This window comes from Cornus florida, unplaced genomic scaffold (assembly GCF_030987335.1).
Source record: "Cornus florida cultivar Cherokee Brave unplaced genomic scaffold, ASM3098733v1 CherokeeBrave_3.0.0_Hap2_Chr05, whole genome shotgun sequence".
Lineage (NCBI taxonomy): Eukaryota > Viridiplantae > Streptophyta > Magnoliopsida > Cornales > Cornaceae > Cornus > Cornus florida.
This window is the reverse complement of record NW_026775575.1, coordinates 103,846,253-103,906,373: the sequence shown is the minus strand read 5'-3', so window position 1 is coordinate 103,906,373 and position 60,121 is coordinate 103,846,253. Positions and strand designations below refer to the sequence as shown.

The window sequence follows — 60,121 nt, the reverse complement described above, 5'->3', positions numbered from 1 at the left end:
AATCTCAACTCACAGAACCTTCAACATGGCAAGTTGAAAAGTCAAAATATGAGGCCGAAATACCGTACTAGGTTAATCGTAATTGATCAGGATTATAAACATCTCAATTGTGGAATGTAAAAGAGGAGATGAAGGTAGAATTATCTCAAGTAAATACAATTATATCTTGGACACGTAGAATGATTTTGGATAATGAGAAATCAAAACTTGCTTAGCATTTGACAATAGAAGAGTTCTAGTGGCAGTCGCGTAAGCGACTGTCCTCTCAGTGACTGAAAAACAATCATAAAAGGTTTAATTAATACCTCCTTTCTATTTTTGTGGGACTTTACAACTTAACTTTTTATAATCAAATTACCCTTTTAAATTATTAAGTCTTTCTTTCCTTCCTTATTGTAGGTATATATATATATATATATATATATATATATATATATAGCTAACCTTCATTCTTTTCCTTTTTTGTTCAATGTCTTTTATAACCTTCATTCTTTTCCTTTTTTGTTCAATGTCTTTTATATATATATATGCTCACTTTCATTGATTCTTTATTGGGTATTTTTTTTTTTTTATCATTTTAAGTTTTAATTGAAATAATATTTTGGGATTGTGTTTTAGTTGGAGTAAAATTGGAGAATTTGAGTTTTAGTTAATGTGTAAACATTGATGTTGTGTTTGATGTGCATGAATAGAATGGAATGAAATGTGGGAATAGAATGAGAATGGAATGAAATGGTCATTCTCATTCTATTATTTGGTTGCAAATATATAACATGTTGGAATGAAATGATAATAATCATTTTAATATTTGATTGGATTAATTTAAAATTTAGAATGGAATGAATTTCAAATTAAATTCTCAAAATACCACTCTTAGTGACAAATAAATTAAATTAACAAAATAACATTCTTCAATAATTTTTTTTTAAGGAAATGACGATGGTGGTAGATGGCGGTGACGATGGTAGTGGAGATGGAAAATGATAGTGGTGTAGGTGGTGGTGTTAGAAGGCGGCGCGGTGGCGGTGGCAGAAAGTAGCAGTGGTTTTGGTTGAAGGCGATGGCAGTGGCAGTGGTAGAAGTGTAGGTGATAATGGCAATGGTGTGGTGGTGGTGGTGGAAGGCGGCAATGGTGGTGGTAGTGGAAGGCAGTGGAGGTGACGATGGTGGTGGTGATGGAAAGTAGTGGCAGTGGCGGCGGCGGTGAAAGGCAGTGGAGGCGGCTGTAATGGTGTGATGGTGGTGGAAGTCGGCAACAGTTGGAAAGGTGGCGATGGTGGTGGTGGTGGTGGAAGGCAGTGGAGGTGGTGGTGGAAATTGGTAGGGGGTGGCGGTGGCAGTGGAGGTGACAATAGTAGAAGGCGGTGGTAGTGGTGGCGGTAATGGTGGTGGTGGTGGCGGCGACGACAGTGGAAGCAGTGGTGGAGGCATAGTGTGTTGGTAGTGGAAGGCGGTGTAATACCCCTAATTTTCATGGCATTTATTTATTTATTTTAAGTGCATTTAAATTGATTTTGCGGCTATTTGTTTATATGCATGGATTTAAATTGTTTAATATAGTTATTATTTAATTGATTGTATGGTACAATGTGCTTATTTGTCGATTGATTGTGTAATTAGTTTAAATGTTTAATTTTAGGGTTAATTTCATTGACACCTTTTCAGATTTGGCCCAATATCACCTTCAAATATTTTTCGAAAATAACTATTATTCACGTTACAAACTTTTATTCCGTTTTTCACTTATACCCAACCATTACTTGCACCATTCCGACACAATGTAAAATGACTTAAATATCCTTTGACTTTGTCAAAACAACTCTTTAACTTAAATAATTAGATAAAAAGACTAAAATATCCTTAAATATTTTGTAAATTTACAAATTATATTATATATCTTTATTTTTTCTTATTTCTTATGTTATATATATATATACAGCGTTAAGGTGCCGCGCACGAGCATCAGCAGCCATGCACCCACGGTGTGGAGTTCACCTCCTGCTTTATATATATATATATATATATATATATATATATATATAAAGCAGGAGGTGAACTCCACACCGTGGGTGCATGGCTGCTGATGCTCGTGCGCGGCACCTTAATGCTGCCCGCAGCTGACTTTAATCCTGGTAATTGATCTCAATTATTTACTTTACACCGCGAAGCAGCGGATCATCTCCCTTTGTTTCCCTTTATCTCAGTTGTCCATCATTATTGTATTGCAACTGCGAATCACTGAATCATAACCCAATAAATCATATTCTCTAACAACGTTGCACAGACCCTCTGGATTCGACCACAGACTGTAAATCCTCATCTTCTTGCTGAAATGCTTCCTACACTCCAGATCTAGACATAAACTAAAACTAAAGTGACCCTCGACACACACCAGTCCTTCATCCATGGTGGCTACGGCCACCTTCCAGTCGTCACCGGCGATTGTGGTGGGTTTGAGGGTGGTGGCCTTACTGCGGCGGTGAGCAATTTCAGGGGGTGTTAATGAGGGTATAATGGCCATTTAAGTAACTTGGTATTTAGGAATAAATTGGATTAAAAAATTAAGGGAAAATATGTCTTTTTTTTAATATTTTTTTATCGAGACTGCGGGGGAAAAGTAAAAATAGATAGCGACCTAAGTGATAATTATTTTCGAAAGATATTTGAGGGTGATATTTAACCAAAACTGAGGGAGTGTCAATGAAATTAACTCTTAATTTTAAATGTTTATTTGTTTATGTAACGACCCAAACCGAGGGTCCAGATCGCTAACCGGGTCCTTAACCAAACCTGAGAACACATTAAGGGCAAATTAGTCATTTTACGATGTGAGTGGGTAATCCATCCTTAAACTAATCAAATAAGGTCTAAAATAACTCTTCTAGACATCCCATAAGGTTCGGTGAGGTTCTACGGTCACCGAATGTGATTTCCCAAAAACACCCTTACCCGGTTCAAAGGGGATCCCGACACTATCCCACTAAAACGACCTTAACTCTCAACATGAATGGAATTTGAGGATGAGATTGGTCTCATTGGAAATCTAACTTAAAATACTTGAAAATGGGCTCAAGAATGACCCTATTTGGGTTCCGAACGAAGAAGTTATGATCGTCTGAAATTAAGCGTTCCAAACTGACAATTGAAGAAGGCAAAATGACACACTGGAAGACTTGAACCGGTTCAAGATGGGCAGAATGCTCATTCTTAAACTTAGGACCCCCTTTGAACCGGTTCAATGGGGCTGAACTGGTTCAAGATGCCCAGAACCTTAAATTTGCCCTAAAAAGCTTAAAAATGTGATCCTTTACACCTTGGCTCAACCTTGGTCCCTTGGTGACCTAACTCAAGGCCCAAACCTGTTTCAAATCTTCCATGAAAAGATGAATCTAACATAATTAAGTGGTAAAAAAGTAAAATGAGGCTATACATGAGTTCGATATATCATTAAAATTAAGCAAAAACCGTCATGCATTAAAAATATGGCCTTAAGGCCTTACATGGGTATTGAATCCATAATGAGACCACAAAATACAACTGAATGGTCTCAAGTCCATCCCTAAACATTTAGGAGATACAATATGTCCTCTAATATCATTTACAACAAAAAAGAGTAAAATAAGCATTAAGCACTAAGGAGTCAAAGTCCTTCAACTCGTCTACACCGGTGGTGGATTATTGTCCGCCACTACATTGTCGTGCCCTGAAAAATATTAATAATAAAGGGGTGAGCATAAAGCTCAGTAGAAGGTGCCTAAGACACACCTCTTGTGATCCCTTGAATCCATACAAGGAATTGGGAAAAGAACGGGGATCATGATATTTCTGGAAAAATATAACCACAACATCAACAACATTAATCCAAGCCTTAAACGAACCGTGCCATGCTATGGGATGCAGTGCCATGCAATGTCGCTCCCTATTTCCAAAATGAATTCGTTTCATCGTATAAAATCATTAATGCAACCCGACCGATAGCACTTCTACGGTGTTACGAGGAGAAGGTTGGCTAGCAATTCCCGACCACATGGCACATCTATGGCGTCGTCCGGTTATAGGTAGCCCAACCTCCCTCTAGATCATATTAATACCGCGGACCATTAGGCGTCCTCTAGGCGTCCGATTTTCTCAACACTTTTCGAAACATTATTGACACCACAAACCACTAGGTACTTCCTAGGCGTCCCGGTTTTCGTAAACTTTCCATCAAAACCTTTCCCAAAATATTTTCCTTTAGTTCTGTCAAAAAATAATTTTTTTCCATTTCCTTCCCAATGCTCATGCATGAATGCATCATGTCATTTCATGTTATGCCAATACTCATTGTCATACATTTAACTCAAATCCACATCATTTAGCATACTTGCAAAAACTTCCAAAGAATTTACAACATGTTTCCATATCACATTATTTAGCATTTTCCAAACATAGGCAATTAAGATCATCAACTAAGCATGCTTTTTCATATAATTTTGACTAACACATAGTCACATAATTTACAAAATTATTATGGCATAATTCACACTTTCAAATCATGAAAATTTAGCACCAGAGGTACAAAAAGCACTAATTAATCATTAATTAAGCATGGTTCATCATCATACATACCAAGCAACATATTGTCACAACTTTGGCACAACATATATATAATATAGTATGAAATTTCTACAAAATTAAGCATGTTAACCACAAATTAAGAAGGGAATTTCACAAAGGAACAAGAAAATTAGTGAATTAGAAACCCCTACCTCAATTTTATGCAAAACTTCCAATTTCCTCCTCAAACCCTAGGATTAGAGATTCCCCAAATGGTGACCAAATGAAGATTGGCTCTGATCAACTCGTAGGTTTCGTCGTGGGCTTCAATTTGCCGCAAACGGCTTCTAAAAATTCCGAAAGTTGAGAGAGAAATCTAACGTCAAAGATTTGAAGTAAAAGAAAAAGAAAAAGAAGAGAAAATGAGAGGGAGAGAGAGAGAATAGAGACCAAACATGGTCTCTCAACCTTAAAGCTAATGATGGTGGGTTCTACCAAATTTATTTTATTTCCTTTTTTCTTTTCTTTTTAACTCCCACCACATATACATATATAGGGGTGGCAACGGGGCGGGTTTGGAGCGGGTTTCCCTAAATCCTGCCCCCGCCCCTTTTAATCTTTGTCAAGTCCATGCCCGCCCCAAGACCCGCGATGGGTTAGATTTTCATGTCCAGCCCCACCCTGTTTGGAAATACTGTGCTCCCGTGCCCGCCCCGCTAACAAATTTTTTTCTCCCACTTTTTAGAACTTAAGCTCCTGCTATTTAAATGTGGAAAGCCTAGGAATGGCACAACATAAATGAAATTATGTATCCCAACAAAAATAAAAAAAATAACGTGCACATAACATAATTCAGAGAACATAATAAACAAAAATAAAAATTTAATACAATCAAATTACAAGAAATTCTAAGCTCCAACTTCCACCATAACCGAAACAAAAGTAAACTTAATACTAAATTTACGTCCCAAATTAGGATTGTAAGAGATGGGTAACTGGGTAAGCCGCTAAAATAAGTTATTAATATTATATATATATATATATATATATATATATATATATATATATATTATAGTTATATGCTTAGCGAGGCGGGGCGGGGCCCCTTGGATATGTATATTAAACCCTTACCTGCCCCGTGACCCGCGACGGGTACAAAATTTGTATCTATGCCCGCTCCAACGGTATAAAAAGTGTTCCCATATCCGTTATTAGCCAGGCCGGATTGGGCGGGGCCCCGGCGAGGCGGTAAAAATTGACATTCCTACACATATAAATATACATTTAATTTAAAATCACTTAAAACACAATAATTAAAAATAAATATGATGCAAATGGATCCAATCAAAATACCCGTATGCAACAGTCCTGGTAACGGGTTCCACATGGGACCGTCCGGTCCGAAAAACTGAAAAAAATGCTAGAATGATCGCCTTTACGTTTCAAAGAATCTTGAACTCAATGAAATGCCCCAGACATCTCTCGGACACAACAAGCACACTCCACAGTGTCTGGTACGAAAAACGGCAAAAAGATGAAAATGCCTTCGAAAATCAGAAAATTTCAAAAAAAATTGGAAAATGTCAAAAATTGGAAACATCACAATTTAGTTAACTATTTTATTTATTATTTTTTTAGAAGGGATGAATGGATTGGGCTAGATCTTTGGACTGTTTAAATGGGTCTTGGAGTATTTGGAAGGAAACATATATAAGTGTAGATCTTAAACCCATGGGGACAAGTTTATATATATATATATATATATATATATATATATATATATATATTGTTATTATTATTATTATTATTATTATTATTATTATTTACTTGTCAGACTTGAGTTAGGAAATAGGGCTTTATGCTTGTATATGTGTGTGCGTGTGTGAGAACAAAGAGAGAAATTGAGAGAGATAAGGGGCTGCGAGAGAAAGAAGATCGTGAAGAAAAGAGAGAGGTCGTGCTCGGGTTGAACCAAACCTATAAGAGAGGACGATGGCAACCCAAAAGCTGCAAGCGTAGGAGAAGATGAACGGAGAAGAAAGAAATTGGTTTTCGACCCGGAAACCGTAAGGTAAGTTCTTCATTCTACTCTTCCCCCTTGATCTCGTGTTTTATACATCTTTAGTATGACTTTAGGGATTTGTAACAGAAAGAATTAACCTGGTTGCATAATTAAATCGGACTATAATAGAGGTGTTTATATGTATACGCTTTGGATGAAATTGTGAAACCATTAATTAAAGCTATATTTCAATGGATCAAATTGTGTATACTTGCTTCATATTAATATTAGACATCAATTGGGACGTAGATACATGTCTTAGGACCCTTAACGATGGATTTCTAGACTCATAATGGAACTCCCGAGCTGTTTCTAAGAAACACGGCTCGAGCACTGTTTTCTGGAAACAACGCTCGAACGTTGTTTGGACAGAGCTCAAGTGTTGTTCAGTGCTCGAGCCCAATAATAGGGTGCTTGAGCACTGGGGGCCTATTTTGCCCCAAAAGTGTCCTGATTGGCCCCGAATTGGATTATATAGGTCTCAAACATATTATAAAGACTCGAGAACAATAATAGGTGAATTAAATCGCATTAAACTTAAGCATGCAATATGTCACAGAATTGAATCAACTATTAAGTTGTAAATTGCATCTTTGAACTATTAAATTTGGTGATTAAATGTTTTAGCATGGATTGGGGTTATAACCATTGTAGTTTTTGAATTTGTGAGTTATAAGAACGTTCCATAGTTGTATTTTTGGTTTGCCATAGTAGGTGTCATGGACTTTAATGACTTATAAGTTATATATGATTTATGGTTGCTATGTTTTCTAATAATTGAAATGGATAATAATACGATTATAATAATGATAATGACTGTATTATATGATTGTATACATGATCTATTTTGTTGGCAGTTTGAGACCATAGTCAGGATATAGTTTTGATGTATTAATGAGTATAGGTAGATTGACTAATAAGTTAGATATATTCTATTTTATGCCATTGTCAGGATATAGATATGTTATTTTATTGCACCATTGTTTGGATATGGCTGCAATATTTTATATGGGGCCAAGCCATTATCAGGATATGGTTATAGTAGTTTATACGTAGTTATGTCATTATCAAAATATGGCTAGATAAATATATATTTATGTGTGCCATGATATGAGTTTGAGGTCTCAGGATTAGTAGTTAGGATTGAGGCGTATATTATCGGTTAAGATGGGTAGTTGAATATAAGAGATGTGAGTGCCTTGGTAGAATGAAGACTCATGACCATTTTGTGTGCGACTTTTCATGAGATACCCACTATCCGGTTGAGTCTACTCTGTAGTCTAGTGAGAGTCTTTAGTGTGTGTGTGTGTATCGACTATGTAGATATTGCATGAGTTAGTTAGGGATGTATCGTTTATTTGGCCTCTTATTGGGTTGTTGTAGAAATGACTTGTTCGTGAGTTTTGACCCACCTTGTTACATTTTTCAGGTTCTCGTTAGTATCAGGCATAGAGTTATTCGTGCAGTTTAGAGATCACTCTTCATCACTCTTTCGGATCGTTGATGTAGGATATTATTCTAGTTTCATTTATTTATTTAGACTTAGACTGTTTTATATTGTTTTAGTTATGGATTTTATTTAGGGGTCCTTGTATGGATTCCCGAATTGTACATTGAAGGTTTAAGATATTTTGATTGTGGGATTTATTTATAGTTTTGGATTAGGAAGATTATTTAAATATTATTTAGTTTCCTTTCAGGGATTATTTATTTTATTAATTGTTGTATTGGTATTCAGTGCTTGCTTATTATTAATTGTTTGATATCCCCTAGTTTTTGGGCGATGACTTGATCAACCCGCATTATAGAATTTGGGGGTATCACAGGCGGCGATAGTGGTGGTGGTGGAAGGCGGAGACAGTTGTCGAGGTGAAGATGGTGGTGGTAGTGGAAGGCAGTGCTGGTGGAAGACGGTGACAGTGGTGAAGTTAGTGGAGGTGGAGATAGCAGTGGTAATAGCGGTACTGGTGGAGATGGAGGCGATGATGGAAGGTAGTGGTGAAGGCGTGGTGTGGTGGTCGTGGAAGGCGGAGACAATGTTGGTGGTGGTAGTGACGGTGGTGGTAATGGTGGAAGGCGACAATGGTGTAGGTAGAGTTGGTGGTGGTGGTGGTGGAAGGTAGTGGTGGTGGAAGGTAGCGGTGGTGGTGATGATAGCTATAATGGTGACTGCAATGGTGACGGTGATAGTGGCAATAACGATGATGGATGGCAATAGAGGCGGCGGTGGTTGAATATGGTAGTGGTGGAAGGCAATGGATGCAGCGACAGTGTGGTGGCTGAAGACAGTAACCATGGTGACGATAGTAGTGTCGGTGGTAGAAGGCAACAGAGGTGGCGGTGGTTGTGGTGGAAAGTGGTGGTGGTTTTTAGATTTGGAAGATGATGGTTTTTTGGGAATTTGATTTTTTAAAAAAAATTACTTGGGAATAGAATGACCATTCAATAAGTTTAGTTACGGAATGAATTTTGATTTCTAGGAATTGATTTTCATTCCAATGGAATGTACATTCCCGTTTTAAATTGCATACCAAACAAAAGAATGGTTGGAATAGGTATTTCATTCCATTCTTGCACACTAAACATAACATGAGAAAGATAAGGATGGTCTGTAATACATTTACAATATATATATATATATATATATATATATATATATATATATAAACAAAAAAAAAAAGGAAACGAAATATTCTGTTCACACACACACCCACACCCACACACACACACACACACATATATATATATTTCTTCTTCTTCTTATTTCTGAATTGTTCACAGAGTATAGGTAACAGTGACGAAAGTGAAAAATAGTAACAGGTGGTTATAATATATATATATATATATATATATATATATATATATAAACAATTGAAAAAACAAAAAGAAGGAATGAAGGGTAGGTACTTATACACGTAGGATAGAAAAAAAAAATTGAAATAATTTAGAAGATTAATTTGGTCCTAATAATTTAAGTTTTAAATTCGATAAAAACAAGAGATACATTAATGATAACTTTTATAATTGATTTTTCAATGAGATGAGGCTGTAGAAAAAAAAAATGGAAATAATTTAGAAGGTTAATTTGGTCCTAATAATTTAAGTTTTAAAATTCCATAACAATAAGAGATACATTAAGGATAACTTTTTTAATTGATTTTTCAATGAGATGAGGGTGTAGAGGTGAGCATATTATATATATAAGGAAGGAAAGAAACACGAAATAACTTAAAAAGGTAATTTGGTTATTAAAGGTTAAGTTGTAAAGTCGCACAGAAATAGGAAGTGAGTATTAATTAAACCTTTAATAATTGATTTTTCAACCAATGAGATGTGACTCTGAAAGGGCAACTCGTGCCCCGATACCACTCCTCTTGACAATAAGGCAATAAAGGAATTGTGAACTACTTGTCTCAATAGTCACCATTAATGTTCTACTTGAGAGTCATTAATGTTTTAAGCGCCGAATACATTTAATGTTACATTATGACAAACACGCCATGCCAACAAGAGACATAGTTCGAAATAAGATTTGACCTCTTCAACTTTTCAACATGTCAGGTGACTGGTACCGCATACAAATGTTAAGGGGTTCATTCCACATAAGGGAGTCAACTTTGAGTATGTGTGACTTGCTTACCTAATAAAGGGAGGGAAAAAAGAAATTTTCTGCGTATAGTATAGTGAGTCCATTTGACAGGAATTGAAGTTCCTTGGGAGATACATTTGTGTATTGATTTTAAATACGATAATCTATCAAAATGTCCTAGATTTCTAATTTTTAGTCTTTGGGTCTTTGGTTGTTTTGGAGTTTGTATCAGTGGTAGTTACGGAAAGTACAATAGTGGTGCATTAATTTTGCTGAAAAAGTTTGAAAAAGATAAGGATTGTCATAAATTAGAATCAACAGTTACATAAACCCCATTAAATGCAGATAATGCCTGTTTCACATCCCTTATGAATGTGATTTCGACATCTTTAAACCTTTTTACCCTACTTAAGAACTGTGAAGTCTGTGATCCATCGGACCAAAAAAAAGGTTTTAAGTGTCTGCCTTTGCACTACTAACAACATCATGTGATGGTCGATCTCAATAATTTCTGTTGCCATTGAACATGTGATGGTCAACATCATGAATTTGTTAACCTCCCTAACATTATGTTTGTGTGGTTTAATTTCAGACAGCAACCATAACATGGAGGCCAATTTGGGGTTTCTCATGATATGGGATTATGGTGGAAGGCAAACAATGTGGCACCAGATTATTGCTACCAACATTTTGTCCTAAAACATCATTTTAGTTTTAGTGCTCTCAAATGGTATATGGTCCAATTTCAAATTTCAAAAATCAATTGTGCAATCTTAATTTTGGGTTTCTATGATGTTATGGTCTAAGTTTTGTTCGATTCGAGTCGCATTTGTCATCGATTTTGATCCAAAATGGGTGGAAGGTTATGACCCGTTTTTCTCTTGTGGGTCATGGATTTGGTTTTAGGATTCTTTTGTTAAGAAATTCTACAATACTTCCGGGATATCCCTTATAATTAAAATTTCTCATTTATTTTGAAACCCTCCACTTCTTCATTTAGCAAAGAAAACTAAGAATTTTAATTGGAAGTGATACACTGATACCACTGTGTTGAAATATCCCAAGAATATTATAGAATTTTTGAAGAAAAATGGAGAATTTGGACACCGAAACTTGTAATTTCTTTTTCTTTTTCCACAAACAAACTCATGATGGGAGTGGTGCGTTCTTGTTCTTTTCCTAGCCTGAAATCTTTTATCGAATCTGTACCGCGTACATATTATTTACAAGCAAGAACGTACCACTCTCACCATGAGTTTGTTTGGGTTCTCAACTATGAAGCACGGGCACTCCCCCCAGGGGACCCGTACCCGTGTCGGATATTTTTTGGACATCGACACCTGTGTCCGAGGTTCGGACACGTGTCCAACACTTTTGTAAAGTGTCCAAATATTATTTTTTATTGGACACGCGTGTCCGAGGCTTGGACACACTATCCGACACTTCTGTGAGACAAAATTTATTTTCTCTCACTCCTCTCAGTCTCTCCTCTTCTTCAATTATCTCTCTTCATGAACAAGATATATATATATATATATATATATATATATATATATATAGATATATATATTTAAGTTACATGAACAAAACTTTGTGAAAAACTGAAAGTATATATATTTATTCATATACATATTTAGTTCATTATAGTTATGTCTCTTCTGCACATCTTCGTTTGGAATTTGGATCAATTTTATTTTTCATTTATTTTCTGTTTTGTCTTGTTTATATTTTTTTTTATAACAGAGATGAAATTATTAAAATTGATTCTGTTATTTATTGTTGTTTTATTTATCTGTATAAGATTCTAGTAATTATATTTTGAATATATAATTATATTTATCTATATCTATATATATCATTTTATAGGCTTATCCCCGCCGTGTCCGTGTCCTATTTTTTTAAAATTTATCGTGTCGCCGTATCCGTGTCTTATCGTACCTGTGTCCCGTATTCGTGTATGTGCTTCATAGGTTCTCAACTAATGGGTAATTCTGAAACCTAACAACAAAGGACAAGGACGTAAGTAAGTACGGTTAGATTGCTAGTACTTCATACATATATATATATATATATATATATATATATATATATATATGATATTTGTATCGATGCATGGGATGGCAGCAGGCTTATTGAAGAGCCTCTTTTTGTAGGTGATGAAATCTCATCAACTTAATATCCAATTTCATAAAACCATATATATATATATATATACACACAATTAATTTCATTTGTCTAATCGAATTAATCTTGACATTGAAGTGATGCCAAATTTAGTTGCATTGCCAGAGGATTATTGTACCCCTGTGACAATTATCATCGTGACGGTTCACATCATCAATTTGGATCTAAACTTCACTACCTTTTCATCACTATGGCATGACGTTAGACCAATAATAGTGGTCTGCCCATTAAATCTTTTTCTTGATTTGATGTCATACATTTTCAATTAATGTTTTTTTTTTTTTAAATTAATGTTACACAATGTTAACCATGTAGTTCAATTTTCAATGGTGATAATGCCACCAAGAAGTCTGATTATGATCAATTTGAGCCGGACATCAACGAATTTCATAAATAAGAGAGAAGATTATATATTTTTTCACCCAGTTTGCCTATTCCGACCATCATCAGAGCAATAATGACATGCAGTGACACGAAAATGATTTGATAATAAGACAACAGATTTTCAAATTATCATAATAAATAATAAATAAAGCGTAATTTGCACTCACACTTTCTTAGATTTACAATAAAAAAAATAGATATAAAATAAGAAGAGTGTGATCCAATTGTCCTCTCAAGTTTACAAACTTGAACAACAACACTCTCAACGTAATTATTCTTTAACTTCTGAATTGACCCATTTAAATCATGAAAGTATAATATTAAAATTTAAAAATTCTTTGATTTGACCAAAATGGACCATGTCCAAAAAAAAAAACAAAACAAAAAAAAAAACTCCACCATGGCCTCACAATTTTTTTTTGCAAAAACTTATTATAGTATTAAATTAAAATTATTTTTGGTAATGTTTTACACAAAAATTAAAGTTGGTCCCCTCAAATTTTTTGTAACACTCTATTTATAGTACTAAATTATAAATACTAGTTGTTTTCTATATAAAAATTAAAGTTGATCTTTCTAATTTTGTTTTAAAAAATCTAGTTGGTTCCCTGATATTAAACGTAGTTTAATAATGAAATTACTTTTAACCCCTTCAAATTCCAATAAACCTCTTGCTGTATCAAATTTAGTAATATATATATATATATTTTATTATGGTAATCCTTATAACAACATTCGCATACAGACATAAATATTATTTGTTATAAATTAGAAAGGAAAAAAAAAAAAAAAAAATTATTCACTTAACAACAACAATGATTCAATTAGCTCCCGGGGGCTTGGCAGTGATAGTAGGGGCTCCGAGTTGGCATCCAATCGGCCAGTGTTCGACTCCTACCAAGCCATCCAATTTCTCCGACTTACCTGGTGTATCCTTGGGGCGAGACTCTGCACCCCCAGGTTTGTAGCCTAGGGTGGGTCCCGAATGAGCCCTGCCAAGGTGAGTTCCTGGTGCTAACTAAAAAAAAAAAAAATCAATGATTCAATCGACAACTTTTCTCTTCAATTTTATTGCATATTATTTATAAGCAGATTTTAACAATATACATTAAACTTGCACAAAAAAAATTCATACAATAATTATATGTTATTTTAAAATTTTAATTTTACATTACTAGTTTGGCCCTACCAATTAAAAATTATTGGGTCTGCCCCTGTTTGTCTGCATATGGCATTGGCAGTCACAGTGGTGGAGTTTGATTTTTTTTTTTTTTTTTTTTTTTTTTTTTTTTCTTGCTAAGGGTCATTTTAGTCAAATAAAAGGACTTCTAAAGGTTAATATTGTATTTTAATAATTTAAATGGAACTCAGAAGTTAAAGGACAATTAGGTACTCTTACCATGATTGAGGTGTTGTTGTTCAAGTTTGCAAACTTGAGGGGGCAATTGGATTACACTAGATCTCCCTAAGTTGTATCTACTTGTTTTATTGCAAACCCGAGAAAGTGTAAGTGCAAATTATCCAAAAGTAAATAAAACATTTGACATTAATTGATATTTTCATTAAAAAGTATTAAATGCCAACATTGGGTAAAATTTTCATGGTGCTCCTAGTTTTCTGAGTTTGTGGCTTAGAAAAAGAAACGATTTAAACTCAAAATTAAAAGAAAAGCTATTATTTAATTTCCATAATCAATGATATATATTTTGAAGAATATATTTAATTTGACACCTTCGAGGAACGTGTATCTTGGGTTTGCACTTTGCAGGAAGGCGGCAATAAGCTAACCATACACTTGTTTGGAGAAGAATAATAGGATATTAATTCCTTGAAGCAATTCAATTCGATGATCCCAACCAAACACTCGTAATAAACCCTAGTTTTGGGGACCCCACTTGCTATTGTTCGGTTCCCCTAAACAAACAAAATGCAGTAATTGAGAGCTGTACAAGTTTGAAAAATAGGTTTTATCACACGAGTAATGCTACAGGTTTTATAGATCCTTTCCTTTATGTGCAGGCAATGCTTCCTAATTACTACTGTACATGTTTTGAGTATATATATATATAAAAGACATCAAGCACTTTGTAATTGTGCAGCTCAAGGATATTTATTTACTTTGACGGTGTGTCCAAAATCCAAATGAACAAAGGTGATATATGTGTCATTGCTTAGCAACCACTCTGTATAAATAATACCAAATTTTAACCGTAATATATCTTTTAGAACCCCACATTGACGTTGTAAATACTATGTATCAGCATTTAATGATTGACATGTGGTCACATATAGTAATAATAGTGCATGTGAACTAGTTCGAATTGTCATAAACTAACACTAACAATTGTTTCTAGGGTACAAGTATTCAAACTTTATGCATGAGTCATTGCCTGATGGTGTATCTAATAAGAATAATATTTGTCTACTTATGAGTGAAATATTAAACTGACAAGTATTTATGCATTTAAAATATTAAAAAATAAATAACTTGATAACTATTATTAAAACCCTCCAAATCAAATCTTAATTCTCTCTCTTCTCCCTTTTTCTCACGCTTTCTAATCTCATCCCCCTCCCCCTCCCCCTCATATTTTTAGAGAGGGAAAACTCCTCTCAAGCATATGATGATGCGCTGTGCCTATGCTGAAGCTAAAGTCACTCCTTCCTTCTTTCTATCCTTTCACAACTTCTAGAATGCACTCTTTTCTGAAAGCAAATCTCTATTTTACCATAAAAGGACACTTTGCAAGACAAGACCAATCAATATGCTTAGTGGAATGGAGATTTACAGGCTTTTGTTAGAACCCTTTCGCCATAGAAGAGCCCTTAACACTATAGGTGCATTAAAATTCATACTTATAGGCAGACCTTACAAACCAAATCCCGTGTCGAGCTAGTACCTGGGCAGAGCTAGCTCATTCTTTTACGCTTGCTTGGTGGATTCCACCCTGTAGCTAGGGGGAATTTTGAGAGAAGCATTTTTTAACGCATCATTGATTGGGATTCATTTGGGTTTAATTCGAATAACTATCAAATTATTTATTTTTTATTATTTTAAATGCAATGACACGTGTCAATTTAATATTGCGTCACATACGTGGTAATTATAAGCTTCCAATGGACAAATATTATCCATCTAATAATTCTTACCGACAAATAAAAAGTTTCATTAACAGAAAGCATCAGGAATTAAACGATCGAAAAATAATTTTTAGAAAATCACACTTTCTTTTTAACTCCATCAGTTTTCCTATCAATCTTCAAAACCGATTGTCAAACTAATTTTAATTTTGATTGTTTTGTAATTTTTAGATTTGTACACTCATGCAACACCAAAATATATACATATATAGTTTGATGTGACACAAACTTGGATAATAAATAACCACTTTTCTCCCATTGAAAAGGCAATCCATCACATATTAATGAGCAAATAGTGTTTTTTTTTTTTTGGTAAATAATTTTTTGGGGGGTAAGCAATTACTCATTTTAGCTTATCTATGACAATATGTAATAGACCAATGCACGCACAACACTGTTGAGTTGTGTGACTTGATTTTGGTCGCAATCCTGTTTAGAGTCTTTGGACCCGATTGATATATCATTTTAGCCCATTTTTATTTTGGGCAGGTTTCAACTAAATTTCTAGTCTATATAACCTAACATGTACGAAGGTATTAGGATTTCTATTATTTTGATTGAATAGTGAAACTTGTGCATTTCATTTTTTATTTTCACATACTAAAATCTCTTTTTTGATTATCATTCGTGAAGTCCAAAACACCTTAAGTATGTGTTCAGTGTGGTGTGTGATAACTAATATATATCGTCTATGTTATTTCTTAATTATTTTTGTACTTTGCCACGATTTGTCATAGCATTACCTTTTCTAAATATCTTACTCACCTTAGCAGGACATGCAAAATTTCTACTATATGGTTCATAGAGTCCGTTTGGTGTTGTTGTTGTAATGGCAAAAGCATTGTTATCATAGAGTTGTTATAAAAGTATTGTCAATAAAAAGCATGTTAGGTGTTTTATAATGCATTATGTAAAGTGTTTTTTTTTTTTTTTTTTATATAAAGTACTTTAAAATTTGTTTAGTAACAATATTGTTTAAAACACTTTTAAATTTAAAGCGTTACAAACGTAATCTCAAACGAGTTCGTGACACCACGAACCGTGTTGAGAGTAACCTAACAGAATCAATTATTTTAATTGTTAAATTTTACTTTCTTTATCTCAAAATAGTTCAAAACTTTAAGAACTGTCCCAAATTGACCAACTATTTTGGGATAGAGGACTCTCAATTTTGTATATTATTAAATGTTCACCGAGTCGAATGAATTCCTGAAAGAAAGTGTCCACCAAATTCCTATATGATTTATGTTTTAAGAAGAAGAAAAAAATACTCATTATTTTCCCTCGCTATATAATTTATCCAGCTGATCAGTTGCAGTTTAAGAAACAAAAAGTCAACTCTGTCCTGACCATATATATATATATATATATTAAGAATTCAAACTCTACAGAAGTTTCTGATATAGGCATTAAACACCCAGAGAAGTGAACAGGCATTAATCACCCAGAGAAGTCAACCCCTGTCTCTCTCTCCGTGGATCGATCAGAGAATGAATTGAAAATCATTGTTGCACTCTGAAATGCATGAATCATGATCTTCTAAAATCAAATGTGTTTTGTGTTTGTTAACTACTACCAACCCATGTGTCCTCATAAACATATTTATTGCAGTATATGTTAATTAACCTCCATATATATATATATAATTTGAATACCAATGCAATGTTATACCGACAATTGACAAATATAAGGATCTAAAAAACACAGAAATTTACCAGTTATTGGACCAATCACTTTCGTTTTGATGAGGGTGGGATAAAATGTTGACTTTGGATAGTCATAAAAGCAAAATAAATATGAGGTGTTGGGGGTATGGTATGTACATGTGACAGGCCAATGCATGCAGTTTATGGTGTGGCTTTGCATGGCCTCCACCATGGGCTAGTATGGTCTCTATCTGGTTCATTAGTCAACCAAGAGAGAGAGACACAAATTAATGTACACAACTCATCATCATCAACAACTATAACTTATAACAGAGACACAGTCTGTGAGGTGTGTCTGAGTCTCTAATTGTACGTGGTTTGTGCTACTGAATATGGCCTAAAAAAACATATATAAAATGTGTAAAAGTGGTTAGGAGTTAGCGATGTTTTGCCTTCTGTTTCAATTCAAAATCACGAGTTGCTTTGAATATATATATATATAAGTCCAACAACTAGCTGACTGTTGTAAATGCTCAAGTATGTGTTTCAAGTTGGAACATATGGGCAGCTCCCCTGAAATTTTAAATTCGTTTGTTTCCAAATTTGAAAACTTCCTGTTATAAAATTTCATTTTATTCACGCACACGAATAAATAAATAAATAAACTGGTCGTATTAAAACCAAAGAATACGAAAATTCTTCTTGAACCGATGAGCTAAGCCAATCTCACACAGACAGGCCCACCACACGTACGTGTCCATGTCAGTCGGTTAAACGATACAATAAATAGTCGGTCATTTTGCAGATACGACTTACTAGTGATTTGCATGTTACTCAAATTTTGGAACAAATGTAATTAATATTTTATTTTACTAATATAATCGATGATACATGTGCTAAATAAGTAATAGGGATATACTTTATAGTCATATGTAGGTAATAGGTATATACTTCATAATACTATTAGTAACATAGAATGACTGTGTTGTCCTCTTATAAAATGCTTCTTTGTTCACATAATTTGATTTCAAGCTTGTGGAGACCGTGTCAAAGATAGAGATTTATGCTCAAAAAAATGAGGGAGGGACAAAATTTAAAAAATTCCATTGTTTGGTAAGAGAGAAAATTGAAGAGAATTATGATTGGAGGAGGGGGGAGAATGATATCTAGTGTTATGTATAATATGATGTGAGATTATTGCCCTTGACTAACTTTGGTCAAATTATATAATGAGGCTGAAATAGTAATCTCTCCATCCCATCTTCCTATAAAATAAAAAAAAGAAGGTTCCCTTTATTCATTTCTATATCCCTTCCACTCAACCAAACAAAAAACAGGGACACTTACCATTTTCCAGAGTACCTAGTCCTTTGTACCATCCCTACAACGCACTTTTTCACCCTCTTACCAGACAGCATAAAATGCTATGAAGATCGAGAGTACCATATTCCATATTCTGCTTTCTTCAAGACAACCACATCATAAAAATAGATAAATAACTGCACCACCAACCTTCAACACCAAAATGGCTAATAACTAAACAAAATACCACATAGAATTATTTCTTGTTAAGATGAATCAAAATCTTCGGTAGACAACTTCTTTTTTCTTTTTTTTTTTAAAACACCACATTCAATTTTTAATTTCATTGCTTTAAATGGTGAATTTCAACACCATAATAGTGAAAATTCACCAATTTTTACTACCAATAAAAGTGGTGAAATTCACTTTTTAACGCGGTGAAGTTCAATAGTACAAAGCCACGGTTGTTTTGATAAATGAGTAACATCACATTTTTGTGCACTGGATTTGCCCCACCGTATACCCCAACCTGGAGAGGAAGTAGGTTCAACAGAAACAAATCAAAAACCTCACAGAAATAGCTGCAAATTGTTAAAATTGCATTTTTTATTTAAATTAGCAAAAATGAAATAGGAATCAACGGCCAAACATCCAAAATGGAACTACCAACCCGCTACATGAAAGCCAACCATCATAATGAAACCATGCATTCCATCGTATAATACTATTTTCTATTACAATTTAAACTAAAACCTCCAAAATAGCCTAATCATTGGACTCCCAGTTACAACAAAAAACACCTTGGTGGACGACACAGCCAACCACGCATCACCTGAAAAAATTAAAGGAATTGAGCAAGAAAACCAGCAATCAACAGTTCATGCTTGCTTACCTGAAGAAGAAGAAAAAAATACAGTTCATGCTTGATTGGAATTACAAGGTCAATCTTTATTGCGGAAGCAAAACAACTCTTCTAGATCAAAACCAAAGGAAGATACAACTTGCTTGAGGTTTCTTCTATTTTCTATTTTCTTTGATTACAGTAGAATAAATAAACTAATAACAAAGATTTGATGTAAGTCGAGTATCCATCAGGCTTGGTTCTCAATAATGAACTTTAGTATCCTCTCCTTCATTTTATTCGTATGCAAGAGGAACCAATAGACTGCTGAAGACAACAAGGCATTGCAACAAATAACCTGAATCCACGAACAAATGCATACATGTATACACATAAAAGGGAGCAATATGTTTGCTTTTTCAAAACCAATTCAATCAAAACACACCGGACTTCGAATCTGATACAAGATGAAAATAAATTTATAATTATTGCAACCAGGTATATATCTTAAATTAGACGTGACTAGGAATGAAAATTACGCACTTTGGGTAGACCTATGTCAAACTACCCCAATCTTTTTCCTTTTTTCTGGTAAACTTGACAAATAAATCTCATAATACCCTTGGGGAGACTTGAACCCTCCACCATCCCTTTTGAAAACAGGGGAGATGCCACTAAATCATGTCTTGGTAGTCAACTCGAAACCTAGCAAGGGTTTGGGGTTTAGAAAACTCAATTTCATAAATGTTAAACCTACAATGAGCCAACAAGTTGAACATGGATATCCTTATTCAACAAATTTCAAACCAAGAAATCTCTACATTTACTCTATCCAACTGATTTTCAACCTGCATGTTAAAATAACCAGATTCCTATCCGATTTTAGCAGATTGGTGGGTTTGTATAACATTTTCCATCCCTAAAATTTGGTTACTTTTTTGGTTCATCAGTACAAAGTTTGCCAGAAATTACCATCTGTCTCGCTGTTCTTTTTATTTTGGTTAGTCTACAAATTGCCTTTATGCATATTCTTTAGGCTATGTAACCTTTTTTTTTTTTCGGGTGGGGCGGGAGGGGGGCCCTTTGAGTCTTTGACTTGTTCTCTCTTGAATAAAATAAAAGAGAAAAGAAAATGACTTGGAAGATAGTATTTAGTTCTACAAAGAAGTGAAAGCATAATAATACAGCATAATGATACAACTAAAAGGGAAAAAATTCATATGATTGGGTGTATCATCTTGAAGAAGCACGGTAGGTAATATAAATGATGACGTTACCTTAGTGATAAGGGTAGTTCAGATGTTAACTCATCGATTGAGTATTCTATCCCATTGTATTCCTCTTTTCTTCTTCTAGACAACAATCCAGCTTCTCAAATCACCTTCCATGATTGCATTTTTCATTTTTATAATGGCATTATCAAAGTATTTGGAAAACATAGTAGGTGTTGGTTAAGGTGGCATTGGTGACAGCGGAGGTGGCAATCGCACTTGGCAACAGTGGGGTCATTTCATTGTGTGTATGCAATGGAGTGCCATGCACAGGATTATCTTTCTGGTCGTAGCATAAATTAGCAAACTATAATAGCAAGAGCCAAGAGACTTGAGGGTGGGAGTGTTGGTTATACAAGAGCATCAAGGGCGTAGGAGTAGGGTGTGATTACACGAGCAACAATTGTGTCTAAAGGAATATATTACATTGGCGTATAAGCGGGGTGTTTATTACACAAGAGTATCAATTGTGTCTTGTGGAATACATTACATTCTTAACATCTTATTAAGATCATCTACTTTTTTCTAACGAAATATAATATAGTCTCATTATATACCATATAGATAAAATAAAAAAGAATCATTATGAATTAAAAGCTAAGTTTTGGAATGACAAACTTGCAGCGCAGAATACGACCAAATTCAGCTCCAAATAGATTTAGCACAGAACTCCTTTTGGTTCTTTGATGACTCAATAGAATGCAATCTAAAACCAATAAGAATGCATCAAAAGCACCAGACAGCAAGAAGTGAATACCTCAGGCAATATGCTCCGCGAGACTGAGAATCTTAATATGCCCCTTTTTCCTTAGCTCATGTGGGACTGGCCCAAATACTCTGGTTCCAATCGGTTCACCTTGTTTGTTGACAAGGACCACAGCATTGTCATCAAACTTGACCTCACTCCCATCACAACGGCCTCGCGGCATGGCAGCACGTACTACAACACCGTACACGACTTTTCCTTTCTTAACTTTGCCACCTGGATGTGCTTCTTTCACTGATGCAACGATTGTGTCCCCCAATCTTGCCCCTTTCTTGCCTTTCAAAGCTTGTATGCACATAACTCGTTTTGCCCCCGAGTTGTCCACCACCTTAAGATTGGTTCTCATTTGTATGAAAGTCCTATGTTGCTGTATGAATACAAAAGAAATCAGAATTCAAGTATGGACTTTCGTTAAAGAAACGGCATGCCACTAAACCTAATCAAAGATTATGTGCATTGCTTCACATCACAGTACCTAGATTGCTTTGTTTTAGGGAAAAACAAGACATACTTTAATAAGTGATCTATAAATTCTTCAGTGGAAGAATGACCATTCCAAAATGACTTATTGCGACCTGCACTAGCATTCTTTAATTTCAACTTGAAAATGCAATTTATATCAGTAACCAAAATCTTACTTGCTCTAAGGACTAGGAAAAAAAAAAAAACACAAAACAAAACAAAACAAAAAAACACTTAATTTTTTTAAAATTATTTTCAAACAGACCCTATACTAAAGGAACCCTGATAACTGACAAACTTATGTGACTTTTTCGAGAAAAACAAAACGCAAAATAAACACTTAATAACAAAATTTATCCTGACAATAAAATGAAATATTGCAAACGGGTCATAGGTGTGTTATAGGCTCTAAATAACCAAATTTATCCTGCCAATAAAATGAAATATTGCAAAAAGGTCATGGGTATGTTATAGGCTCACCATTATTACTTGACCAGCAATTAGACGTTGGACTTAAGATGGAATGAAAAAAGGAGCATACGCTGAGTAAGGAGATGTACTCCTGCTCAGTCATGGGTCCATCTTAGGTCCAATAACACCCAGGGCAGATCCAGTGTTGGCCCTTGACAGCTCTTGAAAGGAGAATATTCTGGCCGTCAAAAATTTAATTCACTTTTTTCAGTGATTTTCTGCAGGGTTTTATCCAAGATACAATTTGACAAATATACTAACAGTAATTCGACCTATTAATATATAATCAACAACTAGAATCAACATCGGAAAAACTTCAACATTTTCAGCCTGCAAAAATCCATTCCTCAGCTTATACGCGTGTCTTCTCCTTTTAGACAAGACAGTTTATATATGAGATCTTAATTCCCATTTTTCTCAAGGTTGTCAGGATAGGGATTCTAAATAGGATCGATGGATGGTCTATAGGATCGGGATCGTAGAATCGGATCGAAGATCGTAAGATTCTATAAAACTAGTAGAAAAATAACTCAAACTAAATTTCTAAATAAAACTATTTTCATATAAATAGAGAATAAAGCTAACACTACTCACATTCTGGCAAAAATCAATTAACATTAAAAGATAGTAAAAAAGTAAGACACGCGACAAACACTTACACCAATCTCTTGATTTTCTCAATGAAAAACGTCAACATATTAGTCACACAAAATTTCACAGAAGCAATTAAGAATTTTTTATTTGTCCATCTGTACTATTTATGCAGAATCATGGAAAATCACTTTCTAATAATTTAATACAACTTTACTCTCAATTCCAAAACAACAAAATTAATCTATAACAATTAAAAAGAATATAAGTTAAAGGATGCATCCTCAACTTAAAAAATATATATATTTTAACATTACAAGATTGGTATGCACGTGCTTTGATATGAGCTGCTGAGGCCCAAATCCTTATTTTTCCAAGAGTTGGTCCTCAATGATGAATTTTAAAAAATAATAATAATAAAACACAGAAATACACTAACCTGAGACAAAAAATCACTGCATGTTATCTCATGCGATGTTCTCAGCGAACCAGAAGAATTGTTAGTGAGTCCACCCAACAATGAACGGGCCCCTAATATTTTTTTCCCGCACACAGTGATAAAACAGCATTAGTATTTAAGAGAATAAAAAAAGAAAAGAAAAAAGGAAAGAGGAACACAAACAAATCAAAGAGAGATAGACTGATAGAGAGAATAAGTAGAAGAGAATCACTGCAGCAAAACATGTACAAACTATATTCTATTCAGTTTTTCTCTAATAAAAACATCATGCAAAGCACAATTTTGAATTTTTCAAACATGCCCGACCCTTTGGGGCCTTTCTTTCGAAACCATCTCTTTGATCAGATGGGTTACTCTTCTATAAATATAACATAGTGTAAACCCACATAACACTAGACAGTGCATCCAAATCATAGGAAGATGGCATGTTTTTGCATTCGTCGATCTACATCAGCTATTAAGAAAGGAGTCAGCATTGAGTGTGGAAGCAAGCACACCTCCACATAATGTGAATCAACTTTTGTTCACCAAATTAGAGTTCAGAGAAGGAACCATGAGTAAGAATGTGATTACCTACACTGGAGCTGCCTACTTAAAAGCTTCCTTTTTTTTTTTACACAACTATTTAAGGTCGAGTAGATAAATCATATTTTTCCATTTCACTCTATCTACGGCCATAACCTCTGTCAAACTATATACTATGATATCATTAATTACTATCTCCACCTATATTAATTTTGCCTTTTATTAACAGTACCTTTTGTTAGGTCAATAGGACGTGTGTTAACAAATTTTGCTCAAAACTCAAAGCATGTATGTCTCTATATGTTTAGTTTAGCTTTTGATTAAATTTTTCAAAAGTAAGACTACTTATGTTACCTCAGTCTAAGGGCAGAATCAGAAGTTAAAGCTACATTCAAGGAAAAAAAAGTAATTACACTCAACTATGCACTCGCCAATTAAAGTTCATGTTCATATGCATTCATTGAAGATAGGGTTTCTTAAATTTTATGTTGACATGTTTCGATGAATTAAAATCCTTTTTGGGATGAATAGAAGTGACTTTGGAATGTTCCTTATTCTAAATCTTGCTTCTATAAGGACAGGGCGGTTCAATCAGTGATGGATCAATCGAATGCCACTAGCCACGTCTCATCAATCGACACTTATCTTGATCAATCAAGACTTAGGAAATCTAAATTCCAAATAAAACATAATCTCTCTTAAAACTAATCTCCTATGGGTGTCTAATATATCTTTAGAAAATAAATGCAAGCTTATTCATTTTTTTTATATAAGTAATAATAACATAAAAAGGTGTTCAAAAGGGAAACGTGTCCCTTATACAGAAGTGGAACTGGGGGCTAAGGCCCCAAAGAATCCAAAAAAATAATTAACTCATCTGAAGAGGAACAAGAGCTCCTCTTCACATAATTGAAAAGAGAACGAAGAATGTGAAATTTCACCATTGTTGTAAACGACTCTTTCCCTTTGAACATTCTACTATTTCTCTCTTTCCAAATGCACCATCATACACAATGTGGGACAATTCTCCAGAAATAGCGTACATCCCTTCTCACACGACATCCTCTCCAAACATGAATCAATTCCTTAGTAGATCGTGGCATTACCCAACACATGCCAAACAACCTAATAATAAGATTCCAACAGTCGTTTGCCACAGGACAATGCATAAGGAGGTGATCAACTGACTCCCCATCTTTCTTGCATAGACAACACCAATTAACAATACAATTGCCCCTTTTCCTCAAGTTATCAATTGTCAGAATCTTTCCCCAAACAGTAGTCCAAACAAAGAAAGCCACCCTAGTTGGAGCCATGGATCGCCAAATAGTCTTCCACGCGAAGTCACGATTATCAAAATTAGACAGACAAAAGAACAAGGATCTTACTTCGAAACGACGGTGGGAAGAAGGAACTCAAATCAAATAGTCAATATCTCTGCCAACACCCTCCTGCCGATACAAAAGATCCAGAAAAACGCATACCTCATCCAACTCCCAATCCTGAAAAGAGCACCAAAAGTGTACATCCCACGTAATCCCACTGCTATCAAGCCGATAACAGTCAGCTACATAAGCGTGTTTATCAACTGCAATACTGAATAATCTAGGAAATGTACGAGATAGTAGTTGATCACCACACCAAAGATCTTCCCAAAAACGAACGCGACGTCTATCACGGACTTTGAATCTGATATGAGCAGAAAAGACATCCTATCCCTTCCGAATAGACTTCCACATCCCTACTCCTCCCACAAGGGAAACTGGACGTGTAAACCAGCCTCTAGCCTCTAGCCTCTTCCCCAAATCGACAAGAGACTAACATGCACCAAGGACAATGTCTTTCCCTCCCATATCGCCATAACCATTTACCCAGGAGAGCTTGATTGAAAGGAACTAATCATCTTATGCCAAGACCACCTCCCTCCCATATCTCCATAACCATTTACCCAGGAGAGCTTGATTGAAAGGAACTAATCGTCTTATGCCAAGACCACCCAATTTCATAGACTTGCAAACTTGCTCCCATCTGACAATGTGATACTTGAACTCATCACCCCTTCCTCCCCATAAGAAATCAATCCCTTTGAATTTTTTCAATCCTATCCGCAACAGAGCAAGGGATTTGGAACATAGAAAGAAAACAAGTGGGGAGGCTCGATAACGTACTCTTAATAAGAGTAACTTTGCCCCCCTTGGACAAGTATTGCTTCTTCCATCTTGCCAATTTTTTCGCAAACCTATCAATCACTGAATCCCAATTCCCCACTATCCTTGAAAAGACCCCTAGGGGCAAACCCAAATAAGGAATAGGGAAAGAACTCACCCTGCATCCAAGAACTACAGCTAAAGAGGAAATATCCTGAACATTCCCTACTAGGACAAGCACACTCTTAGCCACATTGACCTTTAGCCCGGAAACCGCCTGAAAACAAGCCAGGATACACCTCAAATATCAGAGTTAAGACACATCAGCATCAAAGAAAACCAGGGTATCGTCTGCAAAAAGTAAATGAGAGATCTCCATCTGATGGACTGAATCTCTACCCACCTTGAATCCCTTAATAAAACCAAGGTCATCTGCCCTGCTCATAAGTCTGCTTAAATCCTTCATAACAACAAGAACAAGGAAAGATGACAAAAGATCACCTTGTCTTATACCCCGAGTGCAACCAAAGAAACCAGCGGGAGAACCATTCACAAGAATTGAAAACTTAACGGACGAGAGACAAGTCTCAATCCATTTCCTCCATTTACTTCCAAACGCCATTCTTTATAACAAATAGAGTAGGAAATTCTAGTTCACGTGATCGTACGCTTTCTCAATATCAAGTTTGCATAATACTCCAGAAACACCACTACGCAATCAGGAATCCACACATTCGCTAGCAATAAGAACTGAATCAAGAATTTGCTGTCCTCCAACAAAAGCGTTCTGGGAGTCCGAGATAATCCCATCCATTACTTCCCTCATCCTTAGAGCAAGCACCTTAGCAATAAGTTTATAAATACAGCCCACCAAACTAATTGGACGGAAATTCTTTATGTCAGAAGCGCCTCCCTTATTGGGGATAAGGGCAATAAATGAAGCATTAAGCAACTTCTCAAAGACGCCAGTAGAATGAAACTCCTGAAAAGTACCCATTACCTCATTCCTTACTGCAGCCCAACTTTCCATCAGAAAACGCATAGTAAAACCGTCAGGCCCCGGAGCTTTGTCCCTATTACAACTTGATAAAGCCTTTAGAACTTCTTCTTCAGTAAAAGGATTCTCAATCCTATCTCTACCCAGCTCAGAAATAGCCTCAAAATGGAAATCATCAAGTTTAGGCCTCCAAACTAATGGCTCGGTATAAAGCTTCTGATAAACAGAAGCAATCCCATTACGCACCTCTTCCTTCCTCCACAACTCCACACCTTCCTCCCGAATTCTTCCTATATGATTACTCCTCCTATGAGCATTAGCTAATCTGTGGAAGAATTTTGTGTTCCGATCTCCTTCTTTTAGCCAGAGAGCCCGGGATTTTTGTCACCACGAAATCTCCTCCATTCTAGCAATCTCAGCAAGAACAGCCTGACAGGAAGCTCTCCTAGAACGTAGAGACTCCACATCCCCACCGGCTCCTCAAGATGATCAATCTCAGAAAAATCAGCAAGGACTTTTTCTTCCTCCATTCCAAATTCCCAAAAACATCCTTGTTCCACTGCTTAAGAACAAATTTGAGAGCTCTTAACTTCTTTGTTATCGTGAAACTGGGCGAATCTGAAACAATAACTCCCTTCCACCAAGATCTGACTTTCCCTTCGAAATCCTCCGCTCGTAGCCACAAATTCTCAAATCTAAACGGGGATTTCGAGAACACAAACCCCCACAATCCAAGACCAAAGGAACATGATCAGAAGTGACCCTTGCTAACACCGTCTGAACGACATCCGGGAATCTCTTTTCCCACTCCCCAAAAATTAAAAATATGTCCGGTCTTGAAAGAGTGATTGGATCCCTACCATTCGACCAAGTATAAGCTGCACCTTCCATTGGCAAGTCAACAAAAAAATGCTCATCAATAAAATCAGAAAATTAATCCATTTCCAAGGACCTTCTTCCCCCTGTAGACCTCTCTGACAGGGACCTGACAGAATTGAAATCACCTCCCAAGCACCAAGGGGGAGACCACAATCCTTGGACATGGCTAAGCTCCTCCCAGAAAATAGGTCGCTCATCATCAACGACCTTATTCATACCAAAAGCATATAGGTTTTAAGCATATTGAGTGCATTCTAACAAGTTCCTATTGCTAGAATTTGTTTCTTTTCCGTTGCATCTTGATGGTGAGTGTATGTAAGTGTTGATAATCTGAGATTTTATGTGCTAACAGAAAAATCAACACAGAAGTTTCGTTACAAATCAAACACAAGCTTGGACAACTAGTAAAGATTGCGGGTCTAGATTTAGTTTCTTTTTCATATATCATCATTATACAGTGGGACGGGAGGATTGCATGTGCCCGATGATAGATTATGGAGTGCTCTAACAGGCCGACACCACCATTGTCAACCAAACAACATAAATAAATATTCTCACTCTTATTTCATCATTCATATATTTTTTTTTTATTTATGAATAATCAACTTCGTGTAATAATATTTGTATTTTGTACCTCTAGACCCACAATATGCACTACATTCCCACCTAAATTTCTAGTTTCGTTAAAGCTACATTTTTTTTTTTTTTTTTTGTTAAAGCTACATTCAATATATTCATTTCTAGTCTTACTTATCTTGAAACCTCTTTGATCTCCCGACCTCTAATTTCATCAATAAAAATTACACAATCAACAAATAACATAAGCCGCATAACCTTAGTGTATAATAGGGAACATCACTTCTAAGATTAATTTTCACATCACCACATCTGAGGATGGAGCCAAAAGCCAGGTATGAACCTAGCTTTTTAACTTAGCCAACAGCACAGTCAGTTGCTTAACTTAGCCATTATATACCCTGCATACACTGTTGTATTTTATTTACACTGGTGGACCTTGCAGTGCAACATCCTAAAAACGCGCTTAACATTCTCTCTGGCGATGAATGAACATGTCTTTTCTCCAATGGAGATACGTCTAACCTGCTTTGTTAATTTCCTATAGCACCATGTTTCTCTGCTATGTATGTTTAATGTGCTTTGTTAAAACATCCCATTGAACCACGTTATTCTGCCTACATTAATTGTCTCTAGAAGAATTCCTCAATCCATTTAACTCCTACTAAAATGTCCTTGTTGTCAATGCAGCAGCTATAGAAAAAAAAAAAAAAAAGGCTGATATTGTCCTTGATCATCTAGTAATAAGTTTGACCCAACATACCACATAAGTCTATGCGAACTCTGGCATGCCCAAACACTGCTTTTTTGCGGATTAAACAAAAATAAAATGTACTATCAATATACTTATTTAAAAATAACTACGACATGATTCAACCAAAAACTTCACTATAGCACATCCAAGGTTGTATCCTGTACAAAATTCCCACTTAGCCCTTTTTACATGTAAGCTTGTTTTTCCATCAAAACAAAGCTATACAAACTAAGGTTATCAAAGGCTACTTGAGCTAAATTATGTTAACATATACTAAATTCAACAATATCAGGACTGAAAAGCTAGATCCAAACTCAAATAAGTTACACCCACCAAAGAGTATATAGTATATAGGAATCAATTATCCTAGAATTTTCACACTTTAATAGAAGGAAACAAAAGCAATACTAATTCCATTTTCAACCCCAGAAGTGAATCTGTATTTAAAATATGTTGACAATATTTCCTGTTTCTTCTAACCTGACGTGCATTACAGATTAGGTAGTCCACGAGAAAAAAGAAAAGAAACAAGAAATATTGTTTTGTGCTTCCATGAAATTAAATGTTTATTCAATATAGTAGTAAATATTGATTCCACAAAAAAATAAAATAAAATAAAATGGAAGAAAAAGAAAAACAACACATGAGAATGTGTTCGACATCCTGAAACTATGTTATATGGACCCATGTTTAAGGAGTTCATATTTGTCTAAACATCAAATTTTATTAAATCCCAAAATGGAAGGAATAGGTAATACAACTAAATATTCATATTTGTTACTATTCTTCTTTTATTTTCTAAAATGAAACGATGTTTTCAAGTAAAAGTGTTCAAAATGGACACTTCATTACTTTAAACAAAGGAAAACATCATAAGAAAGCTTTATGTACAACAAAGAAACATCTACGTATATATAACTAACTTCAAATCCTAAATACAATTGCAAGCTGTATGCTCCACTAGATATATCATACACATATCCCATACTCATGTATAAATGTGGTGTGTCTATACTTCATCATTTAAAGAAGTCTAATGACATTGCCATGGAATTTGGGACTTGGAACTGAAATTGGAAGCCCAAATAAAATCAGTCATTTTGTTCCCTAAAACACAATTGCAAATGATATTCTACTAGAATTCTAAGGAGCACAATTTCAAGCAACCAGTTCCATATGAGAGGTTAAGATTTCTTAATACAGATATAAGAACACTGAAACTGCACACCAAATTGTCCGAAGGTGAACCATATGAAAGCTTAATTGCAGGAAAATACTAAAAGACAACAAAATAAAGTTCAATTACAAGAATCCCAAAGAGATTGACAATAAACAATAATAGTTTACATAACACTCCTTATATTACTTTAAACTGCAACCAATTACTGCTTAAAAAACTATAGAATCACATACCACGGAACCATTTAGAAGCAGAATATGCAGCCATCCTCACAATATATTGTGCCAGCAAAAGTAACAAAATTTCCAAATCTTTCCTGTCATTGTGAAATAAATATATTAATAAATACAAAATCATTTTCCATTTTTTATCATCCAAAAAGGAGAACAGTTCAATGTAAATATACTGAACCAAGAAATCAATTCTCTTTTATGAATCAAATATAATCATTACTCACATGCCTTTAAACTGGGTGGAATCAATATTCAACATTACTTCAACCATTAAAACAAGACAGCAAGATGGTTGTCCAATTATCCATTCAATTGTTTACGTAACAAAACAGACTTACTAAACCATTTCAACAGTTGAATGCATTTCTCTCTCACATAATTCAGTGCTCTATTCCTTCAGGATAATTACCATACTAAAAGACACAGACAAATAAGGCACAACCCCACCATATCCCAATCACAACGAGAAGACTAACCAAATTCAAGTGGTCATGGATTTCAGAAAAACTGACTTATATTAATCAGATGTGTAGAAAATAAGGTGTGCAGCTATAAACTCTAAAGTTGGTTCTTTTTATTTTCAGTTTTTTTATAAAAAGAAAAATTATTTAAGTTTTTTAACCAAGTCATATTAATTATTAGTAGCCTAACAAATAAATAAATAATTCTTACAAGAATAATATATCATATCAAAGTCACATTCAACACTTCTAGTAACCCTTGCACAGAAACTAACAGATTGTGGAAGGGGAGATTGTTAATAACCTAACAGGTTGTGGAAGGGAAGATTGTGCTCTTAGTATAAATTCAAATGAGGAACTTTCCATAACATCACAAAAGTAAATTACACCTCAATCGAGGCCATTAACATATCTTGAAAGTAAATTCACAGGTCTGCTACTCCTCATCAATCTAACGAGAAATAATATTCAAAAGGCTGAAATTTTTTGGGGGTTACTCATTTTCCACAAGATATGGCACTAAAAAATCCCAAATTTCTCAAATAAAGAACTAAAACCAATACCTAATTACCTAACCTAATCTTACACCTGCATCTTGACAAAAACCCGAACCTCTGCTGGTAAAGATAAGGGAAAGCATATATATTCTGTAGTGGCATAGAAAAATAATGAGAATAAGTGTAGAAGAAGATAAATGTGTTACAAATTAACAGATCAATCAAAATGACAGTACAATAAGCGCAGAAAAAAAATGCTTGTTAAAGCTACTGCGAGCGAGTGTACCTTCGCTAAAATGGAAGTGAGAGAAGAACCGGATTGTTTCTGCGGTTGTGGATTATCTCGTCGGCGCTAGAGAGAGAAAGCAAGTCGAAAGAGAGGGAGTGAGCGAAATCGGTAGAGGGGGAAATTGGGTTGTGGCATCCGCAATGATCGGGTGAAGACTCGGGTATGGAAGTTTACGGGTTTGAATGGTGACCCGATTTAAAATTCATTTTAGTTCAGATTATAATTTTCATTTTATTTTATTTTATTTTATTGATAAAAATAACCGCACACTCCCACAAATACTCGCGACGGTTAAGAACTTAAGAACAACTATAAATATATGCGGATACAATCTTTCAACACAATTCCAACCAATCAAAAAATTATAAATATGATAGTTTATTTCGAAAACAATATGATTGGATCAAGTTAAAATTCTTTAAAAAAAAAAATTGAAATATTATCCAAATTAGTGAAAGACTATCCAAATTAGTGAGAAAAGTAATTGATTTGTGCGCGAGTTGGCTAACAATTTGACTTGTGCGTGAGTTATAGCCTCTCTTTAGTGGTAGTACTTTTTTTGTTGATGGATAAAAGGATGAGTAATATATATGGAATTGATTAGAGATGTCAACTTGATTTGCTCTAAGTTGGAGTCGGGTCCGAGAATGAAAGTTGTAATTATGGCAATAAATAAGTCGAGCCAAACCAAGTTGTAGGGGTTCGTGTTCGGCTCGGCCGAGCTTCGACTAGCAAGACTCAAGTTCAGCTCGGCAATTTTTTGATGAGCTCGGGCTCTATGTATATATCATCGTCCCGTTATGTCACCCATCTTCTGATTATCAAATCAATACAAAAAAATCACCACCAGTTTCCTTCGAATTGACATCCAATTTCATCTATTAATCACCCATCTTCTTCGCAAATTTTCGATTCATCAAGAGAATATAGAGAGAGAGGGAGAGAAAAGAATATATAGAGAGAGAGGGAGAAAAAAAACACCAACCTGAATGTCACCAAGGATGCTGCAACGGAGGATTGCCGTAGAAGAGTTGTGGTTGCAGAAGCTTGGTTGCGCCTGCACTTTGGGTTTTCATCTATTCATTTTACGTAACATATTATACATCCAATGACCGACATCAATAGTTAGTTGAGCTAGTGGGCTCTATTTGTCAGTGGGCTTCTAATTACTAATCAACTAATTGGACCAATGAAACAAACATGAATTTGGGCTAGTATATATGGATTAAACTTTTTACTAATGTTATGACTATTTAAACAACCCAGCACAAGAGTTCATGAGTCCAACTTAACATTGCTCAAACTCAACTCGTTTACTAAACGAATCTGGAAAATAAGTTTGAGCTGGGCTTGTTAACTAAATGAACGAGCTCGAGCCGAATTTTTAATGAGTCGACCTCGAGTTGTTCATGAATAACTCGATTCATTTGCAACTTTAGTCTTAAAATATATTTCACACATATACAAAATAATAAATAAATAAATAAAAAGGAAGTATCTTACTGAGTATTATTTATTTTTTTTATTCTTTTCATTTTTAATGATTTTTATATTCGGAACTAGAAAGTTAGCAAATTTTATTATTATTGTTGTTGAATATAATGCTTTATTTTATTTTTTAAAAATACTTTTAATTTGTTTAGAGTGATATTTAGTTGTTTAAAATATATATCTGAGACGCCTGAAGTCAAATATATATATATATATAAAATAAAAATAAAAAATCTCTCTGAGTTTGGAATAAAGAGCCTCCATTCCATAATGCTATCGTTGAGAAAAGTGCATCCAATGTGAGCTTTCCGTCATTCTTAGCAAGCCTTAGGCAATGACCTGCGTCGTCTATGTCCAAAATCGGCCCTTATCTCATTACTAATACTATCAAAAATGAATAATGCTAAGAAATAAATATTTTGAGATGAATAAAAATTTAAATGAATTTAATATATATTTCAATTAATTGGTTAAAATAGCGTGACGAGAGCTTTCTTAAAAGCATTACTTATGAAAATAAGTTTGAAATAAATATCAAATTTGTATGTTTTTAAATTGAAGAAATAGAATTTAGAGATGCAAGAATGCGGGTCCTATCATATAATATCATGTGACATCACGTGATAGACCCCTATCCTCATAATTTTTATTCGAATTTTTCTGAATTTGAAAAATGTACTCCAAACAGATTTTGCACCCTTAACTCACAGTCTCACACTCACCTATGCCTTTATTTACAAATCAAAATGTTGAAATTCAAATACACAATTCACTACAGATACAACGTCACATGTATGTCACAAGATTAAAATCAACACCTGATATTAAACCCCTCTACAGTGAGGGGGAAAAAAAAAAATTAAACCCCTCTACATATTTAACGGAATTAGTCTTTCCAAAAAGGGTAAGAATCCAAATTCATCCCATCCCATCCCATCCCATCCATGACCCCCTGTTGTCAGTTAAAAAAAAAATTGAAAAAAAAAAATGATTAAGAATCCTCAAGAATACTATAATACTAAAATAATAGCGATCAAATTCTATTAAAAAATAAATAAATGTGCATATTTCTTGCCATGGTAATAATTAGAGAAAAAGGAAAAACCTCAAGAATCACAACTCACACTAGACACCAAAGCCTTACAGACCTAGACTAATTTGCGTGAATTTCATATCCGCTCCATGTAATATATTTTGCTTTATTTCTTGTCTCGTGGAGATCACAAGCGTGGCTTCTATATTGGCCTTTGGTCCATCCTGAGGCCTGAACTTGTTCTAGCCGTGTATGTTTTTTTCGGGGCCCCCAGACCGCTCTAGAAGAAGTGTCCCCTTCCCCATAAAATTTCGAAACTGCCATCACTCCATAATGTAGTATGTTATGGTAATGATTCAGTGAAGCAAATCTTGATTGGTCGAGCAATTAAATACAGACCTTTAGATTGAGAAAATGATCTCATAAAAATATATTAATAAATTATAAAATTTGATTATTAGAGAATTTTTATTTAATTAGTTCACCAAGCAAGGACAGATTCAACATTTTTGAATGAGGTGGGCTAATTTTGGATTGGGCTAACTTTGAATTGGACTATCATTACTTCTTTTTTTTTTAATTTTGTTTTTTTTTGGTGGGCTGAAGCTCACTTTCGCCCACCCCTGAATCCGCCTTTGTAACCAAGTATCAAATAAACTAAGACTGTCGAATAATTTTTTCAAATCCTATCAAGCTGGCAAGCACCAAGAAAGTCTAGAAAGATATGTAAGAAGATGATGGTGGGACTAATTATTCCTAATTCTCCCATTTGTTCTCTCTCCTTTTATTTATTTATTTTCCTCATTCCCTCAACTCCCTTAACCCAAAGTTCAAAAAACGCACATAAATTTTTGGGTTAAGTGCATTAAACCCCCTTAATTATAAGTTGATTGTAAAAAACCGTCTGAACAAAGAATAACCTCCTAAACTATAAGTGTGTTGCAATTAAGGACAAACCGGTTAACCTTTGGTTAACTAAAAAAGCAAATTACCTTTAGCCCTTTAATTGAACGACATTGTTTTGAGTTATATCATACTTCAACGGCTGATGTGGCAAATGCAATCTCAATCTCCAATAGAAAATCACCAACACAACATAATCATACCTCCCTTATTGGAATTGCTTGATTATATTGATAGATGGCGGTGCCAAACACACACTCTCTCTCTATCTAAACCTGCGCCAAATAATTCCTACCTTCTACTGGCAACATGAAGCTCTCTGTCTCTCAACCCATTCCATCTCTTTAAATTAGCATCAAATAATTTCCTCCCTTATACAAAAACGGTAAACCCTCTCTCTATCTAAACCAACTCAAAGATAATTTTAGTTGGGTTCATCAGCTACTGTAGAGAAGATGCTTAAAAACAAAAGATCCAGAAAATCAACACACACAAAAATACGAACAGGTGTTGTGTTTGCACTGAAGAACAAATACCCACCTTTTATAACTAGCAAAAAAAAAAAAAAAAAAAAAAAAAAAAATGAATTTTTGGTTTCTTATTTCAAATATTCAATAAAATTATTACTCTGGTTCACTGGGTGTCCTGTGGTTGAGTTGTCCGTGGTTGTTAGGTTTGAAGATTTGGGCAAAAAGGGCTTTATTTGGTGGTGATGATGGGTTGGTGGGGGTCTTGGTTTATCGTTCTTGTGAGTGATGAATTTGCGGATTTGTTTGTTAGGACACTTCATCTTGATTTGAATGTTTTTCATTGATTATGAGGATTGTTTTGGTATTCTATTTTGTGTTCAGATTATGGTAGCCTAAAATTGTTTTCTTTTTAATATGATTAATCGTTCTGCCATTCTCATTTTCCAAAATAGTAAAAAATAAATAAATAAATAAATAAATAAAATAAACAATTGAGAGAAAGATTTGTAGGACAATTTTCAATTAATGAAAGAAAGAACAGATTGGGAAAGATGAACGGAGACAAATTATAGATTATAAATATACCAGGCGATCATTTACTGATACATACATGCATATGGTTAGATTTGTTGCTGAATACAAATTCTCAAATATATAGATACTTGTATATGTATATATATAATAATAATGGGTTTAGGTATAAAAAAAAAATTAGGCTTTAATGGTCATTATACATGACGGCTAATTAACAGTTTGCAATATTTAGAATAATTTAGGGGGTTTAGTGTCTTTTCAAAAATTCAGGGGGTTTTGTGGGAGAGAGAAGAAAGTTGAGGGGGTTTAGTGCAATTAACCCTAATTTTTTTTTGAAAAATTCTAATTAAAGAAGAACTTAAAATCTGTGTAACGATATGCCACGTGTATGGCGATATTTTTTTTCGCCATATTTTTTCCCTGCGAAAAAAGAACAATCGAACTCAACCAACCACACGCTCTCACCCATTCATGGGGACGTTTTGTAGTGTTCCTTGTAGAATTCCACCAGAAGATGAGCGCATGGTTCTAAGGGGGTGAAATGTGAGGAAGAAATCAGAAACAACAGAGTACACTAATGCAGTGAACTCTCTGAAATTATATGTTCTCACAAAACACACACATTTTATTGGATATACATACAAACAGCAAATTAAATTCATGGTGGTTCTAAGCTTCCAGACCGTCCAATTCCGACCTCTCGATCACTGTTCCTTATGCAGACGACAGGCCGGTAGCCGTGTGGTCCGGTGTGGAATTGCCGAGCCATCGGGAAATCCGGCGCCCTTTGGACAGAAGACAAAGTACAATGATGGGTTCTTCGAGAAGGCTTTCATGACTCTATTCGCTCGGAAGATGGAGAAATTTGGGAAAGGTGGGAAGAAGAAGGGTTGGTTTGATTATGACTATGAGAGCTTTGTGGATGTGTCCAAGGGAGTAATGCAAGGTAGGTCTCGTATGCAGCAACAAGAAGTGGTCCGAGAGGTGCTCATGTCTATGCTCCCACCTGGTGCTCCTGCTCAGGTACACACATCTATCATTCTCTTCTCTACTTTCATTTTTCCTTCTCATTCTTGATTGTGTGCCATAACACCAACCAAGCTAATTAATTATCTCTAATTTGCTCTGTTTTCAATTAATTATTCTCAAAAATACAACCAAACAGCCCTTAATTCTGAAATCTTAGTTTTGTTTCCAGGTAAAATATTTTCTTCTTTTTTCATGAAAAATATTTATTTTTATTTTTATTTTTCTGTCTTTGGTAAAGATTTAAGAAGACATTAAGGTCCAATAACATGTAAAATAATTTACTAAAATTTGATAAATAAGTTATTTTTGTTCGATTTTAATAATTTTTTCCTTGATAAAAATTTTACAACAACCAAACACCAAAATATACAGAAAAATATTTACCCTCAAATAAAAGGAGCTTAGAACTCACTTACAGTTCAAGAAAAAGGATATATATATATATATATATATATATATATATATATATACACATTATTTGATAAATTATAAATCTACCATTGTGTTTCTAGCTCAAATGGTATTAGTAGCTTTATTCTATTGTAAGAGATGTTTAATATTCAAGTCCCAATTAGAATATATATATACAGAAAATATTTTACCCTCAAATAATGTATATATATTTTACAACAACCAAACACCAAAATATACAGAAAATATTTACCCTCAAATAAAGGGAGCTTAGAACTCACTCACAGTTCAAGAAAAAGGGAAAATACATATATATATATATACATTATTTGATAAATTATAAATCTACCATTGTGTTTCTAGCTCAAATGGTATTAGTAGCTTTATTCTATTGTAAGAGAGGTTTAATATTCAAGTCCCAATTAGAATACAATAGGTGTGCGACTATTTTACCTGAAACAAAAAATTTTTAAAAAGGGGTATGGTGGAGGGTTTCAAACCTTCTTGACAAATAAAAATTATTAGGTAATCTAAAACTATGTGATCTCGAACAATTATAATAAGCGATACAACTATTTTAACATTGATTCGTTTTAGTTTTGTTTTGTTTCCCAAGTAGGAGTGAAAGGAACCACGTTAATTTTCACGTGCAGTTAAAAGATAGCTTTATTATTATTATTATTTTATTTTTACTTTTTTATAAAAGATGGCTTTATTATTATTATTTTATTTTTACTTTTTTTTATAAAATATAGCTTAATTGTTTATTATTGTTGCAGTTTAGAAAATTATTTCCACCAACAAGATGGGCTGCAGAGTTTAATGCTGCACTAACAGTGCCCTTCTTCCACTGGCTAGTTGGGCCTTCTGAGGTAAACATCCCACAACACTTCACCTATCTATTATCTTATACAATTGGATGGCTTTTAACTATTATTTAGTGCTTATTATACATTTCTTAGTCATGCTCTCTGCAATACAGATTGAGTTATATATATATATATATATATATATATATATATATGTAATGATATATTGATGCTTTAGTTATTGCAATTATGATTTACTAACTCATAGTGGGCGTCGAATAGGTAGTAGAAGTGGAGATAAATGGGGTGAAGCAAAAAAGTGGAGTACATATAAAGAAATGCAGGTAGATTTGGTAGTTATTTGTTTGAAACTTACTGTTTGAATAACCGTCTTCTAATGTTTTTCCATATTATCTATGGATGAGTTCTAAAATTGTGTTGTTCCTTCTTACTTTACTTGTAAAGAAAACGGAGGAAATTAAAGTAAAAGAAATGCAGTCTTAAAGTTCGTGTATGCATATACCATATATTTGGATGGTAAATAAGATTGTGTTCAAAATGAAATTGATAGTAAAGGAAAATCCGAGTTTGGCCAATTTTTTTCAATAAAGTACAGACGCTGATTTTCAATGTTGTCAATTTTCCCTGTCCAGGTATCTCGAAAACAGTGGGTGTGTGGGAATGTGTGTGAATATGTGCAAAATTCCTACTCAAGATTTCTTCACCAATGAATTTGGGCTACCGCTAACTATGATCCCAAGTATGTAATACCATTCTCTTGGATTTATGCCCACGAAATTTTGAAAAGTGGCACACACGTTATTTATACGTACATATATAATTATGTATCATTTTTTTTTGTGTCCATGTAAATTTGCAGATTTTGAAGATATGAGTTGTGAGATGGTGTACGGTCAAGTTCCACCACCATTCGAGGAGGATCCGGTGGCGAAACAGCCCTGTTTTGGAGATATTTGTAAGTTTCTTCAGCTTAATTAGATCAATAAGCAGTGGATGATTTCCTGATTTCTAACTGTATATTCATTGTTTACAGGTTCAATGGCAACTCCCAGCTCTAGTGCCTGCCCTAAACTCAATTAGACTCGTGGAAGCAGCTACAAGTGTTTAATGTAATACATGAAATCCCTCAATACCTGCTATACATTTATGCCCACTTATTTGTTACTGTACAACATGGTAATCAGTGATCTATATGCACATTCCAACAACTTCATAAGTTGGAGCATCAAAATTTTACCTTGCTTCAACAGATTCTATATTATGTCATGCGGTAAAAATACATAACACACTTCATTAAATATTTGTAAAACCCACAAACATTTATGATAGCAATTTATATATATATACACACACAGACAAGCCATATGAGCAGAGAGAACGCGAATACTGCACTAGACTCGTAAGTGGGGTGACTAAAATATTGGACAAATGAAGTTGAAGCAAAGTGTTAAGCTTCCTTGTCACTTTTTATGGTTATCATTTTTTGTCCCATTCTTATTCGTCAGTGAAATGTGACATTGCCTATTTGCCTCTATTTTTTTTTTTTTTTTCGACAGTGCCTCTATTATACGTCAGTGGCAAAAACATGAAAGATAATTAAAAATTTAGGAGTGAAAAGGAAACACTAACAGTTTCCAGTACTTAGGTTGCCATACTTCTAGAAAGATCTTGAAAATGGCAACTAAAGCTGTTTCAGAAACTATATGATTCGTAGCCGGCTCTGTCCACTTGCCTCACCACGGGTGGCAAAATATTGTGTCCGGTAAAGTATTCGTCCCACTTGTTCAGTTTAGAACGATTATAGGGTGATTATATAGTTTTTGAGGGAGGGGAAGCGAGGGAGGGCCAAGGGCCGGCCGCATGGTTATGGGACGGGATGGAGAAAGGACGGCACTCTCCCGGTTCAGCCCATTTATAGTAATAAATTATAATTTTATCTTTATATTCAATAATAGTATATATATATATATTAAGCATATTCTAGTTTATTCTATTCCAATCAATAAAATATTCTTTTGTACTCCTTCTGTCCCAATTTAAATATCACTTTTAAAAAGTAAGAATTTTAAGAGAACATGTGAAACATGTCTTGTCGAAAAGTTACTAATTTGCCCTTATATTCAAGTTTGAAATTTTAAACTTTAATGACATATATGGAAAGATGTAAAATATATTGTTTGAAAAAAGAAAATGGACAATTATTTTGGGACAGACCAAAAAAGAAAGTATGAAATTTTTTTTTTTGAAACAGATGAAGTAGCATTCTCATTTGAGAAATTCTGTGTATTATTTGGATGTTTTAACAATAATTTTAGTATTAAGTTTTAGTTGAGAAATTAAATCTTGTTTTTATCCACATAAAAAAAAATTATTATCATAATTAAAAATTTATTTTATTATTTATTTTCCTTAAATTCGTATTACAATTATCAAAATACTCTACAATATTCGCCCCCTCCCCGCCTCACCCATTTCTAGGGGTGGCAAAAATCCCTAACTCGGTGGGGAACCGCCCCGCCCCCGCCCCATTTAAAGCGGGTTTGGAGAACCGTTTACTTAAATGAGATGGGGATGAAGGTTAAAAAAAAAAAACCGGTCGGTTGCGAGGCGGGGGTGGGGGACTAAGATCCCCGCCCCAAGCCTACCCCCGCAACCGCCCCGTTTAACATGTTAAATTACTAATTTATTTATCTATGTTAATATAGTTACCAAATTAACCTTTACTATATATATATATAATGGAAACCCTACACTTCACTTCCATTTTGCTATTGAGGCGGCCGTGTAACTCTAAGCTCTCTCTCAAACCCATCATTGAATATATGTAAAAATGCATTTTCTTATCTTCTCTACTTACCCAGAAAAGGGGAAAAAAGCTTGTTTATTTCATTGCCTTCATTTCTTTCTATTCATATATATTTGGAATTGGATTGTTGAATGCAACCAATAGTTTTGTAACTTCCGAATCAGATTAATTGCATTCTCTGAACTTGCCCTTTAGTTATCCTGCACTCCACCATCTGGGCCTCTTGGAGGCACCTTTTGCTTGAAGCATACGTTTTGGAGAAAATTGGGATTGAGATCTTTGACTCTGTAATTGCTTTGAGCAGCTCCGCGATCTCTTCTCCAACACGATAGGTTTTGACTTTCTGATTCTTGTAGATTTTGTAGTTTGCAGTTGCACAGAGAGAGAGAGAGAAAGAGGGCAAGTTCAGAGCTGAGAACGAGAATATAGATGGAGGCGATTGGAGAGGCTGAAATATATGGGTTTTGACCTTTTGATTCTTGTAGTTTTGTAGTTTCAGTTGCAGATGGAGAGAGAGAGAGCGAGAGAGAGGGCAAGTTCAGATCTGAATGATTTGCCCTAATCGGTTATGGGGCGAGGACGGGGCAAGTGGGGATGGGGCAGGGGCGGTTATGGGGATTAGAGGGAAAAAATGAACCGGTTATGGGGCGGTTTTGGAGATACCAAAATTAAACGGGGGCGGGGATGGGGAATGCAAAACCCGCCCCAAACTGCCCCATTGCCATCCCTGCAAGTCACTCACAATTGTGAAGTATTATTATTATTATTATTTTACTAATATTATCAAAATATAATAGCCCATTTTTAAATTCCATCAAAATTTATTATTATATTCCGTTTGTATAATAGGAAATATGGAAAGAAAAGAAAATGCTAAATTTAGGAGAGAAAGGAAGAAAACAAAGGCCTGGATAAGTACGTTGTGTTTGGATAACATGAAACAAATGAAAAGAGGTGATTGTATTTTTTTTTTTTCCCACAAGAGGAGATTGTATTAGTTATGGAGAAAAATTGAAGAAAATGGGAGGATAATGTCAATCTCCCTTCATATTTGTATAACTGAGGGAAACAAGTTAAAGAACAGTAAAATTTCGTCAGTTTTATAAAAATAGTCAAAAGAGTATTTTAGGGGTATACTTTCCTTTTTTTTTTTCCTTTCTCCTCCTTAATGTTTTTTTATAATTTATTTTAAAAGAAATACAAGAAAATAATCTTCATTTTTATCTTTTTTTTTTCCTCGTTTCACCTCAATTCCAACAATTCAAAATAAATAAAGGAAATTATAATTAGTAACTCTTTTATCATGTTGTAAAAATAATTGAGGAAAAAAAGAAAAGATTTATTTATTTATAGAGAAATAACACAAATTCCCTTATCATTTTCTTTCAAATTTTTACTTAAAATTACTATTAAAAATAAAGAGAATAAACTTTTCTAGTTCCTTTCCGCGTTAATTTATTTTCTCTTGAACAAATAAATCTGCAAGAAGAGAGGGGGTTGTAACACAGAGAAAGACTCTGTCATCTTCAAACTTCCAGTCTTCACAATCCTCCGCCAATCAACTCACAGTCGTCGGTGAGCTGTTAATGTTATATATTATTAATTCAATCCCTCCCATGTCTTTCTCTCTCTAGAATTGCAGAAACTGAGAGAGATCTCAACCTTCAGATCTTCCAACACCCATGGCCTCTCTTCCTTTTCTCTCTCTCTGCTTCTTCGTCTTCCTCTCTCTCTCATCCTCTCCCACCTCTGCCGAGATCCGAGTCTCCGATATCCGCTCCGATGACCGGACCGTCATCCCCTTCGACGAGTTCGGATTCACACACCGAGGCCGTCTCGAGCTCCACGTCTCTCAGATCTCACTCTCCAACCCTAGCTCCGAACTCGACCTGTCCAAGGTCGGCTTCTTCCTCTGCACTCGAGACTCGTGGCTCCACGTGCTCCAACAGCTCGAAGAGAGAGACATCACGTGCGCCCTCGGATCCGAACTCATCAAGAATGTCTACACCTTCAATTCCCTCAACGAAGCCAAGAGTTTCGATACCCTGTACAATGAAACCGACGCCGATCGCTACACCCTAGTCTTCGCCAATTGTGTTCTACAGCTTAAGGTCTCCATGAACGTTCGATCGGCCATGTATAATCTCGAAGGGAAGAACGGTGGTCGCGACTATTTATCGGCCGGAATGACGGTTCTGCCCCGGATTTACTTCCTGTTTTCGTTGACATACTTCACCCTAGCAGGTGTTTGGATATATTTTATTTATAAGAAGTTATTGACTGTGTTTAGAATTCATTTCTTTATGCTCGCCGTTTTGGCCTTGAAAGCACTGAACCTTCTCTGTGAAGCTGAGGATAAATCGTACATTAAGCGAACAGGTAGTGCGCATGGTTGGGATGTGTTGTTCTATATATTTAGTTTCTTGAAAGGAATTACTTTGTTCACATTGATTGTGTTGATTGGGACTGGTTGGTCATTCTTGAAACCCTACCTTCAAGATAAGGAAAAGAAGGTTTTGATGATTGTGATTCCACTTCAGGTGGTTGCCAATATAGCTCAGGTTGTTACAGATGAAACGGGGCCGTTTGGGCAGGATTGGGTGACATGGAAGCAGGTGTTCTTGCTGGTTGATGTTGTGTGTTGCTGTGCTGTTCTGTTCCCAATTGTGTGGTCTATTAAGAATTTGAGGGAGGCGGCACGGACAGACGGGAAAGCGGCTGTGAATTTGATGAAATTGACACTGTTCCGGCATTATTATATTGTGGTGATCTGCTACATTTACTTTACGCGTGTTGTGGTGTATGCATTGGAGACTATTACCTCTTACAGGTACCTTTGGACCAGTGTGGTGGCTGGGGAATTAGCGACACTTGCTTTCTATGCTTTCACCGGTTATAAGTTCAGGCCCGAGGCGCACAATCCGTATTTTGTGATTGATGATGAAGAGGAGGAAGCTGCAGCTGAAGCATTGAAACTCGAGGACGAATTTGAGTTGTGATTTAACTTCCAAGAATCCTGGAGGAGGTGATCATATTGGGAAAGTTGAGGTAGAAGCCAAAACTTTAGCATGAGTTGTTCTGTAACTTTGACCATTATCTTTCTCATTATGTATTGTTGATTTTCTGTGCATGTTGTACTTGAGCCAACGGTATAATTTCATTGCTCTTTATATGTGTCCACAATACAACTAGTTCTATTATCGGTAGGGAGTCTTTTGAATAACTTTGGACAATAACTGCATTTTAATTTTGATGTCAGAGGATGAAGCACCTAGAAACTTGTTCTCTGGCTCTCATTTTAAGCTGCAAATGCATGTTTTAATAGCACATTCAATGCTGTGGTTTTCAGATTGACCTGCATCAAATGCTCTTAAGTGAATAACAAGGGATGATGATGATATCTCTTTCATTTACAAGCGAAATTGAAAGCTGAGCAAAGTTAATTTTACACGTTCGGTATAAGTAGTTTGGAATTTTAAAACTAGAAGTGATCTTTGAATTGTTGTCATATTATTACTGATAATATTAGTCTTTTATGCACCTAATGCTCTGAGGAGTAAACCTGTATAACTAATACTTGAGATGGTATTCTTTTCTCTGTCTTTGAGGCAAAATCTAGGGAGAAGGTGTATAGCATAAGCTTCACAAGCCTCTAATAACAATAATCTACAATCCCAATTTAGATTTTACGTACCGTGGTTCTGCTGATAGGTGAGCGTTTTTTACATTTTAAAGCGGAGCTTGATACTTGAAAGTATTCAAACATTACCAATCGGACTTTGAAGGGTAGTTGGGGCCTCATGAATTAGTCACTCAAATTGTCAAACACGTGGCTTATTTGTTGGTTTGTGAAAGTGCATTATAGCATAATAATTAATTATCATCAAGCATTCATGGTCAAATGCTATGAAACATGGTAATTGAATTTGTCAACTTGCCTAGTTGACCTTCTGGATAATATGTACCTTCTATCTAGTGCTATGGGTTTTTTTATTCCAAGTTATAATTCATTCTGCATGTTAAGTATAAAGTGAGACCAATTTTTTATAAGTTTTCGGGGAGTAATGAAATTGGGAAATTTAGTTAAATATTTGGTGATTGCTAGTATTAAACAATTTGCAAATGCTATTTTTTTGTCCAAAAAGAGCATTGGACATCCTTGATTGGAATTCTTTAAAATTTTGAAGATATGCTCTTTTTAACCAGTGTCCCAAATCATTGTCTCACTCGAAAAACAACCAAAAATTTAACTTTTTCTTACTTTCCAAGCGTGTCACACAACCAAATTTGGAAACGAAGAGGATCAGATTAGGTAGTTGATGGTGAGTGTAGAACTTTTGTCAGCTTCCTTTGAACATGAATCTTGAGAATATATTATGCTAGCATAATATTGAATTTAACCAGTGTATTATTTGAGAATGCCTTTTTGTCTGTTTAAACTTTGAAGCTAGGTTATTTAGTGCCCTGAAGGCTAATGATACTCCATTCAAAATGCAAGGCATAAGAAGTGGTCAATTCCTGTTTTAAAGAATTTATAGTTTCTTGACTCTTCTCTTCAAGTTCTTTTCTATTACTGCACTTTCTTTAGTTAATTATAAGAGCTTGAAAAAGTAGGAGGGCATATGCTTGCTATTGTATTTTACTTTATTTTCATTTTGTGAAGTCTTTTAACAGTTCCTCACACTTCCATGGATTTATAACTAGTCCTCTTCAATGTATGTGAAGATGTCATTTAGAGGGTAAGATCACATATATTTTATTCTCATTTCAAAAATCTTCTCTAGTTAAGAGCTAGCTCACAAATTTAACATAGCTGAACCTAGAACCCATGCACCCTTGTTACCTGTTTTTTCATATCATAGCAATAAATGTGTGTAGAGCAGTGATCCTAATTTGAGATGGAGATATGCTTTTAGCGGGTTGCATGAATGTTTTGTACTGATGTCTTGCTTGTTGAAGTAAATTTCTTTTTCATTAATTATTTCTTTACTTGATGCCTTGCATGGTTAAACTCAATGAGCATGGTTACTTTAGAATTTTAATATCAAAGCAATGCATAATTAATCTCTCTCTCTCTCTCTCCTTCTTCTTGTGTGTGTAATCCATTTGGATATTTTGTTTTGAGGTGACTGGTTTTGCCAGTGAATGGAAATTGTTGATAAATGTTTACCAGTTTGGGATGGTTTCAGTACATAATATTGACATGGTTTAGCTTTATCCAAGATCAGTATAACAATTAGTCCACAGTTTCACCTTCGCCATTTAGCTTTTCAGATTGTTATTGGGTACAAAATTTGTAAAGTTGAATGTATCAATTCTTGAAGAAGATGCAGAATGGGGGTCTTCCACTGCTAAAAGAAATTTCAAACTGCCTTCCTGTGAGTAGTCTAAGCCTGCTGTGCAGATGTTTTCATTCTTTATTCTCTAGGTACTTTTTTCTGACTATAATTGGAAGTTCATGTATATTTTTTCTGTTAGTCCCATTGTGATTTTATCAGTCCATCAATCTGATATATGTGTTTGACTCCACTATCACTGCGTGGCTGTGTTTCTGCTTAAAATGAGAAGTAATATTAATCAATTATCTGGTTAATCTCATTATCAGTTAAGATGATGTTTCCAGATCTGGCGTTTATGTTACATGTTGCTGTCGATTTGTTGGTTTGTCGTTTCAACTTACAAGGTTGCTTCAAGGCATGTCAAATAGGTAATGTCTTAAATCTTAATATGGTCAACGCTATGGACGTTTTTTGTTTTTGTTAACTATTGCCCGTCTGTTTGCGTGTTTAAAACTAAACTCTCTCTCTTAAAGTGTTTTCTAGGTAAGGATGAATTTCACTACTTTAGACGGGAGACTACGATGGATATGGCAAAACTCGTATGGCTGTACTATTTTAACAATATCTCATAATAGTACCTTTACTAAAATTCGAGTAAAATTCGAGTTAGCATCGAAGAAAAATCTAACTTATACAAAAATGATACTTTAGCCTTGGACTTCAACCTAGGTGCAAGTGGGCTTTGAGGAGGAGGAGGACTTGTACTGAAGCCCTCGGGTTATTTGAGAATCGAATTCAAAACCATATATTCTTAGCTGGACTTCAAGGTAGATGCAAGTGGTTCTGCTGGTGAAGTCCTCGGAATATACAGGACGGTCCTCTTATAAAACAGCTAGTTTAATAATCGAATTCAAGCCATAATGTCTCTCTCTTCATTATCCTCAAATTTCACACACATTATCTGATGTGAATTTGTAGATAGAAATCACCTAGAATTTAGTCATATAAGTCACAAATTTCATCTGTGGAATGGAAATGACCCACATAGGGAACCACACCATCTGGCAATCTCCTGGTAGCATTTGTCTTCATACACACTCTCATAGCTGTTCATTAAAATTATGTTCCTAATGTACACCACAGACGATGCTCACACATACAATTAAGGGCGATAATCTTTTGTTTAATGCTTAAATAGGCTTTACTCTAATGAAAATTCTAGTACTAGTTCAGAGTAGCATATTTCAGTATTCTCTCATTAGACACCTCAAAACCTACCCAATTAATTCCATAATGACAAATATGTAATATTTGGCGTCTAATCTTCAGTGTTCTCGTGACACCTTTCAAATTGTACTAAAATTGGATTGTGATAAGTTTGAGCTCATCCCCCTTAGAATATTTGTATGTAATGATTACTGTTTTTATAAAGATGTTGCTGCATGTATATATATATAGAGAGAGAGAGAGGAGTATCTCATAAACGCACAAACACATTCTTTTGGTGCGTAATCCAAAGGGCACTGATTGATATTAATACAGGTGGTCCACACGTTGGTTGTTGAGTTGTAGAATTAATTGCTTGCTTGTCCAGGATATACCAAGTAAGCTGCCACTGCCACATTCATATCATTGATTATTCATATTTCTTTGACAACAAGACACACACTCTCCCACTCTCAAATTGCCCTACTTTCATTGGTCAATTGGTTGGTCGACATGCGTTTATATGATTGCTGCACTAGTTAACCCTTTGTTAACCAGGGGAAAAGAAAAAAAGAAAAAAAAATTTGTTATCCTTCTTTTATTTTATTTTATTTTATTTGGACAATTTTTGTTTAAAACCAAATTATCTTCGAAGGCCATGCTGTCTAGAAAAATTAGCAATTCTTTTACACAACCAGCTTGTGGACAGTCAGTATTATTCATGTAGCCAATCTCACTAACATGGGATGGAGGCAAGAATGATGATAATAAGATAATTGAGGAAATAAAAATTATAGCAAATTTTTAAAAATTAATGTTATTTTGGCATCGAATCAGTGCCTTGAATTTAAAATTGAAAGAAGTTTAATTCAAAATTTATATTTACAAATCGAGGCATTGATTTGGTGTTCCCTAACATAACATATATGTTGTTTAAATGATATTTTCTTCTATCTCGGTAAATAAATGCCTGTTATTTGTCAAAACAGGCAAAAGGGGTCTTTTCAGAAAGCATTGCATGTTATATTTGTCAAAATCACGCAAAAGGGACCTTTCAAAAACGCTTGTGATAGATGGCATTATGCTCTTTGTAGCTGGTGTGTCACTTATTTTAATTTCATTTTCCTCATAGGAATCTGATTTATGATCTGCACTCCGTGGCCAAAGCCAAAGGAATAAGTTAATGGGAGATGAAGAAGATGTGTGTGTTTTTGACTTAGAAGTTAAAAGAGAACATGTGACCTCTATGTTCTTACGAGTATCTCCCCACTTGCATGTGTTAGCAAGCACATGCCACTTTCCCATAAAGCCTTAATTAGAAGAAGACACCACATGAAGGTGGTCTTTTTGGTAAAAATATCTTAAACCAATTAACCACTGGCTAGCTACTAATTTTAGAGCTCACGCCAACTGCCTTTCACTTTGGGACTGTCCTATAGTGTAATAGGTGTGGTCCCACTCTAGTGGTCCAACCTACCTCACTTGGCTGGCTTTGATCAACTCCGTGGTTCATGTGCAATTTCATCATAACCATGCGTGCGCATCACCCTTAGGTGGATGAGCATTACCCTTATCTTTCAAAAAATCTTCTATATTTAAAATGAATTGGCACTCTAATGACATGTAGGGCTATCTAGTAGTTGCAGGATTGGGCTATTTTGTACTATCAATTATTACGTGATTCAAGATGATATGATTTTGGTTACTTATAATTCAATACACAATTATTTATAGTAATACATTTTGTATAGTTATAGATTTCTTTCTGAATGTTCCTAGGAATTTATGTAATAGTGGTATGGTATAGTAGCACATGACTCATGTATACAAAATATACGAGAAAGAGGATGCCAAGAATAAGGTAACAATATATATGTATATAAATGTATATATAGATATATATTGTCGGAGTGTGCTAAAAAGTACAAATTGTTCGATATATTTATCCATTTCATATTACTCCCTCCATTTCATATTAGTAGTCCATTATTCTCTTTTTACATGTTTTAAATTAATTATCCTTTCTAAAAAGTCAAAGCAAATAAATTCTATATTTCCATTATTGTCTTTTATCTTTTAAAAAAATTTCAAACTTTGTAACTATATATATTTAAATTAGAAGGGACAAATTGATAATTTTAAAAGGGAACAATGCATTAAATGCATGTCTTCTTAAAAACTCCAATTTCTAAACATGAATTTCATGAGACTAGGAATACTATACTAGTGGCTATAGCAGAATTATACCCCAAAGGTCTTCTAGGCTCTTAAAATTCCCTTTCTCCTTTCTCCTTTCTCCTTTCTCCTTTCTCTGTCTTCTCTAGACTAAAATTGAAAATGATTTCCAAATGTACTTTCAGATGGGTGAGGTGGTTCTGGAATTAATTGTTACTCTTTACTGGGAAAAATTCGTCTCTCATCTTCCAGTCCATATGAAGAAAAAAACTCATGATTTGACATTTTGTAGTAGAGAAGTTAATGATGAAAGCAACAAGGGCCTATTTAGACCATCTGTAATTGATGAAGTCATCAATGTCTAGTGACAGAGTCCGTGAACCTTTTTGCCACAATTTATTTGGATCACAAGTATTAGGGAGTCTCCATATGATTTTGTAACTCCATTACATCACAGTAACCCTGTAAACAATATATATATATATTAACCAGGCTTCAGTTTTTTGGATGTAAAATATTGGGTAAATTAAACTTACACCATCTGAGTTTGAGTCAATGTCATTTAGTAAGACTAGTTTGCATTCACACTTTCTAAAATTTTAAAAGTCATATTTACTCTTGAATTTGTTAATTGACAAAAATAACCCTAATCAATATTATGTATTCTCCTCTCACCCACCACTGCTATATCCATATACCGCTGCAACTGCCGCACACCACCACAACCGTCGCACATCGCCACACACACCGCATCTGGCTCAAACCCACACACTCTACCACAACCATTGCCATACCCACACACCCATACACTGCCCGAGCAAGTTGTTGGACCACATAGCCCGATCTTAACCCTACCCACGCGAAATTACCGGTGGCGAAGAGAGGATATGTGTTCGCCGCTACAATTGTCAAAACTGTTGGCATTATCGAGCAAATCTTTGTTTGCCACTGCAATCGTCGATCATGCCTCTAATTCGTAGAGGGCTTTTGCCTCTAATCCGTGAGCGATGGTGGTGATGGTTCTGATTGTCGGTGGTGACGACGGTGGTGGATTTCTCTTATTCGCTAGTGGTGGTGGCTTTTGCCTCTGATCTCGTTGCTTTTGATCGACGACAGTGGTGGTGGTTGCTTCTGATTGTTGGTGGCGACGACAGTGGGTGGGTTTCTCATGAAGGGGGCGATGATGGTGATGGGTGGTGTTAGGATAGAGAGTATATGATAGAGGATAGAGATAAAGATAGAGAGGGTATATGTTGTGGGTATCGAGTGGAGTATGTAAGAGACACATAAGGTATGGTGGGTTAGAGAGAGAATGTAAAATGAATGGTATTTTGGTCATTTAAAATTTAGTTTACAGGGTTATATTAGTAATTTATCAATTTATGTATTTGTTGACCAAGTCAAATGTTAAAATGGTCATTTTCTTCAGGTCCTTAGAGCATCTGCACCAGCCTCTCCGAATTTTGGCTCTCTAAAAACTCCACATCAGCTTTTTCAAGAGCCATATCAGCAATTCCAAGAGCCACGTCAACAGTTTTCGCTCTCCAAAAACATGCACTCCATCAGGCTCTCCGAATTTTCGCTCTCCAAAAAAAATAATAATAAAAAATTAAAATTATTATTATTTTTTTAACTTTTCCTAAACGGCTGTATTTTTAAAAATTAAATTTTTAACGGCTATATTTGTAACGGCTATATTTGCAACGGCTATATTTTCTTAACGGCAATATTTTTCACTCAAACAATATTTTTAGAAATTATTAAAAAAACTACGATTGATATTAGAACTTGAAACAATACATTATCCATTATGGATTAAAAAAAAAAAATTAAACAACACAATTAAAAATAACTTGAACAATACAATTTCCTAAATTGGAATAAGAAAATTAATAGACCAAGGATTACAAAATCCTATCGGAACTTTGGGGCGGACCGTGAATTCAAAGATGCCAATATCTCATTTTGTCGTGCAATAATCCAAATTTTTCCCGCTTCTGTTGGTGCCGAATTTGGTTCTGTTAACATGAGTTCCTTCTTTTCAAGTCTCTATTTCTCTAGAATCTCTAACTGCCTTGTTTTCTCTTTTTCCATTTTTCTTATCTCTCGTGCCACTTGGGCATCCTGCAATTTCTCCTGACGACTCTCAAAACGGGTGGTGATATTATTAAATTTCGAAACGAATGAAGTTTGCAATTCATTCGTTGAATTAATTTTTGCTCGACGTTGTTTCACCGCTTTTCTTCCTGCTGGTCTTTGTAGTTGATATTATTCCACACTGGGTGAATCATTTTCCCCTATGTGTGGTGATTATTCAGTTGAAGCTCCATTTGTCGTGGCTGCATGATTTGACGGAGTAGATGGTAATGAATGCCCAATAGACTCATTACTATCAAACTCAAATCCACTCCTCTTCTTCGGCTCTTTTTTCTTTTTTCCTTTTCCTACTTGTTCGGCACAATGTGAATTCCATTTATTGTTATGCTTCAAGATCTCCTAGCAATTTTCTAACTTAAATTCACCACTTGTTTGGCTACGAAACAGGTCTTTAGCTGCTATCATTTACATGAAAAAATTAACAAAAAATTAAAAACTGACTATTTAAAATATTTACGAGTTATATTTAAATAATAAATAACTCACCATATTATCACTGCTGAAGCCGCTGGGACGATTCATTTCTATGGTAGTCATGCAGCCGGAAAATTTACTATTTTTTGTTGGATCACCGACCAACGATTCATCAAACCTCCATCATTTCGCTCAGTTGGAACACCAATATGTTGTTTAAATTGTTCTAGAATTCACTCCCATAGCTTCTTCTTACTTTGGTCTGCCCCCGTAATCGTATCAGAGGTAATGGACAACCACGCCCAACATAGAGCTTCATCTTCAGCCTTGGTCCAATTATTATGTCGGATAGCCGGTTGTTTTGATGGGGGTTTTGAGTTACTTGATTGTGGAACACTAGTACCACAATATTGATGAGAAGTTTGAGATGGTTAATAAGAAGGTTGGGATGGTTGATGAGAAGAAAATTGAGAATCTCCTCCATAATAATTGATATTCTCTTCAGGAAATGGCAAAAACTCATCGTTTGATGGGTTGAATTGGGTGTTGTAATAATATGGATGTCGAGGATTCATGGAATCAAAATGACTTTGAAAATAATAGCTAAGATTGTGAAAATAGAAGAAGAAATAAGTTGAATGGTAGATAATAGAGATATGATGAGTGATGGTAGGAGTTAAGGTATTTATAGAGATTTTAAAATTTTTAATTTTAATTTTTTTTTTTTTTTGAATAAAGTTAAAAAATTTGAATTTTTAAATTTTTTTTTTAAAATTATAGCCGTTAAGGCACTGTTTGGTACTGTATAAACAGTGCCTTAACGGCTAAATACACTATTTGGCCTACACATTTAAAATTTAAAACAAAAAATTTAAAAAAAAAAACCAAATTTTAAGGGAAAAAACAAAAAAAAAAAAAGAAGGTTTTTTAATTTATTTTTGGCCCAATTTTTTTTTTTTTTGGACAAACAATGCCTAAACAATATATTTTTTATTTAATGAATTTTATTTTATTTTTTCCCCAAAAAAAAAGCTCTAAATAACCTATTTTTAGGTTTTTTTTTTAAAAAAATATATGTACTCTACCGTACTCTGCCGTTGCAAGAAAAGACAAAAAACAGAGGCACTGTTTGGCTACTGTATATAGTCGTTGCAAGAAGACCCAAAGAGGCAGTGAAATGGCGTCGTTTTCTGACCATAAAAAACAAAAAAAAAAATACCACGATCGCGGGCCGGCTCGCGAGCAAAATTGGGCTCACACGTTTTAGCTAGGGTGCTGTGCGCCCATTTGGCCTTTGGCTCGCGGAAATTGGGCTTCCGCGAGCCCGCTGCGGATGCTCTTAGGGGGTGTCAATGTAAACTAGTATGTTGACAGTCCGCTGAGTAATGTTGACGCAAACTTCAGGGAGCGTGAGTGCAATGTACCCTAAAATATTTTATTTTGTGATGTTTAGTTATCCTAAAATATTTTGCAAGAAAAAAATATATTAAATTATTTTTAAAATAACTTACCTATCAATTTTTTACAAGTTATTTTACACGTCCCACTAGATAAACTCAGTTTCAACTTGAAACTAGACCTTTGACAAATACCCAAAAACAAAAAATAAAAATATTTTACTTAAAAAAAATATTTTCGGTTGAAACAAACTGAGCGTATGTTATAACTAAAATTTTCCGGTCTCCACTTATGAATAGTTTTATTTTCTACACTTTGAATGCTATTTTCAAAACATAACTACACAAATGGGAGACGATGTAGAACAGTAGAAGGTCACAGTATATAACATAACTGGTTGTGTAGACCACTCAAAAGATGACTTAGAGCAGCGGCAACTCCACCATTAACCATGGGTATTAATTAGATAGGGTGGGTCTACCGTCTACCCCGCAAAAGCAAAAGAGAGCCTCAAAGAAAAGTTTCTTCCAAAGGAAAAGGCAAAATACAGAAAGCAGAATAAAGAAAGATCCAAAACCAAATGGAGGAGATGATGATGATGATGAGAAGAAGCCCAGAAAATCTCTCTAGTGAGTCCATTTCCGATCAACCCATCATCACCACCTCCACTTGCCCAACCTGGAAGCTGTACGATAATCCATTTTATTATTCTCAACACCCACAATATGATCATTGTCACCACCACCAACAAGAAGAATTACTAGAACAAGATCACAAGTGTAGGAGCAACCATTTTCACTGTCTCCACCTCCCTATATCGGCACGTAAGATCGGTTTCAGGGCCTTTATGGACTCTGAGCTTGATTTGGCTCTAGCCCAGATCATTGAATTGAAGGAAGAGCTCGAATTCGAAAGGAAAGCTCGAAAAAAATTGGAGTCTGTGAACAAGAAGCTGAGCAGAGACCTCTGTGAGGAGAGAAGGGGAAGGCAAGCGTTGGAACGAGTGTGTGAAGAGCTTGCCAAAGAAATTTCATCTGACAAATCAGAGATTGATAGAATGAAGACAGAGATGGAGGAGGAGAGAAAGATGTCACGTGTGGCCGAGGTATTGAGGGAAGAGCGAGTTCAAATGAAGCTCACTGACGCGAAGCACATGCTGGAAGAGAAGCTGTTAGAATTGGAGGTGACTAAACAAAAGTCATCAATTTACAAAACGGAGTTGAAGAATCAAGAAGCTTATAGGCACCCAATTGGCATTGCTTCTGGAGAACCAAAAAGGTGTGTTTTGAGTGCCTGTAATTATGGTTATAACAATGCGTTTGTTCATTCAGTTTCAACACACAGAATAGCTTTACCAGAACCTGAGAATCCTCATATCAAGAGAGGGATCAAAGGGTTTGTTGAATTTCCCAAAGTGGTTCGAGCCATTGGATCTAAAAGTAGGCATTTGGGTACCAAATTGGAGTGTCAAAAAGCTCAGCTAAGGATACTACTCAAACAAAAGAGCCCCATTAGATCCAAAAATCTTTTAATGAGTTGAAAATATATGTTTTCTTGTTCACAATTTTTTTTTTCCTCTCTTTGCTTTCATTTTGAATTTGTTCTATATTATTCTATATGAATGTAAAGTTGATCTATTCCAGTACCCAAAAGATATCTTGAAAGATTGTAGTAAATACTTGCGTTTTTGAGAATGTAATTGTTGAGAGTGTGTTGTAATGTATAGCATATTGTGCTTTATGAATAATTTAATTACAAAAGCGTTCTCTTTGGATCTGAAATAAAGTTATGGTAAAGATGTGTTTGAACTTTTTTGAGTACTTTGGGTCATCTGCACATGTTCAACTTTCATTGCTAATGGTTGTGGATCATTATAAGGTCAATAAAAATTAAGAAAAACATAACTTATGAGAGAAGGGAAGTTTTAACAATGTGGACTGGTAGATGTATTTAATATTCAACTAGTCACTTCTCAACCATGAGGATAGGACCAGAGTATTGCAATTCCAACCCCAATCACTTTGAGTCTGAATTCTGCTGACTCTTTTTATCTGTTATTTTCTTTTTCGTGGAATTGAAATATATTTAACATTAGAAGGCAAGTTCTACAGGTGGAATTTATAGTTTTGTTTATTGGATCACATTAAATTTTCACCTTGTATATTTAATTGAAAGTATGGAATGTGTATCTGAGAAACCTTAAAGATAATTTTCTATTCGAATTGGAATTTCACACAAATACAAATGGAAAGAAAACTTAGAAATAGATCTCACTCATAACAAAAAATATTTTCCTCTAAAATATATATATATATATTTTTAGGTAAAATATATTTTTAATTTTTATATTTCTATATTTGACAAAGGTTTAAGTTGAGGTTGAGGTCGAATCCTAGTATATGTAAAATAATTTGTTGAAAATTAATGGATAAGTTATTTTTGTTATATTTTAATATTTTTTTTCTTCGTAAATACTTTACGACAACCAACCAGAAAACAAAAAAATATGTTCTGAATAATATTTTACATTCAAACAAACAGAATCTAAGAGATTGTACACCCATCCCCGTGTTGTGTGGTTAATTTTTACTCCATCTCTCCCAAAATTCTTGAATATCTTTGGAACTCCATTCTTTTAAGATGAACTTATTTACTTTCTTATATTAAGATATAAGAGTTTTTTTTTTCCGAAAAGTATTTTCTTCATAATTCCAAAAAGAAAAAAAGCAAAAGAAAAAGAACACTCATTTTCTTAAAAGAAGACTCATTTTCTTACTTTTAAGATATAATGCTATGTTTGGTGTACAGGAATCAACTATAATGCAAGTGGGAATAGAATAGTCATTCTCATTCTATTATTTCATTATAAATATGAAATGTATAAGAATGGAATGGTAATAACCATTTTAGTGTTTGATTGGACCAATTTCGAATTTAGAATGGAATAAATTTCAAATTGAGTTCTCCAAAATATTCCCATTAGTAACAAAATTAAATTAATAAAATGAAATTCTTTTATAATTTTTTAAAAATAAATCGTGGTAATGGTGGTGGTGGATGGTGGTGACGATGGTGGTGGGGTGGAAAGTGGTAGTGGAAAGTGGTGGTGGTGAAAGGCGGCAGTGGTGGAAGGTGGTGGCAGTAGTGTGGTGGTGGTGGTGGAAAGAGATAGTGGTGTAGGTGGTGGTGGTGGAAGCCAATGGAGGTGACTATGGTGGTGGTGCAAGGTAGTGGAGATGGTAGTGGTGGAAAGAGATAGTGATTTAGGTGGCGATGGCGGAAACCAATGGAGATGACTATGGTGGTGGTGCAAGGTAATGGAGGTAGTGGTGGTGCAAGGTAATGGAGGTAGCGGTGGTGGAAGCCAATGGAGGTGACTGTGGTGGTTGTACAAGGCAATGGAGGTGGCAATGGTGGAAAGCGGTAACGGTGGTAGGGATGAAAGGTGGTGGAAGGCGATGGCAGCGGTGATGGTGGAAGACTATTGCAGTGGTGGTGGTGGAAGGCGGTAACAGTGTGGCGATGGCGGTGAAAACAATGACGGTGGTGGAAGGCGATGGCGGTGGTAGTGGTGGTGGTGGTGGTGGTGGTCAGCAGCGGCGACAGTGTATGGTAATGGCGGTGGAAGGCAATGGTGGTAAAATGCGGTGGTTATGGTGAAAAGCGGTAGCGTTGTGGTTGTGGAAGGTGGTGAAAGGTGATGGCGATGATGGTGGTGAAAGGTGGTGGCGGTGGTAACAAAAGAATAAGGTGTCGGTGGTAAAAGGTGATGACTGTAATACCCCTAAAATTAAAAAGGATAAAATTAGAATTTAAATTTCATTCTATGTGCATTTTTGTCTATTGATTTTGTAATTGTTGTATTTTGTTTGTTTTATTTAATTATTTGTAAATTGTTACTTGTGTATTTGTATTTCCTTATTTGGTTAATTATTTTCTTTATTTGAATTATGGTTTGTTTAGTTATCTGAGTTATTGTATTGTTTGTTTTATTTTAAATTATATTTTAAATGCCTTATTTGGTTAATTATTTAATTGTCTTTAATAAGTGCTTAAGTAGAAGTTGAATTAACAGTTTTCAGTTAAGGTTTCTTGGAGCCGTCATACAAGTATTTAACGTGTATGTGACTTAAGTTTATGGGCCGACTCTAGTTTAATTAGGGTCCTGCCTTAGCTCTAGTTTAATTAGGATTTTCTAAAGGCCTATATATATACGTGTATGAGTTTCACTAAGGGTTTTGGAAGAACCCTATTCACGGCACAGTAAAAATAGAACGTAACAGAGAGAGAGTTGAGAGAACAGAGGCAATTGTAAGAGCTACCAAGGACAAGAACATAGAGGGTCAAATGAGGGTTGTGGTGGATTAGATCACACCCATAGGAGGCTTGAAGGAAGTTAGTAGTTGCCGGAATCTTAGAGACGACGCCGGGATTTCATAACTGAAATCACAGGCAAGTTCTTCTCTTTCTCCTTCTCTTTGGCTCGTGTTCTGTGCACCTAGATGATCTCTTGGGTTTAATCAATCAATAACTGGAAGTTATATGTTTAATATATGTTATATGAATGATCTGTTTGCCGTAAATTCAAATCTGTTTACAGTTCATGTATGGTTGCTCCCAGTTTTGTTCTTAAAAGCATATTAAGTTCTGTTGTAAAGTTTGTTACCGTACTTGCTTCCATCTTCTATAAACGAACCATGGGGATGTTAATGGGGTGATAGAAGACCTTAGGTTCAGTATTATTGAGGAACAAAGGGGTTGGAATGGAGCTGTGGTTGCAAAATAGTTTCAGTGTTGTCCCTAAAGCATGTCTAGTTCGGTAGCAAATTTGATCTATGTAATTGATTTAAATGGTTAAAATCAAACCTTTGGGATGCTAGTGGATATTAATCAGACCCTTAGGATCAGTTTTTGAAACCAACTGAAGGGCAAAAACATGCCGGAGAAGAAGCAGAAAGTTAGAACGGAGCAGAACGGGGACAGAGGCTCTCAAAGGAGGTGAGAGCCGGCTCCATGGATGTGGGAGCCGGCTCCCATACTCATTGAGCTGGATCTAAATTCTATAGAGCCGGCTCCAGGCTAAAAAAGAGCCTGCTCTTGGAATTTAGAGCAGGCTCTTTCAAATAGTGGTTTTCTGAATTTTTTTTTTACGATCTGTTTGCAACTGTTGGAGCATGGGAACTGTTTGGATGGGTCTGGGTCTACACAGAGGTATTAAGAAATTTATTTTGGGTGTAATTAAGACCTTAAGTTGATTAATGTTGACCTCTAAGTCAATGGGACAAACAGTGTAAAATTAAGGAATTTTCTACGCTGTTAACGGATGGAAGAGAAATAAATTGCTTCATTAAATTTCAGCAATTGTTATGGGATTTAGTAAATTATTAAAACTTATTTTATATGCACAGTGAAGTATTTTAATTAACCAATTGGACTTGTGGCATAGTGTATGGCTCTGTACTAAAAGATGAAACAGAATACGAGTATACAACTTAGTACGCTGTCATCGGACGAAATGAACTAAATTGCCTAGATTAGTTTAGGAATTGATTGGACTATAATATGATTATAAAACTTAATTCTAATGTATGATAGAGTCATTGATATATTAGATGTGATCTACGCATGCTTTGGATGCTAGTTGTTGAACCTTTAAACCGTTTCCTGCAAATACATGGTTCAACTCTTGGATTTAAATTGCTGAAACTATAAATAGTCTCCTGCAAGTATTTGGGATGGTT

General features: G+C 35.0%; 4 protein-coding genes across 7 annotated transcripts; 3 read left to right on the top strand and 1 right to left on the bottom strand.

The window, feature by feature from the left end:
* Nucleotides 1-19,432: 19,432 nt before the first annotated feature.
* Nucleotides 19,433-33,320, bottom strand: LOC132308150 (large ribosomal subunit protein uL14mz). 4 transcript variants are annotated; one of them, XM_059806157.1, is made up of 5 exons: nt 33,230-33,320; nt 30,998-31,080; nt 23,686-23,777; nt 21,714-22,089; nt 19,433-19,676 (listed from the first exon to the last, which is right to left on the bottom strand). In XM_059806157.1, the coding sequence occupies exons 2-4, from the start codon at nt 31,029-31,031 to the stop codon at nt 21,715-21,717; spliced, it is 501 nt and encodes a 166-aa protein (XP_059662140.1). In that variant the 5' UTR covers nt 31,032-31,080; nt 33,230-33,320; the 3' UTR covers nt 19,433-19,676; nt 21,714. The 4 variants fall into 4 exon arrangements, with proteins under 4 accessions (XP_059662140.1, XP_059662139.1, XP_059662137.1 ...); XM_059806156.1 differs by lacking the exon at nt 33,230-33,320 and adding an exon at nt 32,242-32,465 and having other exon boundaries at nt 19,433-19,736; XM_059806154.1 differs by lacking the exon at nt 33,230-33,320 and adding an exon at nt 32,242-32,457.
* Nucleotides 33,321-37,122: 3,802 nt separating this feature from the next.
* Nucleotides 37,123-40,192, top strand: LOC132308149 (beta-carotene isomerase D27, chloroplastic). The gene is made up of 6 exons (XM_059806153.1): nt 37,123-37,698; nt 38,895-38,987; nt 39,207-39,268; nt 39,578-39,684; nt 39,805-39,900; nt 39,979-40,192. Exons 1-6 carry the CDS (start codon nt 37,336-37,338, stop codon nt 40,023-40,025), a joined length of 768 nt encoding a protein of 255 aa, XP_059662136.1. The 5' UTR covers nt 37,123-37,335; the 3' UTR covers nt 40,026-40,192.
* A 3,018-nt stretch (nt 40,193-43,210) lies between these two features.
* LOC132308148 (protein CANDIDATE G-PROTEIN COUPLED RECEPTOR 7-like) lies at nt 43,211-45,009 on the top strand. Its single transcript, XM_059806150.1, has one exon. It carries the CDS (start codon nt 43,434-43,436, stop codon nt 44,748-44,750), a length of 1,317 nt encoding a protein of 438 aa, XP_059662133.1. The 5' UTR covers nt 43,211-43,433; the 3' UTR covers nt 44,751-45,009.
* A 9,774-nt stretch (nt 45,010-54,783) lies between these two features.
* Nucleotides 54,784-56,165, top strand: LOC132308147 (protein BRANCHLESS TRICHOME). Its single transcript, XM_059806149.1, has one exon. It carries the CDS (start codon nt 54,961-54,963, stop codon nt 55,918-55,920), a length of 960 nt encoding a protein of 319 aa, XP_059662132.1. The 5' UTR covers nt 54,784-54,960; the 3' UTR covers nt 55,921-56,165.
* The last annotated feature ends 3,956 nt before the right edge of the window (nt 56,166-60,121 follow it).

What these genes read in the sequence shown, in the direction of transcription:
- LOC132308150 (XM_059806157.1), bottom strand. Translation starts at nt 31,031, where the DNA reads ATGGCTGCATATTCTGCTTCTAAATGGTTCCGTG. An exon ending in TGCTTCTAAATGGTTCCGTG is followed by an intron (nt 23,778 to 30,997) that starts GTATGTGATTCT and finishes AAAAAATATTAG; the next exon opens with GGGCCCGTTCATTGTTGGGT. An exon ending in GCAGTGATTTTTTGTCTCAG is followed by an intron (nt 22,090 to 23,685) that starts GTTAGTGTATTT and finishes GTATTCATACAG; the next exon opens with CAACATAGGACTTTCATACA.
- LOC132308149 (XM_059806153.1), top strand. Translation starts at nt 37,336, where the DNA reads ATGGTGGTTCTAAGCTTCCAGACCGTCCAATTCCGACCTCTCGATCAC. An exon ending in GGCTAGTTGGGCCTTCTGAG is followed by an intron (nt 38,988 to 39,206) that starts GTAAACATCCCA and finishes GGCGTCGAATAG; the next exon opens with GTAGTAGAAGTGGAGATAAA. An exon ending in GTACATATAAAGAAATGCAG is followed by an intron (nt 39,269 to 39,577) that starts GTAGATTTGGTA and finishes TTCCCTGTCCAG; the next exon opens with GTATCTCGAAAACAGTGGGT.
- LOC132308148 (XM_059806150.1), top strand. Translation starts at nt 43,434, where the DNA reads ATGGCCTCTCTTCCTTTTCTCTCTCTCTGCTTCTTCGTCTTCCTCTCT.
- LOC132308147 (XM_059806149.1), top strand. Translation starts at nt 54,961, where the DNA reads ATGGAGGAGATGATGATGATGATGAGAAGAAGCCCAGAAAATCTCTCT.